Source organism: Mustela nivalis, assembly GCF_964662115.1.
Source record: "Mustela nivalis genome assembly, contig: HAP1_SCAFFOLD_504, whole genome shotgun sequence".
NCBI lineage: Eukaryota > Metazoa > Chordata > Mammalia > Carnivora > Mustelidae > Mustela > Mustela nivalis.
Window position 1 is genome coordinate 52,559 of NW_028136152.1, and position 72,089 is coordinate 124,647.

At 44.8% G+C, this 72,089-nt stretch overlaps 1 long non-coding RNA gene across 3 annotated transcripts; it reads left to right on the forward strand.

Annotated features, from left to right (window-relative positions):
- Positions 1-27,752: 27,752 nt before the first annotated feature.
- Positions 27,753-44,694, forward strand: LOC309857220. Of its 3 annotated transcripts, XR_014307558.1 has the most exons (4): positions 34,542-34,588; positions 39,000-39,077; positions 43,062-43,138; positions 44,071-44,694. It is a non-coding gene; the product is annotated as an uncharacterized lncRNA (long non-coding RNA). The 3 variants fall into 3 exon arrangements; XR_014307557.1 differs by lacking the exons at positions 34,542-34,588; positions 39,000-39,077; positions 44,071-44,694 and adding exons at positions 27,753-27,823; positions 29,104-29,275 and having other exon boundaries at positions 43,062-43,330; XR_014307559.1 differs by lacking the exon at positions 44,071-44,694 and having other exon boundaries at positions 43,062-43,330.
- Positions 44,695-72,089: the final 27,395 nt, after the last annotated feature.

The following is a 72,089-nucleotide window of genomic DNA, read 5'->3' on the forward strand; positions in this document are numbered from 1 at the left end:
CCTGAGCTGAAACCAAGAGTCAAATGCCCAACTGATTGTGCCACCCAGGCATCCCTAGGAATCCCCATTTTGCTTAAAGGGACTTAACAGACATGGCTTAAGACAGGGCTTCTCAACCTCTGGGTTGTCCTTTGGGACAAGGCAACTCTTGTGGGGAGCTTCAGGGTGCCTTGTAGAATGCTAAGTAGCATCTCTGGTCTCTACCCACCAAATGCCAGTAACACCCATCCCCACAGTTGGCAACCTCCCATGTACTAAGTCATTACCAAGAGTCCCCTGGGTCCAAAATCCTCCCTGGGGACAACTGGAAGCCAATGCATGTGTCCCAGAGAACTGGGAAGCTATTATTTCTGGGTACAATATTCTATTATGTACTTTAATTGAGTAAAAATACTATCGGACTAAAGAGGCATTGACAGAGTGTGAATACAGGGAGAGATAGAAAACTCCAATGTCAGCCTCATTGCTGTGTAAGCGCCTGGAGGCCAGGTTACAAGGGAAGGAGAGGAGATCCCTAAATTAATTTATTTTAATTAATTAAAATGATTGATAGTCATTCATTCTGTTCATTGGTTTCTCACATTCTCAAGAGGGTGGCTAAAGAGAGAGCAAGATGGAGAATTTAGATATTGTTGAGTAAACTGTTACTGAGCCACTACCATCCGTGCCTGGCAATGTGTATGGAATTTCCTCACACACTGACTCACTGGGGTTGGGAATCCCAGGCACAGATGTGCTTCTCAGTACTCAGTCTGAAGAAGTGGCTTATTTCAGGATGTTCATAAATCAAAGTGCAGTATAGGCTGGGATATCCTGAGAAGCACTGTCCAGTAGCATTCCCTGATGGAAATGATCTCCAGAGGCACTGTCCAATGTGGCAGCAACCAGGTCTGAGAGGCTCTTGAGCCCTTGAAAGGTGGTCACCTTTCATGTGTCACATGTGGAAATCTTCATATTTGGAGGATATTGAATTAAAAACACATGAATTTAGGGGAGCCTGGGTGACTCAGTTGGTTAAAAGACCATGTCTTGATATCAACCCAGGTGTTGATCTCATATTTGTGAGTTCAAGCTCTGACTTGGGCTCCACACTGGGCACGAGCCTCCTTAAAAAACAAACAAACAAAAAAGAACCCCAAAATATCATTTATATTTACCTCACCATTTTCATTTTTCTTCTTTCCAGTGTACTTCATAGAAAACCCCAAACCACCAAAGTGCCTTGCATGGAGTCAGCAACGATTGACATTGGCACTGTATAGGTTTTTTTTAAATTAATTGTTTTTATTAACATATAATGTATTATTTACCCCAGGGGTACTGGTCTGTGAATCATCAGGCTTACACACTTCACAGCACTCAGCATAACACATACCTTCCCCAATGTCCATAACCCAGCCCCCACTCCACACTCCCCTCCCCCTAGCCACCCACAGTTTGTTTTCTGAGATTAAGAGCCTCTTCTGGTTTGTCTCCCACTCAATCCCATCTTGTTTAATTTTGTCCTTCCTTATCCCCCAAATACTCCACTCTGCCTCTCAAATTCCCCATATCAGTGAGATCATATGATAATTGTCTTTCGCTGATTGACTTATTTTGCTCTGCATAATACACTCTAGTTCCATCCACTTTGCTTCAAATGGCAAGACTTCATTTCCTTTGATGGCTGCATAGTATTCCAGTGTGTGTGTGTGTGTGTGTGTGTGTGTGTATACACACACACACACACACACACATATACATATCACATCTTCTTTATCCATTCAACTGTTGATGGACATCTAGGTTCTTTCCAGAGTTTGGCTATTGTGGACATTGCTGCTATAAACATTTGGGTGTGCATACCCCTTCAGATCACTACATTTGTATCTTTAGGGTAAATACCCAGTTGTGCAATTTCTGGGTCATAGAGTAGCTCTATTTTCAACTTTTTGAGGAACGTCCATGCTGTTTTCCAGAGTGGCTGCACCAGCTTGCATTCCCACCAACAGTGCAGGAGGGTTCCCCTTTCTCTGCATCCTCTCCGACATCTGTCACTTCCTGACTTGTTAACTTTAGCCGTTCTGACTGGTGTGAGGTGTTATCTTACTGTGGTTTTGATTTGTATTTCCCTGATGCCCAGTCACGTTGAACACTTTTTCATGTGTCTGTTGGCCATCTGGATGTCTTCTTTGCAGAAATGTCTATTCGTGCCCTCTGCCCATTTCTTTTTTTTTTAATTTTTTTTATAAACACATAATATATTATTAGCCCCAGGGGTACAGGTATGTGAATCATCAGGATTACACACTTCACAGCACTCACCATAGCACATACCCTCCCCAATGTCCATAATGCCACCACCCTCTCCCTAATCTCTCCCCCCAGCCACCCTCAGTTTGTTTTGTGACATTAAAAGTCTCCTATGGTTTGTCTCCCTCCTGATACCATCTTGTTTCATTTATTTTTTTCTTACCCCCAAAGCCCCCATATTGCATCTCCACTTCCTCATATCAGGGAGATCATATGATAGTTGTCTTTCTCTGATTGACTTATTTTGCTAGGCATAATACCCTCTAGTTCCATCCACATCATCATAAATGGCAAGATTTCACTTCTTTTGATGGCTTTATAGTACTACATTGTATATATATACCACATCTTCTTTATCCATTCATCTGTTGATGGACATCTAGGTTCTTTACATAGTTTGGCTATTGCGGACATTGCTGCTATAAACATTCGGGTGCACGTGTCCCTTTGGATAACTATGTTTGCATGTTTAGGGTAAATACCCAGTAGTGCAATTGCTGGCTTGTAGGGTAGCCATATTTTCAACTTTTTGAGGAACTTCCATGCTGTTTTCCAGAGTGATTGCACCAGCTGGCATTCCCACCAACAGTGTAGGAGGGTTCCCCTTTCTCTGCATCCTCGCCAGCCATCTGTCATTTCCTGACTTGTTAATTTTAGTCATTTGACTGGTGTGAGGTGGTATCTCACTGTGGTTTTGTTTTGTACTTCCCTAATGCCCAGTCACGTTGAACACTTTTTCATGTGTCTGTTGGCCATCTGGATGTCTTCTTTGCAGAAATGTCTGTTCATGTTCTCTGCCCATTTCTTGATTGGGTTATTTGTTCTTTGGGTATTGATTTTGGCAAGTTCTTTATAGATTTGGGGTACTAGCCCTTTATCTGATATGTCTTTTCTGAATATCTTCTCCCATTCTGTCAGTTGTCTTTTCATTTTGTTGACTGTTTTCTTTGCTGTGCAAAAGCTTTTGATCTTGATGAAATCCCAATAGCTCATTTTTGCCCTGGTCTCCCTTGCCTTTGGCAATGTTTCTAGAAAGAAGTTGCTGTGGCTGAGGTTGAAGAGGTTTCTCCCTGTGTTCTCCTCTATGATTCTGATGGGTTCCTGTCTCACGTTGAGGTCTTTTACTCATTTCGAGTTTATCTTTGTGTATGGTTTAAGAGAATGGTGAAGTTTCACTCTTCTACATATAGCTGTCCAATTTTCCCAGCACCATTGATTGAAGAGACTGTCTTTTTTCCACTGTATATTTTTTCCTGCTTTATCAAAGATTATTTAACCATAGAGTTGAGGGTCCATAACTGGGCTCTCTACTCTGTTCCAGTGGCCTATGTGTCTGATTTTATGCCAGTACCAAGCTGTCTCGGTGATCACAGCTTTGTGGTAAATCAGGCAATGTGAAGCCCCCTGTTTTGTCTTTCTTTTTCAACATTTCCTTAGCAATTCAGGGTCTCTTCTGATTCCATACAAATTTTAGGATTGTTTGCTCCAGCTCTTTGAAAAATGCCAGTGGAATTTTGATCAGAATGGCATTGAAAGTATAGATTGCTCTAGGCACTGTAGACATTTTAACAATGTTTATTCTTCTGATCCATGAGCATGAAATGGTCTTGTATCTGTTTGAGTCTTCTTCAATTTCTTTCATGAGTGTTCTGTAGTTTCTCGAGTACAGAACCTTTACCTCTCTGGTTAGGTTTATTCCCAGGTATCTTATGGTTCTTGGTGCTATAGTAAATGGAATCGATTCTCTAATTTCCCTTTCTGTACTTTCATTGTTAGTGTATAAGAAAGCAACAGATTTCTGTACATTGACTTTGTATCCTGCCACATTACTGAATTGTTGTATGATTTGTAGTAGTTTGTGGGTGGAGTCTTTTGGGTTTTCCATATAAAGTATCATGTCACCTGTGAAGAGAGAGAGTTGGACTTCTTCATTGCCAATTTGAATACCTTTTATTTCTCTCTGTTGTCTGATTGCTGTTGCTAGGACTTCTAATACTATATTGAACAAGAGTGGTGAGAGTGGGCATCCTTGTTGTGTTCCTGATCTGAAAGGGAAGGCTGTCAGCTTTTTACCATTAAGGATGATATTCACTCTGAGTTTTTCATGGATGGATTTTATGAAGTTGTGGAATGTTCCCTCTATCCCCATACTTTGAAGTGTTTTAATCAGGAACAAATGCTAGATTTTGTCAAATGCTTTTTCTGCATCAATTTAGAGGACCATGTGGTTCTTCTCTCTTCTATTATTGATCTGCTCTATCACATTGATTGATTTGCGAATGTTGAACCACACTTGCAACCCAGGGTTAAGTCCCACCTGGTCATAGTGGACAATCTTTTTAATGTACTATTGGATCCTATTTGCTAGGATCTTGTTGAGAATCATAGCATCCATATTCATCAGGGATATTGGTCTGAAATTCTCCTTTTTGGTGAGGCCTTTGCCTGGTTTGGGAATCAGGTAATGCTGGCTTCATAAAAGGAGTTTGGAAATTTTCTTTTGCTTCAATTATTTGAAACAGCTTCAGGAGGATAGGTATTATTTCTTCTTTGAAAGTTTGGTAGAAATCCCCAGGGAATCTGTCAGGTCCCGGGCTCTTGTTTATTGGGGGGTTTTTAATCACTGTTTCAATCTCATTACTAGATATCAAGTCTATTCAGGTCATCAGTTTCTTCCTGATTCAGTTTTGGAAGTTTATAGTTTTCCAGGAATGCATCCATTTCATCTAGGCTTCTTAATTTATTGGCATGTAACTGTTGATAATAATTTCTGATGATTGTTTCTATTTCCTGAGTGTTAGTTGTGATCTTTCCCTTTTCATTGATATTTATTAATTTCGGCCTTCTCTCTTTTCTTTTGGATTAGTTTGGCCAATGGTTTATCGATCTTATTAATTCTTTCAAAAAGCAGCTTCTAGTTTCATTGATGAGTTCCACTGTATTTGTAGTTTCTATCTATTGATCTCTGCTCTAATCTTGATGGTTTCCCTCCTTGTGTGTGGAGTTGGCTTAATTTGGTGTTGATTCTCCAGTTATTTAAGATGTACAGACAGCTGGTGTATTCTGGATTTTTCCATTTGGTTGAGGGAGGCTTGGATGGCTATGTATCTTCCCCTTAGGACCGCCTTTGCTGTTTCCCATAGGTTTTGGACTGAAGTGTCTTCATTCTCATTGGTTTCCGTGAATTGTTTAAGTTCCCCTTTGATTTCCTGGTTGATCCAAGCATTCTTAAGCAAGGTGGTCTTTAGCTTCCAGGTGTTTGAATTCCTTTCAAACTTTTCCTTGTGGTTGAGCTCCAGTTTCAAGGCATTGTAATCTGAGAATATGCAGGGAATAATCCCAATCTTTTGGTATCATTAAACTCTGATTTGTAACCCTGTATGTGGTCTATTCTGGAGAAGGTTCCATGTGCACTCGAGAAGAATGAGTATTCTGTTGTTTCAGGGTGGAATGTTCTGTATACATCTATGAGGTCCATCTTGTCCAATGTGTCACTCAATGCTCTTGTTTCTTTATTGATTTTCTGCTTGGATGATCTGTCTGCTACTGAGAGTGGAGTGTTAAGATCCCCCACTACTAATGTATTCATATCAAATATGTCTCTTTATCCTGATTAATAGTTTTCTTAGGTAATTGGTGCTCCCATATTGGGGGCATACATATTTACAATTGTTAGATCTTTTTGGTGGATAGACCCTTTAAGAATTATGTAGTGTCCTTCTGTATCTCTGTTTACAGTCTTTAGTTTAAAATCTAATTTATCTGATATGAGAATGCCTACCCCAGCCTTCTATTGAGGCCCATTGGCATGAAAAATTCTTCTCCACCCCTTCACTTTCAGTCTGGTTGTATCCTTAGGTTCAAAATGGATCTCCTGGAGACAACATATGGATGCGTCCTATTGTTTTAGCCAATCTGCATGCCCATGCCATTTTATGGGCATGTTTAGGCCATTCATGTGGAGAGTGATTATTGAGAGATATGTTTTTTTTGACATCGTGTTACCTGTGAAGTCTTTGTTTCTATAGATTGTGTCCATAAATTTCTGTTCAATGATATTCTTGGGATTTTTCCTCTTTTATAGAACCCTCCTTAATATTTCTTGTAGTGCCGATTTGGTGGTCACATTCTCTTTTAAAGCTTGCCGGTCTTGGAAGCTCTTTATCTCTCCATCCATTTTGAATGTCATTCTTGCTGGATAAAGTAGTCTTGGCTGCATGTTCTTCTCATTCAGTGCCCTGAATACATCTTGCCAGCCTTTTCTGGCTTGCCAGGTTTCTGTGGACAGGTCTGATGTTATTCTGATAGTGATGCCACAACTTTGGGTTTCTTTTTCAACATTCCTCTGGGTATTCATGATCATTTCTGGTTACATATAAATTTTAGGATTATTTGTTCTTTTTCTTAGAAAAAAATTTGATAGTTTTTGATAGGGTTTGCATTAAATGTGTAGATTGCTTTAGATGGCATACACATTTTCACAATATTTTTTCTTCCAATTCATGAGCATGGAATGTTTTTCCATTTCTTTGTGTCTTCTGCAATTTCTTTCATGAGTACTTTATAGTTTTCTGAGTAGAGATTCTTTGCCTCTTTGGTTAGGTTTATTCCTAGGTATCTATGGCTTTGGGTGCAATTGTAAATGGGATCACCTCCATAATTTCTCTTTCTTCTGTCTTGTTGTTGGTGTATAGAAATGCAACTGATTTCTGTAAGTTGATTTTATATCCAGACACTTTACTGAATTCCTGTATGAGTTCTAGTAGTTTTGGAGTGCAGTCTTTTGGGTTTGCCACAGAAAGTATCATATCATCTCCAAAGAGTGAGAGTTTTACTTCTTCTTTATGCCTTTTCTTTCTCTTTGTGGTCTGACTGCTGACACCAGGACTTCTAGTACTGTGTTGACTAGCAGTGGTGATAGTGGATACCCCTGCCGTCTTCCTGACCTTAGGGCAAAAGCTCTCAGTTTTTCCCCATTTCGAATGATATTCACTATTGGATTTCATAAATGGCTTTGATGATATTGAGGTATGTACACTCTATCCCTACACTGTGAAATGTTTTGACTAAGAAAGGATGCTGTACTTTGTCAAATGCTTTTCAAGCATCTACTGAGAGTATCGTGTGGTTCTTGTTCTTTCTTTTCTTAATGTATTGTATCATATTGATTAATTTGCAGATGTTGAACCAAACTTGCATCCCAGGAATAAATCCCCCTTGGTCATGGTGAATAATCCATTTCATGTACTGTCAGATCCTATTGGCTAGCATTTTGGTGAGAATTTTTGCACCTGTGTACATCAAAGATATTGGTGTGTAATTATCCTTTTTTAAAAAAAATTATTTTCAGCGTAACAGTGTTCATTGTTTTTGCACCACACCCAGTGCTCCATGCAATACGTGCCCTCCTTAATACCCACCACCTGTCTCCCCCAACCTCCCACCCCCCCGCCCCTTCAAAACCCTCAGGTTGTTTTTCTGAGTCCATGGTCTCTCATGGTTCACCTCCCCTTCCAATTTCCCTCAACTCCCTTCTCCTCTCCATCTCCCCATGTCCTCCCATGTTATTTCTTATGCTCCACAAATGAGTGAAACCATATGATAATTGACTCTCTCTGCTTGACTTATTTCATTCAGCGTAATCTCTTCCAGTCCTGTCCATGTTGCTACAAAAGTTGGGTATTCATTCTTTCTGATGGAGGCATAATACTCCATAGTGTATATGGACCACATCTTTCTTATCCATTCATCCGTTGAAGGGCATCTTGTTTCTTTCCACAGTTTGGTGACCATGGCCATTGCTGCTATAAACATTGGGGTACAGAGGGCCTTTCTTTTCACTACATCTGTAACTTTGGGGTAAATACCCAGTAGTGCAATTGCAGTGTCATTAGGGAAGCTCTATTTTTAATTTCTTCAGGAACTCCATACTGTTCTCCAAAGAGGCTGCACCAACTTGTATTACCACCAACAGTGTAAGAGGGTTCCCCTTTCTTCACATCGTCTCCAACACACATTGTTTCCTGTCTTGCTAATTCTGCTTTTTGAAGGAGATTTTGCTTTTGGGATCAAGATCATGCTGGCCTCATAAGTTTGGAAGTTCTCCTTTCGTTTCTAGTGTTTGGAACAGTTTGGGGAGAATAGCTACTAATTCTTTTTTGAATCTTTTGTAGCATTCCCCTGGGAAGCTGTCTGGCCCTGGGCTCTTGTTTGTGAGGAGATTTTGCTGACTTTTTCAATGTCTTTACTGGCTATGGGTCTGTTCAGGTTTTCTATTTTTATTTTTTCCTGGTTCAGTTTGGTTCGTTTATACATCTCTAGGAATGCATCCATTTCTTCCAGATTGTCAAATGTGCTGGCATATAGTTGCTCATAATATGTTCTTATACTTATTTGCATTTCTTTGGTGTTGGTTGTGATCTCTCCTCTTTCATTCATGATTTTATTGATTTGGGTCCTTTCTCTTTTCTTTTTGGTAAGTCTGGCCAGGGGTTCCTCAATCTTATTAATTCTTTCAAAGAACCACCTCCTAGTTTTATGGATTTGTTCTACTGTTCTTTTGGTTTCTATTTCACCGATTTCTGCTCTGATCTTTGGGATTTTTCTTCTCCTGCTGGGTTTAGGCTTTCTTTGCTGTTCTTTCTCCAGCTCATTTAGGTGTAGGGTTAGGCTGTGTACTTGAGACCTTTCTTGTTTCTTGAGAAAGGTTTGTATCACTATATATTTTCCTTTCAGGACCATGTTTGCTGTGTCCCAAAGATTTTTACTAGTTGTGCTTTCATTTCATTTGTTTCCATGATTTTTTTCAATTCTTCTTTAATTTCCTGGTTGACCCATTCATTCTTTAGTAGGATGCTCTTTAGCCTCCATGTATTTGAGTTCTTTCCAACATTCCTCTTATGATGGTGTTCTAGCTTCAGAGCATTCTGGTCTGAAAATATGCAGGGAACGATCCCAGTCTTTTGGTACCGGTTGAGACCTGATTTGTGACCTGGGATGTGATCTATTCTGGAGAATGTTCCATGTGCACTGGAGAAGAGTGTGTATTCTGTTGCTTTGGGATGGAATGTTCTAATTATATCTGTGATATCCATCTGGTCCAGTGTCATTTAAGGCCTTTTTCCTTGTTGGTCTTTTGTTTGGATGATCTGTTCATTTCCATGAGGGGGGCATGTTAAGGTCCCCTACTATTATTGTATTATTGTCGATGTGTTTCTTTGATTTTGTCATTAATTAGTTTATATAGTTGGCTGCTCCTATGTTAGGGACATAGATATTTAAAATTGTTAGATCTTGTTGAACAGACCCTTGATATATGATATAGTGTCCTTCCTCATCTCTTATTAGTCTTTGGCTTAAAATCTAATTAATCTGATATAAGGATTGCCACTCCAGCTTTTTTTTTATGTCTATTAGCATTGTTTTCCACCTCCTCATTTTATTTATTTTCTTTTTATTTCTTTTCAGTGTGATAGTATTCATTGTTTTTGCACCACACCCAGTGCTTCATGCAATATGTGCCCTCTCTAATACCCACCACCTGGTTCCCCCAACCTCCCATCCCCCCACCCCTTCAAAACCCTCACGTTGTTTTTCTGAGTCCATAGTCTCTTATGGTTCACCTCACCTTCCAATTTCTCTCAACTCCCCTCTCCTCTCCATCTCCCCTTGTCCTACATGCTATTTGTTATGCTCCACAAATAAGTGAAACCATATGATCATTGACTCTCTCTGCTTGACTTATTTCACTTAGCATAATCTCTTCTAGTCCTGTCCATGTTGCTACAAAAGTTGGGTGTCTTTGGGTCTAAAATGTGGTTCTGCAGACAGCATATTGATGAGCTTTGGTTTCTTATCTAATCTGATACCCTTTGTCTTTTGATTGGGGCATTTAGCCCATTTGCATTCAGGGGAACTATTGAAAGAAAGGAATTGAGTGTCATTGTATTGCCTGTAAGGTGACTGTTACTGTACATTGTCTCTGTTCCTTTCTGATCTATGACATTTAGGCTCTCTCTTTGCATAGGGGATCCCTTTCAATATTTCTTGTAGGGCTGGTTTGGTGTTTGCAAATTCTTTTAGCTTTTGTTTTTCCTGGAAGTTTTTTTTTTTTTTTTTTTTTTTTTTTTTATCTCTCCTATTTTCAATGGTAGCCTAGGTGGATATAGTATTCTTGGTTGCATATTTTTCTCCTTTAGTGCTCTGAATATATCATGCCAGTCCTTTCTGACCTGCCAGGTCTCTGTGGATAAGTCTGCTTTCAATTTAGTATTTCTACCATTGTATGCTATTGACTTCTTGTTCTGAGCTGCTATCAGGATTTTCTCTTTGTCACTAAGACTTGTAGGTTTTACTATTAGATGATGGGGTGTGGACCTATTTTACTGATTTTGAGAGGGGCTCTCTGTGCCTCCTGGATTTTGATGCTTGTTCCCTTTGCCATATTAGTGAAATTCTCTACTATAATTTGCTCCAATATACCTCTGCCCTGCTCTCTCTTTTTTCTTCTTCTGTGATCCCAGTTATTCTAACATTGTTTCAGCTTATGGTATTACTTATCTCTTGAATTATCTCCTCATGGTCCAGTAGTTGTTTGTCTCTCTTTTGCTCAACTTCTTAATTCTTTGTCATTTGGTCTTCTATATCATTAATTCTCTCTTCTGCCTCATTTATCCTAGCAGAAAGAACCTCCATTTTTTATTGCAGCTCATTACTCACTTTTTAAAATTTCAACTTCATTAGATTTTAGTTATTTTCTTTTTCCAGAAAGGGATTCTCTAATATCTTTTATTCTAATATCTTTATTAGATATTTTCTTATATTTTAGTCTAACATATTTATTTCTCTAATATCTTCCATGCCTTTTTTGAGCCCAGTTAACACCTTGAGAACCATCATTCTGAACTCTAGTTCTGACAATTGCCAATGTCCATATTGATTAGGTCCCCAGCCACCAGTATAACACCCACCCACACACACACACACACACACACACACACACATTTGGCTAGTGAATAGAACAGAGCCACCCATTTGATTTTGGGTGTATTTTGTCTCTTAGGAGAAACTACCTCCCAAAATTATAAAGAAAGAAAAACTTATATATATATATATATATATCTATATATATATATATATACAAAAATAAGGTTAAACATGATGAAAGGATGGAATATGAGTGTAATGATGAAAATTTTAAAGAAATTCTTAAAAAGGAATTGATAAGTTGGTTGGAAATAGGAAAATAAAAAAAAAAAAAAAAGAGGAGGGAACACGTTCTGGCTGGCAACCAGGACAAAGCCATGTGCTAGATTTGGGTATATTTTAATCAACTTGAAGAAATTGTATCGCAAAATTTTTTTAGAAAAAAAACCCTATATGTATACAAGAAATTAGGTTAAATACAATGAAGGGATAAAATATGACTCTAACAATGAAGGTGTAAAAAGATTTTTATAAAAGAAATCTATTGTGAAGTTAAACTAGTTAAAAAACACTAAAAGAGGAAAGAACAAAAGTTAAAAAATAGAGTAAGAAAAAAAGAAAATTAAAAAATAATTAATTTAACTTTGCAAGACTAAAGGATCATGGGGGAAAAGTCATGAATTCTATGCATTCCTTTCCCCTAGCTCTGGAGTTCAACTGTCCTCCTTAATCAGTGAGCTTGGTCTTCGGTGGTGTTCTTGCTGATCTGTGGGAAGGGCCTGTTGCAATGATTCTCAGTTGTCTTTGTCTGAGGTAGAATTGCACCAACCTTGCTTGGGGGTGGACCAAGTAATCTACTCGGTTTGTTCTCGGGAGTTTTGTTCCCTGAGTGCTTTCCATAGAGCTTTGGAGGATGAGAGTGAAAATGGTGGCCTCTCAATCTCTGGTCCGGAAGAGCCAAGAGATCAGGGCCCCATGCTCAGTGCACCCTCAGAGAAAACCAGCCAATCACTCCCGTCTCCCTGGTATGAAAATTGACTCTCTCTGACTTATATCATTCAGCATAATCTCCTCCAGTCCTGTCCATGTTGATACAAAAGATGGGTATTCATCCTTTCTGATGGAGGCATAATATTCCATTGTATATATGGATCATATCTTCTTTATCCATTCATCTGTTGAAGAACGTCTTGGCTATTTCCATAGTGGGGCAACTGTGGCCATTGCTGCTATGAATGTTGGGGTACATATGGCCCTTCTTTTCCCTACATCTATATCTTTGGGGGTAAATACCAAGTATTACTTTTGAATTCTTTCAACCTCCATAGGCTCTGTAGTGATCCTCTTGTGTCTGATATTAATGTACATTTTCTCTTTTTCTTTCACTTTTCTCCAGGCTAGAGTTCATCCTTTTCACTGATATTTACAAGAAATGAGCTTATATCTTGGTTTTGTGGATTTGGTCTGAGAATTTCCCGTGTTCCATTTCATTGGTATCTGCAATAATATTATTTTTTTCTCTTGCTTGTTTTATATGACACTATTCTCTTGCCTTGTTTTCTAAGAAGGAAGCCTAGTCACTTTATGTCTTTCTGATTTTCCAACACACATCTTTCAGTACTATCAATTCTCCCAAGCCCTACCTCTTCATAAATGTTTGTCAAGATATAGTTACATCTCATTTAGCTCAAAATATTTTAACGTTTCCCTTGAAACAATTTCTTTGACCATTGTGTTATTGAGAAATATATTTTTAAATCTCCAGCTCTTTAGGGATTCTCCAAGATTTCCTCCTATTGTTGCTCTCTAGTTTAATTTCATAGAGGTCTGAGAGCAACTATTGTATGGCTCCTGCTCTTTTAAATGTGTTGGGGTGTGTTTCACAGCCCAGAATGTGGTCTCTTTTGCTGAATGTTCCATGTGAGCTTGAGAAAATGGTGTGTTCTACTAAAGTCTCTGCTCCTGTGCTCCAGGAAAGCTTTATTCCCTGTGTTCCCTTTTCTGTCTCCTGAGAGCCATGGTTTGCCCTGTGTCTTCCCCTCTCCTATGGATCCCAGAGGAGTGGTTGATTTTTCAGTGTCTTCAGCCTTTCTTTTGTCCTTGGGAAGAAGAGCTGATTTCCATGCTTTTTGCACATGGAAGCCTCTCCTTTTGCGTTCATGTGCCTTCAATCTCCCTTCTCCTGGCATGTGTCTTGAGTTAAATATATGTGGGCACATGGTGCTTTCATTCATAGAACTAGTTTTCCAAAACAGCTAAGAAGAATGTGTCTAGATGTAAGCTTCTGTACTAAAACACATTTCCTTTACATCTTTTCATCGTTATCCCAAATTATAAGTGTACAAAAATATCAGCAACATGCTTTCTCTCAACCTGTTGCCCACCCCAGAGGTGTAGACTGGTGAAAAGAGAAAAAAAATAGATATATACCCATTGAGTATCCAGCCTTTCACACACAATGATAGACAAAGAAATCCATTGACAGAGATGGATCAAAAAGCAAGTCCATAGGGAGTTGATACCATAACAAAAAAATGAAAGGTAAATTTTTGAGATGAAAAGAGAAATAAAAAAATTATGTATATAGATCATTGCATACTTTTGCATATAGAGCACCAGCTTTAAAAAAGAACAAGTTTCTATGGATGTTGTTTTGATGTAATGCGCAAATCTGGTCCCGTGAAAGACCTAGAGCTCTTTTCAAAGGTGAGGTTAACATCATTTGCATGACTTGGAAACAGGTCTTAGTTTGACATGCCTACTTGAGAAGGAACAAATCACACGAGATGATTCGTTTCACACATTTTGGAACACCCATATGTTATGTAGGCAATCCTCTCTCCCTAGAAAACTGGTGTTCATTGTGTTTTACCAGATAGGTGTTGGGTCAGGCAACTAACACATTCTGGAAGCATGATGCACATTATTTTGGGAAATACCCACTTGGTGTATACTCAGGCAGTATACTCAACCAAAAGATTTCTGAGACCTTTGTCTGACTCCTTCAACACCGGGTCGGTTTAAGATAAAGTGGTCATGTTTAGACAGAGCAGCTGTAAGTCATGGAAAAAGCACTGCCCTGGGAGTTTGGATGCCAGGGTTTGAATGTAGCTCTGAGTTTTGTGAAGTTATAGGATCTCAGACAAGGCATCTCACCTCTAAGTAACCTTTCTGATCATTTACACGGCATGCTTTACTTATATGAACCATTCAACCCTCACCACCAATTTAGTGGTTTCCTTGCTAATGGCACTCTTCAGATGGAGAAACTGAGGCACAGAGATGAATATGCCCAGGCACACAAGCTCTTAAGTGTAAATGCCAAAATGTGAACCCCTATGCTGATCCTCTGAGATACAGAATTGCACTTACCACACTGACAAGGGTAGCTCTGAGCCATGGGTTCAGTAGAAACAATGGAAGGTCTTTCCAAGGTCTGTATAGATTTCTGAACTGCTTGAGTCTACAGAAATCCCAAACACTGTCTATCCTCATAAGGTGACCTCAGTGGTCCCATGGAGGACCAATGTCGGCATAGCCATTAATGTGACAAGCACAGAAAAGGTCTAAACTGTCTGGCCATCTCACAGATTTTGAGATTGGGAGGCATAACATTGAGAAACCTGGTAAGTCGATCTCAGTGTTGGGTCACCTCTCGGCAGCCAGCCCCAAACAGAAATGGGGAGAAAGTTAGTACTCATTGACTGCTGAGCCCCAGAAAGCCTCAGATACTGGAAGGTACACAGCAAGCAACAAGCACAAACAAGAACTCAAAGTCACCTTTGGCTATAAACCTAGGCTCCACTCTTTTTCTTTCTTGCAACTCTCATACAGAGTTGGGTTAGATAGAGAACATTGGAAGGAACCCAGGCCTCCCATTGTAAAGAATCATCCCATGAGTGAATGACTACTGCTCACTTGGAGAGCCACCCAACTCAGTGAATACAGAGATGAGACACAGACTGGATGAAAAGATACCATGAGATTAATGATGGTTACTTGTATTAATTTCATGTTTTGAAATTTTTGGACACTCTTCTCTCTTTAGGGTTTCTTTATTTTCCTTTATTGTTTTTTAATGGAGGCCAAGTTGACATACAATGTCCCCTTAGCTTCAGGTGTAACTTTGTCTTCAATGGCAAAGCCAAGACTCTGTTTCTCCCTTCTTTTCTACTCTTCTGCCTTGCATTTCCTTCCATGAAGAAGGGTGGCTCACCAAGAGCCACCTGCATGCTTGTTTTAAAAGTTTAAATTCAGATTAGGTAACAGATACTGTAGTATTGGTTTCAGAGGTAGAATTGAGTGATTCGTGTGTTCCGTCATGTACCCTCCTTCAGAGACAGAGACAGAGAGAAGTAATAAAGACACACAGAGAGAGATGATAGAGAGTTAAATGTGTTTCTCCAGGAGATACTGTCAGACAGAAACCACATGATATCAACCTTCTAAAAAAATATTATCACATGGCACACTTTAAAACTTACTGCTGTGGGTGGCCCAACATTGGCATTTCAGTCCATGCTTGGTACCCAACTGGCGCCATACACTCTAGGCTCACGTCCATATCAACTAACACGCCCCGGGTTACTCTTGAGCAATACCACCAACATGCTGATGGGTACTCTGTGTCCTAGATCTCTCAGAGGACTTCCTAGGAACAGCTCTGGGTGATAACATCATTACCAAAGATCTATCCATTGTGACAGTGAGCTTGATGTTCTTTGTCCGAGGAACAAATGTTGCTTTCTTGTTTTCTTTCCAATCAAATACAGATGACAATGGGACAATGTACATTTGAGTTGAGATATATATATATCTCCTATGATTTCCCTATTGTAGAGAGTGCTGAGTGGTGCCCTCTTTTGAACCGCTAGCTGATGAGAGAGGACATTTACTATTGGTAACACCAAACCTGGTTAGAAATGCCGTGGTAGGATCCTTTCCCTCAGCAACAGTTTCTCCTGTTTGGATGAAGAATTTTGTAGTTGCCATCCTGAGTGAATGGGGCAGACACATCCCCCAGGAAAAACAACTTCCTACAGGCATCCAGGTCATGTACTTGGGGTCTTGGGATCAACCACTGTGTTCCATATGGTTTCCTAAAGTCATCCAGAGAACTAAAGATCAGTGCAGACAGACAAGTGTACAGCATGACCTGAGCCCCATGGTGTCCTCTTATTTATACCTGCAACCCCCAGAAATGTCGGGAGCAAAGGGAAAGTGGCATGTTATCTGGAATCAGTCTCTTCCTGGGAAAAACTTCTAGCTGGTAAGGCAGGTGGGGCCCCCTTGGAATCTTCAGTCTGGAGAGCCTCACCAGTTGGGGGTTCCTGGTAGGACTATTGGAGGTTTGCAAGACAGGCATATTTCCCAGGTGGCAAAGTATGCTCTTGTGTCTGCAAGACTAGGAAGCCAATGTATTCCGTGTGTGTGATAGGAGTTTGTGTGCATGAGACTTGGGGTTAGGGTGTCTTTTGTGGCTCTATGTAGTGTGATTGTGAGTGGGTGCTTTTGTGTGGGAGACAGGAAGAGATAAAGACAGATACAGTCACAGAGACAGAGACAGAGAGGAAGAGGGAGAGAGTGAAAGAGCAGGAGAGACAGTGTATATTTCTGCAGATCAATCCCACTGCCACTGGCCAATGTCAACCTTCTCAGAGAAAAGAAAAAAACCTCATCACGGCACACGTTCTAGCCCTATGACCGTGGGAGGCCCCACAGGTTCATTTCAGCCCCTGCCAGCCAACCAAATGACCCCAATGATCTAACACCATTTATATCAAGCAATCCTCTCCAAGCTATTCATTCTTTTTTTTAAAGGATTTTATTAACCTGAGAGAGAGAGAAAGAGAGAACACAGTCAGTTGGGAGGGGCAGAGGGTGAGAGAAAAACAGACTCTCGCTGAGCACGGAGGCCCCACGTGTGACTCAATTTCAGGACCCTGAGATCATGACCTGAGTGGAAGGCCGATGCTGAAAGGACTGAGCCCTCCAGGAGCCCCTCCCCGAATTATTCTTGAGCAGCACCACCAATGTACTGACAAGTATGTTCTTGATGTCCTTCTAGACATCCCCAAAAAAAGCTCGATCTGGGCAAGGTTTCGTCAGAATATCAAAGACAAAGACGACCAATGTGTTGCCAAGGTGAGCTTGCCTGTCCTTGCCCAAGGAACAAGTGTTGCTTTCTCGGTTTCTTTAATCAAATACAGTTGAAAAGCATATAACATACTATATGTTGGTAAATTGAAAATAATAAAACATTGGCTAAATAAATAAATGGCTTGTATATGGAAATAAAATGTTTAAACTGTATGAGTGTTTGTGTGTATGTGTATATACACACATATATACATACACACATACACATACACACACATTTGAGAGGACACATATATAATTTCTCTTTTGGGGAGTGTGCTGAGTGGTTGTCTCTTGCCAACCATCATCTGATTTGAGAGGACATTTACTATTGGCAACACCAAACCTGGTTATAATCGCTGTGATAGGATCCTTTCCCTCAGCAACAGTTTCTCCTGCTTGAATGAAGAATTTTATAGTCACCTGGGTGGACTGGGCAGACACATCCCCCAGGAAAAACAACTTCCTATAGGCATCCTGTTTGCTTACCATGGGAGCCAAGCACTGGGTTCCCTCTGGTTTCCTATTGTCACTGACATAACTAAAGATTAGCAGACAGACAGTATACAACATGACCCGAGGCTCATTGTGCCCTCTTTTCTGTACCTGCAGGTGCCACCCAGATTGAGCAAAACAGGTATGTATTCTGGAATACGTCTCTTGTTATCTTTAGTCAGGGGCACCATCAGATCCTGGGTTCCCATTGGAATGGGGATCAGAGGTGTGTTGAAACAATGGGTTTTCCACATGGAGAACCATGGTCATGTCTTTGCGGCTGTGTAGCATTCACGTAGTGAGTTTGTGTGTATGGAGGTGGAGTGTGTCTCTGTGTGAACTGACGAGGTGTGATTGTGAGTGGGCATGTGGTTTTGTGTGTCTCTCTGTGTGTGTATATTTCCAAGAAATTATGTCTCCCTAAATAGCACAGTTGTTGATGTGAACTTTGCCATTTAGGAAAAGAAAAAGCAAATCCTGTCCCCTGGCCTAATGGGGGCATATGTATGTCAGAACTTACGGCATTGTACGACTTAAATATGTGTGTAGTCTATCATATACCAAATAGACCTGGTTTCATCTGAAAAATCCCATTACCACACAAAAAAATGTTCCCAGGGTCCTGAGAGGAAAAAGCATTTTCAGAATTCCCCTGAGTCTGTCAGGAATGACTTCAGTTAATGATGGGTCTCACCTCTGAGCAGACAGTGGGATCGATCATGACTAAAGAGATGGACTCCTGTGGTGTTCAGTTGGCCTCAGAGAAAAGGGAGGCTGGAGGGGGTGCTGAATGACAGCGGGGTCATAGTGCCTGTGTTTGGGGAGCCTGGCACTGAGATGAGGCTCTTTAACCCAAAATCTCATGCACCATTTCCCACCTCTCCATTTCTAGGGGAAGACCCTACATTTTTTTGTAAAATTTTTTATTTATTTTCAGCGTAACAATATTCATTGTTTTTGCTCCACACCCAGTGCTCCATGCAATCCGTGCCCTCTCCAATACCCACCACCTGGTTCCCCCAACCTCCCACCCCCCGCCCCTTCCAAACATTCAGATTGTTTTTCAGAGTCCATAGTCTCTATGGTTCACCTCCCCTTTCAATTTTCCTCAACTCCCTTCTCCTCTCCATCTCCCCATGTCCTCCATGTTACTTCTTATGCTCCACAAATAAGTGAAACCATATGATAACTGACTTTCTCTGCTTGACTTATTTTACTCAGCATAATTTCTTCCAGTCCTGTCCATGTTGCTACAAAAGTTTGGTATTCATCCTTTCTGATGGAGGCATAATACTCCATAGTGTATATGGACCACATCTTCCTATCCATTCATCTGTTGAGGGGCATCTTGGTTCTTTCCACAGTTTGGCGACCGTGGCCATTGCTGCTATAAACATTGGGGCACAGATGGCCCTTCTTTTCACTACATCTGTATCTTTATGGTAAATACCCAGTAATGCAATTGCAGAAGACCCACACATTTCTACACGGAGTTTGGAATCAAAAATACTTTTACACCTTGTTCCTGATCCTCCTACTGTGGGGTGCTTGCCAGTCATGAGACTACAGTGATCCCAGGGTCCTTGCTCTCTCACATACTTTAAGGTAAAGGGATTTTTCTCCCCATGGATTCTTTGCTTCTGCCCCTCCTCTGTTCCCACACCTTTCTGATGAAAGGAGCCTGAGAAAGAATATTCTTCCTCTTAGTGGGAGAGCTGGGGCAGGTGGTCCCAAGGGCAGATGGTTACCACACCCTGTTCTGAAGGGAATCTGAGAAGTGGAAGCCTGCAGGTTCTAGAAATCCTTTGTCTCTAGATCATGGTCACTTGGTAGTGTGAAAGAGAATGCCTGCTGGGTGCAACCCAATAGAGAAGTGAGAGCAGCAGTTAGGCTCTAAGGAATCCTAGCTCCATCAGATCCTTCTGCATTGAAGGGTGAGGGCATGATCCAGGGGCTTGGACTAGAGCTTTAGAGGGAAGAGGTAGAGGGGATGGTGTGGGGGGGGGGCAGACGGACAGCACGAAGGACAGCCAGGCCATGTGAGAGAGGGAGGGCATGCCAAGATTGCAAGGATAGGTGAATCAGTCCAGCATCAATGCCTGGGCCCAGCCTTGCCCACCCTGAGGATGCCACTCGGGCTCCTCCTGAGCAGGGACGAGGCAGGTCACACTGTCACGGCTGGTGTGAGCACTGTATGGATGTCTTCCTAAATCCCCAGGGAAGGGGCTTGCTTCTCATTCCATCCTCTTCTCCGGCCACCTGTGCAACAAACCAGGCACTTTCCATCATGGAAATTAGGGAGAGCCAGAGAATGCAGTCAGGTCTCCTGTTCCCCCACCCTAGACACATCAGTGGGGATGAAACCAGGACCAGGCCAGACACACAGAGGCTCACAGCCTGAACCACCCAGGGCTAGGAGGGGCGAGTTTTTACTTTTCACCTGCCTCTGGAAGTCACTTGACAACCAGTCCTTGTCTACACGCAGTTGGCCAAGGGTTATCTGGCCTGCAGACATATTTATGCTGAAGAGATCTCATACCATGTGGCTATGGCAGCTGTAGAACATTCTAGGTGCACATGAGGTGAGAGGGGCACAGACTCCAGGCATGGTGAACTTAGCAAAGTCATGGGAGCTGATCCCACGGTTGGGGTGCTTCTTGCCCCTCCCTTTTATGGCCCAGAAGACATCAGTTTGATGGTTTCTCTAAAATGATCTGAGAGTTCACACACCCAAACTCTGTGTCCTTCCACTCATGGGGACAGGAGCCCTGCACCTGGTAGCCACTGCAAGGACACGAGCAGCATCTCCCTCATTCCTTCTCCCCCAAATGGTTAGCTCTGAGCAGCCTCTCTTGATACAGTCTGGATTAAGGTCTAGTTCAGGGGCAGAAATTTCCCTCTTCAGCTTGTCGTGGTCTATGTTCACCCACATTATGCTAACTGCATGCCCAGGCTCTAGTATGGACCAGGAAGAGAAGGATGGGCTCCTGAGGACAGTGAAGTGTCCCTGCCCCTAGCAAGACATGTCTGCTCACGTGTGAGTTAATTCGAGGAAACAAAGCTAAACAGTCCCATCCTTCATCACATCAGCTAAATTACAGGTGCCCCGTAATGCATGTTTACAACACAGAACATTTTTATCCTCACAGACAGCTCCCCTGGGCACCTGTTCTGAGCCTGGCAGAGGGGCTGCTCATGGACCCCATCTAACCCAGACTGTTTCCACTACAGTTGGGATCACAGGTTGATCCGTGCACGGGTGAGAGCTATTGTAATCCCATGGAGACAGGGAAGTGCCATGTGAAGGGGCATCCTTCCTCTCCCTGAGGGTTAGCAGCTGTGCTCAAGGTCTGTTGAAGGGCTCTGACTCCAGGGAGCCCAGGGCAGGTCTGAGGATCTAGGAGGAAGAACAGGTGATGGCAGGTGAGCCAGCCTGACCTCTGCTGGAGCAGTAGGTGCAAGGGAGACCCTCTCTCTAACAACCTGCTGCTCATGCTTGTGTCTCTATAGAATGGAGCCTGGATACGATATACGAGGTCAGCTCAGAGGAAGAAGACCCTCCAGGTAGGGAAGTACACTCAGGTAGGAAAAAAGGGGAGAGGGTTCCTGGGAATAGGCAGGTTACAGCAGCTACTTTGTAGACCAAGAGTGGGAGGTAGGAAATCAAAAAGATGAAGTATATGTATTAGAGGATTTCTTTCTGTTTTTCAGCCATGTAGAGATTTTATTTTTTTAGAGAGAGTGAAGGATTGGTGGGGAGGGGCCATGGGAGAGGGAGATGACGACTCCAAGCTGAGCCAGGAACCTAATGCAGGCCTGCTCCCAGGGATCAGAAACCCAGCAGAATGCAGACATTGAAATGACTGAGCCACCCAGATTCAGTCTCTGTTTTGTTCCTTTCCTGTAATGGTAGGTTCTTTTGAAATAATAGTAAGAAGTAGTCTGCCTCTGGGCCTTGAAGGTGCTCTGTTTGTAATCCTCTTTTCTTATTTTATATTTAAGATTCTCTTTCCTAAGGAGCTGTGAGGTTGCATTCCTCAATGCAAAACAGGAGAGCCTTTGGATATAGTCGTAGACTGGTTGGAATTCCAGAGGCATATGTGAAGGCTGCTGAGCTGGTCGCACACCCTGGCGCTCAAGGGTCCCACTGAGCTGTTTCCTGGATGACCAGGCCCAGGACAGAGGCTCTAGAAGTGGGACCATGGTCTCTGCTCCTGTCTGATCCCACTACTCCAGCCGCACAGCGATGGACCTGCTCCCCACATCATGGTCACAGACCATCCTTGGACCTTCCCTCAACCTGCTCGGGGCCTCCTCCATTCCTGCCAGGGCTTGGGGGCTTGGCATGATTGCTGTCAAGTGCTGGGGTTTATATAGCTGTGCTCACTGTGGAACCCTGTCCCCACACTGACAGCCTAGGGGAATTTGGACACGTCATTTGATCTCTCCTGTCACATTCATCTCTTCTCTAGGCTAGGACACTTAATGGCTGTAGTAACACTCAAGTATGATTCCAGTGTCTATGATCAGCCCAGGCATAGGGTAGTACCTTTATTGCTCAGTTTCCTGTCACACTCATGCCTAGCACAACCCAGGCCCATGGAAACCATCTCCATGCTGGCTGGTTTGGCTCACGGGTCAACTGAGGGACTAGGGAGGATGGCAGTAAACCCATCATCATTGCTCCACTGTTGCCATTTCACAGAACAATCAGGTTGTTGGAGGTGAGAGGAGAAGGGAAAGAAGAAATTCATGATTCGGGGAAGGATGAGGGAGCATAGCAGGAGGGAGCAGAGGAAGGCATGAAATCATGGGGACAGGAAGTCATGGGCAACACCTTGGCTGCCTCTTGAAAGAATGGGATGACAGGCATTGGTTGCAGGTCCCAGTTATGAAATGTAAGAGCTGGAAAAGGCCCAGAGACCCTGGACACCTTCGTTATCAGTGGGTTAAAGGGATCATGGTTCTGGAGCTGGTGAGGTGGGGGGACTGTAGCGCTGAGGATAGAAATTGAGTTCTGGGGTCAGGGACATGATCCTAGGAGCAGTGGCCTGAGTCCTCTTTCTCCCCTTTCCCTTCCCAAAGGAAGGTCATGTCTGTTACCATTGCTCTGCACAGAGAAGCCTATTTTGCAGACTGGGAAGACTCAGAACACTAGATCCTCAATCCGTGTGCCATTATTTCGTCTCTCATTCCTTTTTACTCTTTCTTTTCTTTCTTTTTATTTTCTTTTGTTAATGAATTATTTTATTTTGAGAGAGAGTGAGATCACATGAGTTGGAGGGTGGGCAGAAGAGGGAGAGAGAATCCAAAGCAGACAGCGTGCTGAGTGCAGATCCTGACAGGGGACTCAACCCCAGGACCCTGAGACGATTGCCTAAGCTAAAACCTGGATTCAGACACTTAATCAACTGAAGAAACCAGGCACCCTTCCTCTCTCTTATTGATAAGCTACTTTTTGTAACTTTGCTTACTTTCTATTTTCGTGCTTTGTATGATTCTCATCCTGCAGGACCTGGGCTCATCCAGGAACTTGATGTTCTTAAATCTTCAAATTTATGGTCTCTCTCTTCAGCCCTGCTCAACAACTTCCTCAGCATTTTCCTGGTTTCTGGTTCCCAGTCTGCATGAAAATGTGAGCACACAAATGGGCCGTAGGCAGACCATACATGAAAATAGGTTTCTGTCCACAACCAATCCAGGACCCAATCCTTGGTGTCAGCAGAGAAAGCAGGCTTACTATGTATGTCAGACTTGGAAGGAGATTAGCTGCTGTACATAGCAAATGGCCAGGGTTCTGCACCAGGTCCTTCTTAACAGTGGGCCTCAAATGGCCATAATTCTATCTGAGAGCTTCCCTAACTCTTGTCCCCACTCCCCACAAAGAACCAATTGACCATAAAACAACCAAGTATGCACCTCTAACAACCACAGAGGATGCCTCCCTTCCAGCCACCTCACTAGACCCTCTTTGTGCCAATAACCTCCCATCAGGGCATAGCTGAAGCCTTCCCTTTTTCCCACTAGCATGAGTTCTCACTCTTCTGCTTGATGTGGAGTCTCTGCCAAGTGCACATAATGGTGGCTTGACTCCCTTGCTCTAGCAAGCTCTGGGTGTTCTTTTACTGTTGTCATTTGATTGACCTTTCTTTACTGGGCAGGTCATCCCAGAGTTCCTGCCTAGACCCTGTCTAGCTGCCTGTTGCTTCAAAACCACAGCTTTCAAGCCTGTGTGGTGCCCACCAGGCCCCTTGGCCTTGCTGCATGCAGCTTCTCAACACCTCTTCTGAGTTTCTGACTGTGGGATGTGCCATGTAGCTCTGGACCCCATGGGAAATCCCTCTGGGCAATTCAGATTTCATCAAATGAAAGGAATCACCAATACCAGAATTTCCAACTCCTGGGTGAGCTCCAAAAGGAGGCCATGTTTGGTTACTCAGGCACACAATTTGGGGGAATTACTATTCATGCCCCAAACTAGAACAATGTTCCCTTTGGTGAAAACTGCAAAAATAAGAAAGCCTATGAGTGAGCACTGAATCTGAAATTTGCTCTCTTGCAGTGAGTTCCTAGGCTGTTGATACTCAGGCTGGCACCTGGGGCTTGTTTTGGGGACCCATTTGTTTGCCTCCTTGGTGGATTCATACCATTCCTTTTTGTCCCCTTAGGCTGTCCTTTTGGTTACAATGTTGTGTTGTGCTGTGCAAAACTGTTGTGAGTTATAAGAAGAAGAATCTGAGCATAGAACCATGCATAGGCTCTTGTGAATCTTGTCTGAGCCAGCCTCACAGACAAGGAGACTAATGATCTCAGCAGACTGTCATCCACCGGGATGAACTGAGATGAAGATCCTCTATGAAACCAGCTAAAGTTCTCCCACTATGTCAATGTTGGGTCCTGGGAGTACTCTCTCTCTCTGGTTTTCCACTGGCTAGAGAGTCCATATTGATGGACCTGTGTTCAGAGGTGGCCAACTGCCATTATGGGGGCTCAAGGTATGAGATATACAAATGTTCTATTTCAACCAACCATCACCACTTCTTTGGGAATCCTCTAAACCTAAACTTTTTCTTCTCCCTAAAAAAAAAAAAAAAAAAAAAAAAAAAAATCTGCTTCTCATGTGTACTTTCATCACAATCTCAATTATTATTCCCCACAACTTCACCAATGATGACTTGGGTCTTTAAGGCCAACTCTGCACAACCTGATTTGAGCCAAATCGTTCATTTGAGAAGCAGGCAAGTAACACACAAGATATTGGGTCAAGTCATCCATTTCATTCTTTTTTAATTTTCCTTTTTTTAAGATTTTATTTATTTATTTGACAGAGAGAGAGATCACAAGTAGGCAGAGAGGCAGGCAGAGAGAGAGAGGGAGGAAGCAGGCTCCCTGCTGAGCGGAGAGCCCAACGCAGGGCTCGATCCCAGGACACCGAGACCATGACCTGAGCTGAAGGCAGAGACTTTAACCCACTGAGCCACCCAGGTGCCCCTTCCTTCTTTTTTCATTTTGTATCTGCTTAGTTAAAATTATTCTTCTCATTTTACTTAAATCCCTTGCTGCCATTCACCCAGAATGACCCCTTTACTCCTTTTGTCTTATTATAATCATTATACTAATTATTATCCTTTTAAAGTCAGAACATACTCTATACCTCTTCTGTGTTTCTGACTGTGGGATGCGCCATCCAGCTCTGGTCCCCATGGGAAATCCCTCTGGGCAATTCAGATTTCATCAAATGAAAGGAATCACCAATACCAGAATTTCCAACTCCTGGGTGAGCTCCAAAAGGAGGCCATGTTTGGTTACTCAGGCACACAATTTGGGGGAATTACTATTCATGCCCCAAACTAGAGCAATGTTCCTTTTGGTGAAAACTGCAAAAATAAGAAAGCCTATAAGAAACCTATCTCCAGGGGGCGCCTGGGTGGCTCAGTGGGTTAAGCCGCTGCCTTCGGCTCAGGTCATGAAATCAGGGTCCTGATATGGAGTCCTGCGTTGGGCTCTCTGCTCAGCAGGGAGCCTGCTTCCCTTCCTCTCTCTCTGCCTGCCTCTCTGCCTACTTGTGATCTCTCTCTCTGTCGAATAAATAAATAAAAATCTTAAAAAAAAAAAAAGAAAGTAAAACACATTATGTTTAAAAAAAAAAAAAAAACCCTATCTCTAGGGTTCCTGGGTGGCTCAGTGGGTTAAAGCCTCTGCCTTCAGCTCAGGTCATGATCCCAGGGTCCTGGGATTGATCCCACATCGGGCTCTCTGCTCAGCATAATGCCTGCTTTCCTCTCTCTCTCTCTGCCTGCCTCTCTGTCTACCTGTGATCTCTTAAAAAAAAAAAAAAGAAAGAAACCTATCTCTACTTTTGGCAAAATTTACTGATAATACAATTTTTGTCCGAGATGGAATATGGATCAGTCTCAGCATATTGGTGGCATTTGACAGTTGTCCCATTGCCATAGATTTCTTGTTGGCAGGATGTGGTGGCATCTGTGTTAGTGTTTACACCTTTTGTGCTTGACCCCATAAAGGAGGGCAGGTAAAACAGGTTCTCAAATGTCTTAAAGAAGAAGCTGTTTGGCATTAAGGTTGATCTTCATGCCTTATGGGATTTGTTCTCTTGGCCTGGGTTGGGCAATAGGGCTTCCTGGTTTGGAAGCACCTTATACAGACTATCAACATATTCTTTGTTTTGTTTGTCTTCATAGTGGTCATCGTGCTGGTCCATTGTGTTCTAGCCAGTGTTAGTCTTACAAGCATCTATACAGATGTTCTCTCATCACATGCATGGTCAAGAAGACCTTCCAATACAGTTGCCCATGAAGATGACTAGACCATGTCCAGCAGTGAAGTGTGGGATCTCTGGTCTTGTCTGAATAGGCCAACCTCTCCTAAGTGAGATAAGGACCAAAATGGGGGATAGACACATGGAAGACCCCAAAGAAAGTGCCCTGAATATATATAAAAATAGGACTGTGGCCTGATATGTGTAGCCCAGGAAACCAACCCATTATCTACAGTTTTCATCTTTTAAGACATCAGACCACTATCTGGGGCATCCAGTCCAGAAAGCTAACAAATAACCTCTGTAGCAATTGGCCCCGAAGGACCAGCACATGATTTGTAACAGACTGAGCCTGGTTTTTCTCCATTTTTGCACCTGAGGCCCAGCATATACAATAGCCCTGACAAAGACATGGGATGTCCTGCTGCTAGATTCCTGACTTCAGCTTCCTTATGCCAAGAGGCTTTAATCAGGCATCCCTGAAGACTTTCCTTCTGGCTCTACAATGTTTCTGCACTCTTCTCCTGCTTTTGAATCTCTGCCCAAATGCAGTGATAGTGGCTGACTCCCTTGCTCTAGCAAGTTCTGAATAAATCCCCTTTACATGCTAGGTCAGAAAGTTTGGAGCTGATGAGCATAGAGTTTTCCTGAGTGAAAGAGAAAATAGGAAAATATGTCTGGTTTGTGATCCTTGGTTTGTGTCCTGGGGAGGGGGTCTGCAGGTTCTGGGTATAAAGGGGGCTCTCTAAGAGGAGACAGGACATTGTCCCCTGCCCCTATAGGAACTAGTAAGGGAGAAAAGTCTGTAGAACCTGGATCTGGGGAGACTCTTTGGAAGGAAGGAGTAGGGAAGTTGCCCACTCAAGCCAGTGTTCAGACCCCCTGTTCACTCTGAGGCCATAGTCCAGGTTATTTGCACACTTTCTCAGATCAACCTATGAGACACTGAAGGTCACAGGTTTAATTTATTAAGCCACCAAAGCACCAATGCAGATGGCCACTTTCACAGTTTATTCACAGTAACTGCTCCGGCATCCTGCAGAGGCCATCTGGCATCCTGCAGAGGCATCCTGTGACAGTTGGTTTGGAATATTCCGTATTCTGAGTCAGTTAGCAGTTGAGCAGACCACTCACTGGTCACTAAGCATAGCCAACTGGTCCCTGGGAAGGCTCCAGCTCCACGTGACACAGCTGGTAATGTGCATGCTGGGGGAGGATGGCCACAGTGGGTCTTCCACCGGCACTCCAGGGGGTTTCCCTTGGGGTTAACTGCCTTGTGTTTTGGGTTATGGATTAACACCTAGAGGTGGGAGGCTGAATTAGCATCTGGTCTTTTCTGTTGGCTCAGGCACCTCCTCCAGCAGGAGCGTCCAAGAAAGAGACTTGGTTCTGGGCGACAGGGCATGATCTCTGGTGCCCTGGGCAGGTCTTGGGTGTTCAGGGATCTCTCTCCCCAGGGAAACAACTCTATTCCTGTCCTGGACCCCATCCTCATCTGTATGGTAACTCCTGGCATGTCAGTTCATCTCTGTGAATTTCAGGGCCTCCCACTGTAGAATAAATGAAACAAGATGGGATTGGGAGGGAGACAAACCATAAGTGACTCTTAATCTCACAAAACAAACTGAGGATTGCTGGGAGGAGGGGGGTTGTGAGAAGGGGGGTGGGGTTATGGACATTGGGGAGGGTATGTGCTATGGTGAGTGCTGTGAAGTGTGAAAACCAGGTGATTAACAGACCTGTACCCCTGGGGATAAAAATATATGTTTATAAAAAAAAATAAGAATAAGGCTTACAGCCTCTGCCCTGCCCTCACCCACCTCACTAGGGCCCACCTGGGAATTACAGGAGATGGTCACATGTATTGTATTGTCCACGAGCTGTGAAACATCATTCCCATGTAAAAGCTAAGAGGGAGCTTCCTTCCTCCCTGCTGTGGAGCCATCCAAATCCGCTCTCTGGATTCAACCACTACCAAGTGTCTATTTCCTTCTTGCAGTCACTCAGGGATTGAACACTTAGGGCAATTAGGAAACACCAGTCATCTGTTTGTTTGTTTTTGTTTTTTTGTTTTTTTTTGTAATAAGGCTTTCTTGTATTTAATTGTGTTTAGGCTCTTAACATAATAGTAAAAAAGTAGGCCATATTCACATTTGAACATCTCAGAACAGGGAATTACACAGAGTGTTTTCGTCACTTTCTCAGGCACTTGTGACTTCTAAATGGAGTTTGAACCCAGGCCATCAGTCATGGATAGTGCCCTTTGCTGCATTTCTCTAATGCCTTAGTGAAATAAAAGTATTTGATCACAGGATCTGTCTATAGGGTGTTCTAAGCGTATAGCCAACCACAAGAACTCCAGAAGTCCTACTTGGATTCAGGAGGCTCTACTGAGCGGGCAGCAGGTGGATAATGGGATGAAAGGATTGAATTAGGAATAGATGATCACCCATTTCCCTGTGTTCTTCTGCCAGCAAGTTGTCCACAGTTCTCTCTATTGTGATGCATTTCCTGGGATCTTGCTTCAAGGATTAAGAAGAAATGTTCACATAAGGTGAAGAATATCAACTGGTCCTAAGCAGTGATTCAGGAAACTCTACCTCTGGCCACACAACAGAGGGCACCCTATAGATGACCCACTTGAAGGTACTGTGGAAATGGACTCATTAGGTTCATTCAAGAATAATGATTCTATTTTATTCCCTGGCCTATCTTTAAGAGAAAACCATAAAAATGTTAAGCCACATTCTTCTCTTGTGTATGCAAAGATAAATGAGCAAGCCATTCAGTATTGCTGTAGCTCTAGAATACAGGTACTTTTCAAACTCAAGAATGGGTTTCCTTTTAACAGTAAACAACATCTTTAGTTAACATATAGACTTTTAGCTGATTTTTGAACATTGGCTGAAACAGATCTTTGACTGAAAAAGTGTTTTCAGATTTTAAAAAATTAATAGGTATTATTTATAACAGGAGGTTTAGATGAATGTAAGAGTTGAACAGATAATATAGAAAGCTCCCATAACCCATGCCCCCTGATTCATCCATTAAGGACATCTTACATGAATGTGGTCCATTTGTTATAATTTGCAAAACAATATCAATACACTTCTATTAACTAGAAGTCCACGGTTTACATTAAAATTCACTCTTTGTGCTTTGACATTCTGGGGGTTGTGACAAATGTATAGTGTTGTGTATCATCACCATGCCAGGATTCTTTTTTTTTTTTTTAACTTTGATAGATTTATTACAGACGGAAAAACAAAACCAATATAAAAAAGAGTTGAGTTAAATATTTGGCTATATCTGATGTACTTTTCCTACTAGGTTTCCTACTAGGTTTGTGAAATCAGTGAGAACATAACTGGTGACAAATGATGGCTGGTGATACAATTTATTGTCACAGATACCATTTAACACAGACATCAGTCTAATTCAATAGAAGTTTACCAAATGATTGGTCAAAAATCTATCATGACTCTACCTTCTTCCAAATTTTTGCTACTTATAGAACATTGAAACATTAAAATTTTTGTGAATTTTCACTGGCGTGTTTCTTTTTTTTAAATTTTTTTTATTTTTTATAAACATATATTTTTATCCCCAGGGGTACAGGTCTGTGAATCACCAGGTTTACACTCTTCACAGCACTCACCAAAGCACATACCCTCCCCAATGTCCATAATCCCACCCCCTTCTCCCTCCTACCAGCAACCCTCAGTTTGTTTTGCAAGATTAAGAGTCGCTTTTGGTTTATCTCCCTCCCAATCCCATCTTGTTTCATTGATTCTTCTCCTACCCACTTAAGCCCCCATGTTGCATCACCAGTTCCTCATATCAGGGAGATCATATGATAGTTGTCTTTCTCTGCTTGACTTATTTCACTAAGCATGATACGCTCTAGTTCTATCCATGTTGTCGCAAATGGCAAGATTTCATTTCTTTTGATGGCTGTATAGTATTCCATTGTGTATATATACCACATCTTCTTGATCCATTCATCTGTTGATGGACATCTAGGTTCTTTCCATAGTTTGGCTATTGTGGATATTGCTGCTATAAACCTTCGGGTGCACGTGCCCCTTTGGATCACTACGTTTGTATCTTTAGGGTAAATACCCAATAGTGCAATTGCTGGGTCATAGGGCAGTTCTATTTTCAACATTTTGAGGAACCTCCATGCTGTTTTCCAGAATGGCTTCACCAGCTTGCATTCCCACCAACAGTGTAGGAGGGTTCCCCTTTCTACGCATCCTCGCCAGCATCTGTCATTTCCTGACTTGTTGATTTTAACCATTCTGACTGGGGTGAGGTGATATCTCATTGTGGTTTTGATTTGTATTTCCCTGATGCCGAGTGATATGGAGCACTTCTTCATGTGTCTGTTGGCCATCTGGATGTGTTCTTTGCAGAAATGTCTGTTCATGTCCTCTGCCCATTTCTTGATTGGATTATTTGTTCTTTGGGTGTTGAGTTTGCTAAGTTCTTTATAGATTCTGGACACTAGTCCTTTATCTGATAGGTCGTTTGCAAATATCTTCTCCCATTCTGTCAGTTGTCTTTTGATTTTGTTAACTGTTTCCTTTGCTGTGCAAAAGCTTTTGATCTTGAGGAAATCCCAATAGTTCATTTTTGCCCTTGCTTCCCTTGCCTTTGGCCTTGTTCCTAGGAAGATGTTGCTGCGGCTGAGGTCGAAGAGGTTCCATGCCAGGATTCTACAGAAATCCATACATCAGTGCTCCTGGCAGCACTATTCACATTAGTCAAAAAGTGGAATCAACCCTCAAGTCCCTCAAATGATGAATGGATCAATCACAATGTGTTATATACACACAATAAAGTACTATTCACCTATAAAAAAGAATTTGAAATATGCCCAACATGTATGGACCTTGAAGAAATATTATCCTCTATGAGATCAATCTAGCACAGAAATACCAATATTGTATGATTCCACTAATATAATGTCTTTAGAATAGGCAAACTCATAAAGACAGAGGTTATTAAGAGCCAGAAGCAGTGGGGAAGATGGAGTTATCTCTTCCTGGGTATGGAGGTTATGTTGGATAGGATGAGAGAGTTTTGGGTATAGATAGTAGTGATGAATATACATGTGTAAAGATAATTAAAACCACTGAATTGTATACAGACAAATGATTAAAAGGATGAATGTTATATATTCTTCATCACAGTAAAAAAGTTAAAAATCCAATAGACTAGTGATGAATACAGTAGCTGTGTATAAAAAGCATGGAGGCTGAAAAGGTCTTATAACATTTGAATAAGTGTAATTTTGCTGTGCTTTAAAATGGGTAGGAATCATGGGACTCCATCATTGAAACAACATACATTTTAATGTTTGCCTTTTTTAGATAGACCATTTCACATGGATTAAGTTCCCCTTAGCTAGAAAGACAAAGCCTCTATTTCTCATTTCCTTCCTGCTCCTTCTCTTCGCCTGCCTTCAACCACTGAGGAAGATGCTCCAGCAGCTGCTCAGTCCTTGCTGGTTAACCAACGATATGCATACATTCCTGCCCCATGTCCACACCAAGCAAATCTCCCTGAGTAATAAGTGAGCAGCACTTCCAATGTCCTGACAGCTTCTCTGTGCCCTAGCTCCGTCCAAAGGCCTTTTGGAGAACCTTCTTGGAGACACAAGGGAGAAAGTGGTCCCATCTACCACCAAGGGAAGCAAGCCTGTCTTTGAGATAGAAACCTTGCTTCCTTTCTTTCTTCAAAAGAAAATGAAACAATGTGCGTTATAGATGACATCCACAATTTCCTTGTTGGGCGTGGGGAGAATGTTGAGTCTATTATCAACTTATACCTGATTTCAAAGGACATGTGTTGTCTTAATGTTACAGTTAACTCAGGAAAGGTGTCCAATTAATAGGGGACATTTGTGGTCAATTAAATAAGATCAAGATATACACCGATCTATTTCACAAAATTGGTAATTGGGGATATATTTAAGGGATGTGATCATAACTTGGCAACAAATATTTTACGTTAATCCTTTTTCATGTGCTGATGCATGTACCATTTGCTGCCCATCATGACCCCCGGAGCCATACTACGAGCCCCTGGATGGAAACCTGGATAGATTTTTTTTTTTTTTAAGATTTTATTTATTTATTTGACACACACACACACACACACACACACACAGAGCTCACAAGTAGGGAGAGAGGCAGGCAGAGAGAGAGAGGAGGGGAATAAGATTCCCCACCAAGCAGAGAGACCAACGTGGGGCTCGATTCCAGAACCCTGATTATGATCCAGGCCAAGGGCAGAGGCTTAACTCACTGAAATACCCAGGTGCCCCAGATTTTTTTTTTAATTTTTTTATTATATTCATTTAGCCACTGTATAGGAGTACATTATTAGTTTTTGATGTAGTGCTCAATGATCTATTCTTTATATATATATAACACCCAATCTCAGCATATGCCCTCCTCAATACCCATCACCCTGTTACCCCTTCCCCCTACACTTCTCCCCTCTGAAACCCTCAGGTTGGTTCTTGGGGTCCATAGTGTCTCATGGTTCATCTCCCTTTCATCTCCCCTTTCAGATTTCCCTCCCTTCCCCTATGGCACTTCATGCTATTGCTTATGTTCCACAGATGAGTGTAACCATATGATAATTGTCTTTCTCTGCTTGACTCTTCTTTCCTTAACATATTCCCCTCCAGTTCCATCCATGTCAGTGCAAATGGTGGGTTTTCACTGTTTCTGATTTTATATATGGACCACATCTTCTTTGTTTTTTTTTTTAATTTTTTAATTAATTTTCAGCATAACAGTATTCAACCAGTTAGAATGGCCAAAATTAGCAAGACAGAAAACAAGTGTTGGAGAGGAAGTGGAGAAAGGGGAACCCTCTTCCACTGTTGGTGGGAATGCAAGTTGGTGCAGCCTCTTTGGAGAACAGTGTGGAGATTCCTCAAGAAATTAAAAATAGAGCTTTGCTATGACCCTGCCATTGCACTACTGGGTATTTACCCCAAAGATATAGATGTCGTGAAAAGAAGGGCCATCTGTACCCCAATGTTTATAGCAGCAATGGCCACAGTTGCCAAACCGTGGAAAGAACCAAGATGCCCTTCAAAGGACAAATGGATAAGAAAGATGTGGTCCATATACACTATGGAGTATTATGCCTCCATCAGAAAGGATGAATACCCAACTTTTGTAGCAACATGGGCGGGACTGGAAGAGATTATGCTGAGTGAAATAAGTCAAGCAGAGAGAGTCAATTATCATATGGTTTCACTTATTTGTGGAGCAAAAAAAATAGCATGGAGGACATGGGGAGATGGAGAGGAGAAGGGAGTTGGGGGAAATTGGAAGGGGAGGTGAACCATGAGAGACTATGGACTCTGAAAAACAATCCGACGGTTTTGAAGGGGCCTGGGTGGGAGGTCGGGGTACCAGGTGGCGGGTATTAGAGAGGGCAAGGGTTGCATGGAGCACTGGGTGTGGTGCAAAAACAATGAATACTGTTATGCTGAAAATAAATAAAAAATAAATTTAAAAAACATTTTAAAAAAAGAATGGGACCTCTATCTATTCTCAATATGTGTTTCTTTTCCTCTCTTCACCCTAAAGATGGGCTAGTGACTCTATTTGGGGGGCAGGCCACCTCCCCTCATGTCATTTCTTTTCAAAAACAGAGGGATAATGTGTGAGACCAGACTTCAACTTTGGAAAGGAAGTGTTTCCTCTCACGTGAGACCCTTGTCTGTGAAGAGCCACCTGTCTGGACAGCAGGAGTTGGCCGCTGTGCAGCTGCGATGACTCTGAAAGGTCTATGATGACACCATCACCATGGCGACGAGAAATACACCTCTGCTGTCCTTTCCAACGGCCCCTCTTTGAGCTGAGTGAGTCATTGAGACACCTAGAGCTCTCTATATGGGGAACAAGATTGGATTGTGTGGCTGCTGTTGTGGTATGTTCTTACAGATCTCCTGACTGCTGTTTGCTGCTAATCAGATAGTTCACTCTTCCTCCAACTATTCTCTCATCTTTGAAAATTTTCTCTCTCCAACTTGTCATTCAGAGTTATACAAATGTTTTATAGTTTAGTTTTATCCCTTGATTTATATTTTTGGTTATTCTACCAAGCTAGCTGCCTTGACTTTTGTCCTCCATTTTGAAAAATGTACTCCTTCCTTTGATATCCTGCACCTCACCCTTGACAAACTAGGTTTCCCTAGGGGAGAAAACATGGCAACATCTATTTTAATTTACGCCTTTTTAACGTCCAAAATTATACATTCCCATTCCTCCTTTCTGAAAGTGAGAGTGAACCCGGAAAGGTCGATATGGAGGATATTTATGATTGTTTTATCCATGTTTTACAATGTCTTCCTGTACCGTTTATCCCAAAATGGGTATTTCAGGATTTGGGGGACATGTTGGTTTGTTCCTAGAAACAGGCGCCCCAAAGAGATCCAAAGAAGAGAAGAGTCTACATTTCACTTATGACCCCCAAGCAGATGTTTCCCTTTCTCCTTTTGGCTGTTATCCAAAATTACTTTTTCTAGGTGATATGCTGTCTAGGTCATATGCTATCCCCCATCCTTTTCAGTTCCCCAGAAGTAAGTATAGTGAAACTATAAGGACATTTTGTCCTCAGTTACACAATGAATAGCCAGTCTTTCAACATATGGTGAAAGATGGCTAATTAGTTAATGAATTGTGTTAATGAGTGATTGATACCCAAGCACATAGATTGTTAGGAATGCACAAAGAACGATGGGAGGTGGAGACCATGAGTAGAGACAAACTTTACGTGTAAGTGGATAAACATGTACACTTGCCCATAGGATGGTAGCTCGAAAGCAGAAAGAGTCTTCATTAGAGTGGTTTTGATGGGATGTGTTTGTTAGTTCTCTTGACCTTTCCTCCAGATCTCTTTCCAACAGCTAAGCTATGGTTTTCTTCTGTGACAATGGCCTCAGGAACTCATATGTTGTTTGGAGGCACTTATGTTTGTGTGAGGAATACATAATGCAAGGTGGCATTGTTTCACATGCTTTAAAACACTAGACTTTGCAATAGTGACCCTGCCATCCTTTACCCTGGGATTCCTCTCATTTGGCCTGCTGACCATGAGTCAGGCAACTGGAACAATCTAGAGAATAATCATGACTATTTCTGACCAAGGGTCCCAGAGAGTGTATTCAGGGAATCAGCAATTGGTTGTTTTTTCCTTATTGACTTCTTGATACCTCTGATCCATCCAAACGAAATTGTGTTAGGGTCAAACACTTGTATTTAGGCAAAGCAGCTGTGCCACAAAGCAATGGTCTGGGAACTCAAATGCCCAGATGTGACCCAGCTCTGGAAGTTGTGAAATTGTGAGATCTCAGACAAGATCCATACCCTCCAATGAGCCTCCCAGACCATGTGACATGCATTAATTCAGTAATGCTCATCACACACATATTGGATGTTTTGTTTACTCTCCGTATTTCCCAGGTGGAGGAACGTAGGCATAGGGATGAATGTGACCAGGTTCATGGTCTCCTATGTAAAGGAGCCAGGAGGTGAACCTAGGCCTATGGTCCCAGGGTTCATGCTCTAACTACTGAACTGAACTGCACTGACTACTCAGACATGGATTCATTAGTGTCTGTGCATAGAGCTGTAGTCACAGTGTGTACGTCAGGAATTACCTGAGCCAAGGGAAATCCCAAGTGCTGTTTAGCATTATGAGGTCATCTCGGGGGTCACATAGGCCACAGAAGCTCCTGAGCCCCACAAGTACAGACCTTGCCATAGTCCTTACTAGGAAAGGGACATAGAAAGCCTGGTTAGTTCAAAGATATTGAGGGTTTGGAGGCACACTTTAGGACAACCCAGTCAAACTCTGTTTCATTGCTGGGCTACACCTCAGTCCAGTCAGAACTGAGGAGACCCTTTCATCGTATTTGATGGCATTTTCAGTATGAGTAAGACCTAGTAATGCAGAAATCCTGTGAGCCCAGGGACACTCCTGGGACAATAAAATGGACTCAGAGAACCGGTTCATGATTAGCCTTCTCTCCACTGCCCTCATTGCGATTGCCTTGTAGAGCTGAGATAGAGAGTGGTCAGTGTCATGGCATGGTCCCTTTTCAGGGCATGGTACAAATAGAATAAGAATAGGGATCATAATGGGTGGTTCCTGGCTGACTCAGTCAGGGGAGCATTTGACTCTTGATCTCAGGGTCATGAGTTCAGTCCCCATGTTGGGCGTGGAGCCTACTAAAAAAAAGAAAGAAGAATTGGGGACCTAGTGTAGCATATTGGATAACATTCTCCCCCATAAGCCCTAAAAACATGCTTGAATGCCGTGAATTACACACTTTAGGGACACTGACCAATAAGAACTCAAATGCTCGTAACAGCCTGGTGTCCATCGTCTCTGTTTTGACAGGCTTATCCCTCAGGGTCAGGGAGTGTCCATGCTCCAGTGGGGACCTTGCCTTCTTAAAGAGCTCTCCCATTGTTGGCTAGTAAGTGCAAGCATGGAGAGAGTCCATGCTCAATGAATATATACACCTGGCATCACACAGCAAGACCAGAAGGAAATCAACATAGAACTAAGAGGGTGCTTGGTTTTCAATGATAGGACTTCATTATTGACATATTGTCAACAACTGATGAGATTCCTCACCAAGGACCAAGCAATTTGGTTGCTTCCTAACCAAGCAACAGAATGTCATGCCTAGATTTGAATCTAGTCTCAATGAAAGGTCACCGATTCTCAGGCTCCAACGAGTATAGAGCAGAGGAGAGATAAATGCAAACAGGTCTGGGTGATCCTCATGGAGTGTCATGAGAGGGGGAGCTTCGCGGGGCTCGGGTTTAGAAGGGTCCCTCCCTATGGGTCCTTTGTATATTCCCGGTTTTTGAAAGAAGATTTTATTTGAGGGGGAGAGAGAGAGAACGGTCATTGGTTATGAGGAAAGTGGGGAGGAGAAGAGGGACAAGTAGGCACCAAGCTGAGTGCAGAAGCAGGGGATGGGCTCGATCCCTGGACTCCAAGATCACGACATGACCCCTCGTGAGACACTTAACCCACTGAGCCACACAGGTGCCCCAGAGGGTTCCCCTGAAAGGAGGTGGGACATGGTCCCCTGCCACTTCAGGGTGTAGAGAAGAATGAGGAGTCTATAGAGACTGGGCCTGGGGGAGGGAGGAAGGAACAGGGAAGGTGCCCACTGAGAGCCTGTGCAGCCCCTGTTCACTCTGTGCCAGCCAGCCCTTCGTCCAGGCTGTTTGGAGACTTACTCAAATCAATAACCAAGGAGACACTGAAGGTCCCTGTCTTGATTTATTCAACCACCAAAGCACTAAGCCAGGTTGCCATTTTACCAGTTAACTGGCAGGAATGGCTCAGGGATGCTGAGTCCTTAGAAGGGAAGCAGATTCTTAGTAGAGCCATCATGGGACAGTTGGTTTGGAATGTCCTGGCTTCTGCATGAGCTTGGGATCCCAGCAGACCACTGGTCCCTGAGGGTGGTCCACTGGTCCCAGGGAAGGCTCCACATGAGAGAGCTAGGAGTATGAATGCTGTGGGTGGATGGCCCTTGGATTCCACTGGCTCTTCAGAGGGGTTTCTCACGGGGCCATCTGCATTGTGTTCCAGGTTGGGGATTGAAACTCAGTGGTGGGGGGCTGAGTTAGGATTTGGACTGTTCTGTTGGCTCAGGCACCTCCTCCAGGGCATCAAGTGTCTCCCACACTCCCACTTGGGGCAGGAGGATTTGAGAATGGGACTAAACTGAGGAAGCCCTGGTTCAGGACTGCAGGGCATGATCTCAGGTGCCCTGGGCAGATCTCAAGTATTGAGGGATCTCTCTCCCCAAGGATTCGACTCCATTCCTGTCCCAGATTTCCCACTCCTCAGTATAGTCACTCTTGGCAAGTCACCAATCCCTCACTCTCAATGACAGTGTCCTTCTGTCTTTCTCTATAGTCTCATACAGTGTCTGCTAGAGCTTTCCCCCATCTTTTCATGTGGTAGTAAAGGACACTTAAGCTACACTTAACCTACATTCCAACATTTTACTGATTTTCAAGCCTGGAATACAGGGTTCTTAATCCCAGGCCCCATGTTGCAAGGTCCATTTCCAGACTCTTTTCTTCTGTACCTTTGAAACTTTGTTCTATCATCAATATCCCCTTATTTGCTGCTCCTCCAAGCCCCTATTCTATTCTCTGCTTCTACGTATTGGACTATTGGAGGTGCCCCATATAAGTGACATGATGCCATATTTGTCTAACTGGGTCTGGCTTATTTCACTTAAGATGATGTCCTCCAGGGCCATCCAGGTTGTCACAAATGTTGACATTTCCTTCCTTTGCAGGTGAGAAATTCACCCAGCTATGGGCCCGAAGATGGAAACATCATATAAAAATACAACCCACTGATGGATCCCATGAAGGTACCATGGGAATTTATTCATGAATCGGATTCAAGAATAATTACTGTAGGAGCACCTATGTGATGTCCAAATCTTGATTTTGGCTCAGGTTATGATGCCAGGGACCAGAGCTCGGCCCCATGTGTGGCTCCGTGGTGGGTATGGAGCTGTTTAAGCTTCTCTCTCCAATTCCCATGCCCTTCCCCTGCTCACACTCTCTCTTTGTTGCTAGAAAAAAAAAAAAAAGAAAGAAAGAAAAGAAAAAAAGAAGCTGTATCATTATACTAGCCTGTGAGTGTCCCATACTTCAGACAAAGATACCAAGCCATATTATTTTTGTGAACATTGAATTTCAGCTGGTCACTCATGAGTTTATAACCACAAGAATAAAGCTGCATTTGCACCTCGAGTTTGGTAACGTTAAATGGTAGGTATAGTGAAGCTGACATTTGGACATGAGTGTGTTGTTAAACACTAGCCAAAGAGATCTCTTCTTAATTTTTAATCAATAGACCTTAATACTTAGAGTAGGTTTAGAGTATCCTAACAAGTGAAGAGATAATCAAAAAAAGTTCCCTTATGTCCCTTATCCCATAGTGCACCTTTTCCACAAGTATCAAAACCTTCATCATTGTGGAACATTCGTCACAAATAACAAACCAGCCTAGAGATATTATTCACTGAACTCCACCATTGCTATTAAGGCCTGCTCTGTGTTGAGCAGTAGTATGGGTTTTGACAAATGGGCAAAGTCCTGTATCCACCATTTATAGGGTAGGTTCACTGCCATAAAAATCCTGTGTTTCACCTAGTAATACCTTTGCACTTTCTCTAGGAATCAGAGCAACCGCTGATGGTTTGTCATCGCTCTAGATTTCCTTTTTCCAGAATATGATAGAGTTGGAACTGTAAGCCATGTTGCTTTTCCACACTGACAGCTTTCTCCTCTATCTATACAGTTACCATTCATTGATATCTTTCTGTGACTTGACACCTGAATTATTTTTCTTTTCTTTTATTATTTTAGTTAGAGAAAGAGTGAAAGTGTGGGGGAGAGGAGGAGGAAGAAGGAGAGAGAAACTTCAGTAGGCTCCTCCTCAGCATGGAGCTTACCTGACACGGGGTTGAAATTCCTGACCCCGAGATTCTGACCTGAGCCAAAATCAAGTGTTGGGTGTTTAACTGAGAGAGCCGACTACATGCCCTGAAGTTCAGCTCTGTTTTTTACAGAATCCTATTTCATTGTATGGGGATATTGTTGGTTGTTTACCCATTCACCCTGTGAAGGACAACTTAGTTGCCTCGAGTTGTGGTGTTCCTAAAGAAAGCTGATAGAAGCACTCCTGGGCCGGTTTTCATAGGAACATAATTTTTCAGCTCAACTAGATAAATACCTAAGAGTGTGATGGCTGGATTAGACACAGCAAGGCTCTTATGCTTTGTTAGATTTGATAGAATTCACCAGTCCAGCCACCTGGGGCCGGCACCTCCTTTCTGGGAAACGTATGAACTGTGGATTCACTGTCTTTGATATATGCCAATTCAGACAATCTATTTCCTTTGCGTGGGTCTTGAGAGTTTCTGTTTTGGAAGGAATTGGCCTTTTTGCTTAAGCCATCCTAGGATTTTTCCATGTATTACTTTACTTTTTAAAATTTGATTTTATTTTTTTTTTCAGTGTTCCAAGTGTTTATTGTTTATGCACCATACCCAGTGGTCCAGGCAATACTGCCCTCTTTAATACCCACCACCAGGCTCACCCATCCCCCTCACTTCTAAAACCCTGTTTGTATCTCAGAGTCCACAGTGTCTCATGGTTCATCTACCCCTCTGATTTTCCCCAATTCACTTTTCCTTTCCTTTTCCTAATGTCCTCCAAGTTATTCCTTATGCTCCACAAGTAAGGGAAACCATATGATAATTCACACTGCTTGACTTATTTCTCTCAGCATAATCTCCTCCAGTCCTGTCCATGTTGATACAAAAGTTGGGTATTCATCCTATTTAAAACAATTTTTATTTATTTTTTTAAATTTCTTTTAACTGTTCCAGAATTCATTGTTTATGCACCACACAAGTGCTCCATGAAATACGTGCCTTTCATAATACCTACTACCAGGCTCACCCTGCCTCCCAACACAGCCCCTCCAAAACCCTCAGATTGCTTTTCAGAGACCATAGTCTCTCATGGTTCATCTCGGCTTGACTTGTTTCTCTCAGCAAAATCTGCTCCAGTCCTGTCCATGTGGATACAAAAGTTGGGTATTCATCTTTTCTGATGGAGGCATAATATTCCATTGTATATATGAACCATATCTCCTTTATCCATTCGTCTGTTGAAGAACGTCTTGGCTATTTCCACAGTTGAGCAACTGTGGCCATTGCTGCTATGAACGTCGGGGTACAGATGGCCCTTCTTTTCCCTACATCTCTATCTTTGGGAGTAAATACCCAATATTACTTTTGAATCCTTTCAACCTCCATACGATCTGTAGTGACGATGACTCTTGTGTCCCATGTTAATGTACGTCCTCTCTTATTCTTTCATTTTTCATCAGGCTACAGCTTTATCCATTTCACTGATATTTACAAGGAATGAGCTTGTGTCTTAGTTTAATGGATTAGGTCTGAGTATTTCCCATGTTCCATTTCAATGGTATCTGCAATAATATTATTTTTTTCTCTTGCTCGCTTTCTATGATACTACACTCTTGCCTTGTTTTCTAAGCAAGCCTAGGCATGTTACATCTCTCTGATTTTCTGACACACGACTTTCAGTCCTATCAGTTCCCCCAAGCCCTGCCTTTCCATAAATGTTGGTCAAGGTACATTTGCATCTCATTTGGTGAAAAATATTTTAAAGGTTCTCTTGAAATTTCTTCATTGACCACTGGGTTATTCAGAAGTGTATTTTTAAATCACAGCTCCTTGGGGATTCTCCCAAGATTTCTTCCTGTTGTTGATCTCTAGTTGAATTTCATAGAGGTCTGAGAGCGGCTGTTGTATTGAGTCTACTCTTTGATTGTGTTGGGATGTGTTTTCCGGCTGAGAATGTGGTCTCCTGCTGAATGTTCCATGGGAGGTTGAGAAAATGGTGTGTTCTGCGAGAGAGTGTCTGCTCCAGGAAAGCTCGATCCCCTGTTTTCCCTTTTTTGTCTCCTGAGGGCCATGGTTTCCCTGTGTCCTCTGTTTTCCTATGGATCCCAGAAGAGCGTGTTGATTTTTCAGTGTCTTCAGGCTCTCTCTTGTCCTTAGGAAGAAGAGGTGATCTCCATGGTCTTTGCCCATGGAAGTGTCTCTTTTTGTCTTCATGTACCTTCAAACTCCCTTCTCGTGGCCCGAGTCTTGACTTCAATACATCTGGGCACATGCTGTTTTTATTCATAGAACTAGTTTTCCAAAACAGCTGAGAAGAACGTGTCTAGATACAAGCTTTTGTACTAAAACACACATTTTCTTTTACATTATGTCTTTGATGACATCTGGCTAATTTAATTAATCTGCCTAAATTATAGGTATAGAGAAATACCAGCAGCATGCCTTCACTCAGCATTTGCCCACCCCAGAGGTATAGACTGGTGAAAATAGAAACAAGATATATTTCAATATATACCCATTGATTATCCAGCCTTACACACAATGGCAGGCAAAGAAATCTACTGATAGAGATTGATAGAAAAGCAATGACCTTACATATCTAACCCACATTCATATCAAGCAATACTCTCCGAGCTATTCATTTTTTTAAGATTTTATTTCTCAGAGAGAGAGAGTGAGAGAGAGAGAGAGAAAGCACAGTCAGGTGGGAAGGGCAGAGGGAGAGAGAAAGAGCAGGTCCTCCCTGAGGAGGGGCCCCCCACGTGGGACTGGATCATAGCATCCTGAGAGCATGACTTGACGGGAAGACCAGTGCTGAAAGAACTGAGTTTCCAGGCGCCCCTCCTCGAATTAATCTTGAACAGCACCACCAATGTGCTGATGGGTACATTCTTGATGTCCTTCCAGATGTGTCTGAGAAAATCTCAGTCTGTGAGACGCTTTGCCATAAGCCCAAAGAAGAAGAGGACCAGAGTGTTGCCAAGGTGAGGTTGCCTCTCTTTTTCCCCAAGGAGCAAGCATTGCTTTCTTGGTTTCTTTCATCAAATTCAGATGACAATCAAATTATACACTATATGTTGGTGAATTGGACATAATAAAAAAATTCATTTTCCTAATGTAAATTTTTTGTACATGGAAGTAAAATGGTTTTTTAAAGATTTTATAACTTTATTTGACAGACAGAGATCACAGTAGGCCGAGAGGCAGGCAGAGGGAGAGGTGGAAGCAGGCTCCCCGCTGAGCATAGAGCCTGATGCTGGGCTCAATCCCAGGACTCTGTAATCATGTCCAGAGCCAAGGCAGAGGCTTTAACCCACTGAGCCACACAGGCACCCCTAAAGTGAATTTCAAACTGTATGTGTGTGTGTATGTATGTGTATATATAATTTTATATACATATATATGTATAAACGTGTATATATATATGTATATGCTTATATATATATACATACATATAAATATATGTGTGATTATATAAGTATATATATCCATATATATACACATACGTGTGTATACACACACATACACATTTGAGAGGACATATGTATAATTTCCCTTTTGCGGAGAGTCCTGAGTGGTTGTTTCCTGCCCACCATCGTCTGATTCAAGAGGATATTTACCACTGGCAACAGCAAATCTTGTTAGAATTGCTGTGGTATGATCCTTTCCATCCACAAGAGTTTCTCTTGCTTGGATGAAGAATTTTGTAGTTGCCATCCTGAGTGGACTGGGTAGACACATCTCCCAGGAAAAATAACTTCATACAGGCATCCAGGTCCCACTCTTGGGGCCTTGGATTCAATCACTGTGTTCCATCTGGTTTCCTAAAGTCATTCAGAGAACTAAAGATCAGTACAGGCAGACAAGTATACAGCACGGCCAGAGACTCATGGTGTCCTCTTTTCTGTGCCTGCAGCCTCAGGAAACATCAACAGAGGGAGGTGGTACGTATTCTGGACTCAGTCTCTTCCTGGGGAAAAACTCTAGCTGGTAAGGCAGGTGGGGCCCCCTTGCAATCTTCAGTCTGGAGAGCCTCCCTGATTGGGGGTTCTTGGTAGGACTCTTGGTGGTTTGGGGACAGGCATATTTCCCAGGTGACAAAGTATGCTCTTTTGTCTGCAAGACTAGGAAGCCAGTGGGTTCTGTGTGTGTGCTGTGAGTTTGTGTGCATGAGGTTTTTGGTTGAGGTGTCTTTTGTGGCTCTATGTAGTGTGATTGTGAGTGGGTGATTTTTTGTGGGAAACATGGAGAGACAGAGGCGGAAAGATACAGACAGAAAGACAGAGAGGGAGAGATGAATAGAGCAAGAGAGAGCGTGTATATTTCTGCAGGAGATAGATTCTACCACCACTGCCACTGGCCAAAGTCAACATTCTCAGAGAAAAGAATAAACCTCATCTAGGGCACACGTTCTAGCCGTGGGAGACCCCAAAGGGGCAGTTCAGCCCCTGCCAGCCAACCACATGACCCCACATGATCTAACCCCTGTTCATATCAAGCAATACTCTCCGAGCTATTCATTTTTCTTTTAAGATTTTATTTATCTGAGATACAGAGAGAGAGAGAGAGAGAGAGAGAGCCCACAGTCAAGTGGGAGCAGCGGAAGGAGAGAGAGAAGACGACCCTCGCTGAGCAGGGTGGCCCCCATGTGGGACTAGATCTCACAACCCTAAGATCATAATTCAGATGAGCAAAAGGCTGATGCTGAAAGGATTGAGCCCTCCGGGTGCCCCTCCCCGAATTATACTTGAGCAGCACCACCAATGTGCTGACAGGTACATTCTTGATGTCCGTCTAGATGTGGACATCCACTTGGTCTGGGCGTGGCCTCGCCAGAACATTGAAGTGCAGAAACACCAGCATATTGCCAAGGTGAGCATGCCTGTCTTTACCCAAGGAACAAGCATTGTTTTCTTGGTTTCTTTCAGCAAATTCAGGTGAAAATCAGATAATATATGCTGATGAATTGAACATAATAATAAAAAATTCATTTTCCTACTATAAATTGCTTGTATATGGAAATAAAGTGATTTTTCAAATGTATATGTGTCTGAATGTGTGTGCATGTGTAATTGCATAAATGTGTAATTACACATACACACACATTTGAGAAGACATATGTATAATTTCCCTTTTGGGGAGAGTGCTGAGTGGTTTTCTCTTGCCAACCATCATCTGATTCGAGAGGACATTCACCAATGGCAACAGCAAACCTGGTTAGAATTACGCTGGTGTACAAAAGATAAAAGAAAGAAAAATGGTGTAACATTATCATTATTTAGAAAAGGTATTGATACTATTTGTTCCAAATTATAGAAATATTATAGTATAACCTCACTTTCTTTTTTTTTAAGATTTTATTTATTTATTTGACAGAGAGAAATCACAAGTAGGCAGAGAGGCAGGCAGAGAGAGAGAGAGGCAGAAGCAGGCTCCCTGCTGAGCAGAGAGCCCGATGGGGGACTCGATCCCAGGACCCTGAGATCATGACCTGAGCCGAAGGCAGTGGCTTAACCACTGAGCCACCCAGGTGCCCTCACTTTCTTAAAGCTAAAGAAAGTAATTTCTTATTTCGCTTTTAAATTTGGTCAACTTTTATGAGGTACCTATACAGGATACATAAAGCAGGGATCCCAAATGTCCTTGCTGAAAAGAACTTTCTATAGTTAGTAGATCATGCTTTCATTTTAGACCCACATTAGTCTACACTAGACTTTTCGAGCTTTAATATTACATTAGTTAAAATGATTTGGGGTTCTGTGAACAAACGCATTTGCTAAACACTAAGTATGTTCCTAATATGTATAGACAAATAAAGGTTGGTTGAACTTCACGAATGATACTTAAAAAAAAAAAAAAAAGAATTGTGGTGGTGGCATTCATTCCCTCAGCAACAGTTTCCCCTTGCTTGGATGAAGAATTGGTAGGCACCATCCTGAGTGGACTGGGCACACACATCCCCTAGGACAAACAATTTCCTTCAAGTGTCCTGTTTGCTTTCCGTGGGGGCCAAACACTGGGTTCCCTCTGATTTCCTGATATCACTGAGAGAACTAAAGATCATGAAGTCAGACAGTATACAACATGACCTGAGCCTCATGGTGCTCTCTTTTCTATACCTGCAGGTGCCGCGCAGACTGAGCCAAAGAGGTGTGTATTCTGGAATCAGTCTCTTGCTGTCTGTAGTCAGGGGCACCATCAGATCCTGGGTTCCCACTGGAATGGGGATCAGAGGTGTGGTGAAACAATGGGTTTTCTATGTGCATACCCATGGTCATGTCTTTGTAATTCAGGTAGTGATTTTGTGTATGTGGAGGTGGGCTGTGTCTCAGTGTGAAATAATGAGGTGTGATTCTGAATGGGCATGTGGTTTTGTGTGTGTGTGTGTGTGTGTGTGTGTGTAACCAGGATTTATGTCTCCCTAAATAGCACAGTTGCTGGTGTGAACTTATCATTTAGGAAAAGACAAAGAAAATCCCGCCCCTTGCCTCATGGGTGTGTTGTGTGTCAGAACTTACGGCATTGTATGACTTAAAAATGTGTGCAGTCTATCGTATGCCAAATACATCTGGTTTCATCTGACAAAATCCCAACACCATGGAGGAAAGTGTTCCCAGGGTCCTGAGAGGATAATAACATTTTCAGAATTCCCTTGAGTCTGTCAGGAATGACTTCAGTTCATGATGGGTCTCACCTCTGAGCAGACAGCGGGAGCGATCATGACTAAAGAAAAGGAGCCGTAGGATATTCAGTTGGCGTCAGAGGAAAGGGAGGCTGGAGAGGGTGCTGAATGACAGCGAGGATGTAGTGCCTGTGTTTGGGGAGCCTAGCACCGAGATGAGGCCCTTCAACCTCAGATCTCATGATATTTTTCCCATCTCAATTTCTAGGGGAAGACCCTACATTTCTACACTGAGTGGCATTAGTAATAGCTATTTGCCTTATTCTTGATCTTCCCTGAACGGGGCTCTCACCAAACCCAATCCCAGAGGCCATGTTCCATCAGACTCTTCAGATTAAAGGGATATTTCATCTACGACCCCTCCTCTGTTCCCACAACTTTTTGATGAAAGGAGCCTGAGAAAGAATCCTCTTCCTCGTAGGGGGAGAGCTGAGGCAGGTGGTCCCAAGGGCAGATGGTTGCCACACCCTGTTCTGAAGGGAATCTGAGAAGTGGGAGCCTGTAGGTTCTAGAAACCTTTGTCTCTAGACCATAGTCTCACGGTAGTGTTGAAGGGAATGCCTGCTGGGCACAACCCAATACAGAAGTGAGAGCAGCAGCTAGGCTCTAAGGAGTCCTGACTCCATCAGATCCTTCTGCTTTGACGGGTGAGGGCATGATCCAGGGGCTTGGACTAGATCTTCAGAGGGAAGATGTAGAGGGGATGGGGGGGCGGGCAGAGGGACAGCTCAAAGGACAGCCAGGCCATGTGAGAGAGGGAGTGCATGCCAAGATTGCAAGGATAGGTGAATCAGGTGAAGCCTGGGCCCAGCCTGGCCCATGCTGAGGACGCCATTCGGGCTCTTCCTGCACAGGGACGAGGCAGGTCACACTGTCACGGCTGGTGTGAGCACTGTATGGACGTCTTCCTAAATCCCCAGGGAAGGGGCTTGCTTCTCATTCCATCCTCTTCTCCAGCCACCTGTGCGACAAACCAGGCTCTTTCCATCATGGAAATTAGGGAGAGTCAGAGAATGCCGTCAGGTCTTCTGTTCCCCCACCCGAGACACATCAGTGTGGATGGAACAGGACCAGGCCAGACACACGGAGGCTCCCAGCCTGAACCACCCAGGGCTAGGAGGGGCGAGTTTTTACTTTTCACCTGCTTCTGGAAGTCACTTGGTAACCAGTCCTTGTCTACACGCAGTTGGCCAAGGGTTATCTGGCCTGCAGACATATTTATGCTGAAGAGATCTCACACCATGTGGCTATGGCAGCTCTAGAACATTCTAGGTGTTCATGAGGTGAGAGGGGCACAGACTCCAGGCATGGTGAACTTAGCAAAGTCATGGGAGCTGATCCCACGATTGGGGTGCTTCTTGCTCCTCCCTTTTATGGCCCAGAGGACATCAGTTTGAAGGTTTCTCTGAAATGATCTGAGAGTTCGCACACCCAAACTCTGTGTCCTACTCAGGGGGACAGGAGACCTGCACCTGGTAGCCACTGCAAGGGCACCAATTGCATCTCTCTCATTCCTCCTCACCCAGATGGTTAGCTCTCAGCAGCCTCTCTTGATACAGCCTGGATTAGGGTCTACTTCAGGGGCAGAAACGTCCCTCTTCACCTTGTCTGGGCCTCTGTGGCCCCACAAAATGCTAAGTGCCTGCCGAGGCTCTTGTATGGACCAGGAAGAGAAAGATGGGCTCCTGGGGACTGTGAACTGTCCCTGCCCCTAGCGAGACATGTCTGCTCATGTGTGAGTTAATTCAAGGAAACAAAGCTAAACAGTCCCATTTTCATCACATCAGCTAAATTACAGGTGCCCCGTAATGCATGTTTACAACACAGAACATTTTCATTTTCACAGACAGCTCCCCTGGGCACCTGTTCTGAGCTTGGCAGAGGGGCTGCTCACAGACCCCATCTAACCCACACTGTTTCCACCAAGTTGGGAACACAGGTTGATCCGTGCACGGGTGAGAGCTATCTTGATCCCATGGAGACAGGGAAGTGCCATGTGAAGTGGCATCGTTCCTTTTGCTGAGCCTTAGCAGCTGTGCTCAAGGTCTTGTTGAAGGGCTCTGACTCAGGGAGCCCAGGGCAGGTCTGAGGACCTGGTGGAAGAGTAGGTGTTGCCAGGCGAGCCAGCCTGGCCTCCACTGGAGCCTCAGGCGCAAGGGAACCCCTCTCTCTAACAACCCGCTGCTCATGCTTGTGTCTCTATAGAATGGAGCCTGGAGACAATATTAGAAGTCAGCTCAGAGGAAGAAGACCCTCCAGGTAGGGAAGTACACTCAGGTAGGAACCAAGGGGAGAGGGTTCCTGGGAACAGGCAGATTACAGCAGATACTTTGTAGATCGAGAGTGGGAGGTAGGAAATCAAAAAGATGAAGTATATGTATTAGAGGATTTCTTTCTGTTTTTCAGCCATGGAGAGATTTTATTTTTTAGAGAGAGTGAAGGATTGGCGGGGAGGGGCCATGGGAGAGGGAGATGGTGACTCCAGGCTGAGCCAGGAACCTAATGCAGGCCTGATCCCAAGGATCAGAAACCCAGCTGAATGCAGACATTGAAATGACTGAGCCATCCAGATTCAGTCTCTGTTTTGTTCTTTTCCTGTAATGGTAGGTTTTTTTAAAAATTAATTTATTTATTTTCAGAAAAACAGTATTCATTATTTTTTCACCACACCCAGTGCTCCATGCAATCTGTGCCCTGTATAATACCAACCACCTGTTGCCCCAACCTCCCACCCCTCTGCCATTTCAAACCCCTCTGATTGTTTTTCAGAGTCCATAGTCTCTCATGATTCACCTCCCCTTCCAATTTACCCCAAATCCCTTCTTTTGAAATAGAAGTAGTCTGCGTCTGGGCTTTGAAGGTGCTCTGTTTGTAATCCTCTTTTCTTATTTGATATTTATGATTCTCTCCAAAAGTGCAGTGAGGCTGCATTCCTCACTGCCAAACATAAGAGCCTTTGGAGACCCTCCTAGGCTCGTTGGAATTTCAGACCTGTGTGAAGACTGCTGAGCTGGTCGTACACCCTGGTGCTCGAGGGTCCCACTGAGCTGTTTCCTGGACGACCCGGCCCAGGACAGGGGCTCTAGAAGTGGGACCATTGTCTCTGCTCCTGTCTGATCCCACTGCTCCAGCCACACGGTAATGGACCTGCTCCCCACATCATGGTCCCAGACCACCCTTGGACCTTCCCTCAACCCGCTTGGGGCCTCCCCCAGTCTTGCCAGGGCTTGGGGGCTTGGCATGATTGCTGGCAAGTGCTGGGGTTTATATAGCTGTGCTCGCTGTGGAACCCTGTCTCCACACTGACAGCCTAGGGGAATGTGGATGTCATTTTCCCTCTCCTGTCACATTCACCTCTTCTCTGGGCTAGGACACTTGTGGGCTCTAGTAACACTCAAGTATGATTCCAGTGTCTATGATCAGCCCAGGCATAGGGCAGTACCTTTATTGCCCAGTTGCCTGTCACACTCATGCTCAGCACAAGCCAGGCCCATGAAAATCACCTCCATGCTAGCTGGTTTGACTCACGGGTCAACTGAGGTAGGACTAGGGAGGATGGCAGTAAACCCATCATCATTGCTCCACTGTTGCCATTTCACAGAGCAATCAGGTTGTCGGAGGTGAGAGGAGAAGGGAAAGAAGAAATTCATGATTCGGGGAAGGATGAGGGAGCATAGCAGGAGGGAGCCAAGGAAGGCAGCAAATCATGGGAACAGAAAGTCATGGGCAGCACCTTGGATGCCTCTTGAAAGAATGGGATGACAGGCTTTGGTTGCAGGTGCCAGTTCTGAAATGTAAGGGCCAGAAAGGGCCCAGAGACCCTGGAGGACTTCATATCAGTGGATCATGGTTCTGGGGCTGATGAGATGGGGGGACTGCAGAGCTGAGGACAGAAATTGAGTATTTGGGTCAGGGACATGATCCTGGGAGAAGTGGCCTGAGTCCTCACCTCAGCCTGACTGTCCCCTTTCCCTTCGCAAGGCATGGCCATGTCTGTTACCATCACTCTGCCCAGAGAAGACTATTTCGCAGACTTAGAAGATTCAGAACAATAGATCAATAATCCGTGTGCCATCATTTCCTCTTTCATTCCGTTATACTCTTTCATTTCTTTCTTTTTAGTTTCTTTAGGTAATGAATTATTTTCTTTTGAGACGGAGTGAGATCATGGGAGGGGGTGAGGGGCAAAAGGAGAGAGAGAGAGAGAATCCCAGGCAGATTACCCACTGAGTGCAGAGCCTGACAGGGGACTCGACTCCACGACCCTGAGACCATGGCCTCAGGACTCACACACTTCACCAGCTGAAGAAACCAGACAGCCCTCCTCTCTCTTACTGATAACCTCCTTTTGGTAGCTTCGGCTACTTTCCTCTTTCCTGCTTTTTATGATTCTCATCCTGTAGGACCTGGGCTTATGCAGGCACTTGCTCTTCTCAGATCTTCAAATCTATAGTCTCTGTCCTCAGCCCTGCTCAGCAACTTCCTCAGCATTTTCCTGGTTTCTGGTCCCCAGTCTGCATGAAAAAGCGAGTGCACAAATGGGCCATAGGCAGACCGAACATGAAGATGGGTTTCTGACCACAACCAATCCAGGACCCAATCCTTGTTGTCAGCCGAGCAAGCAGGCTTACTATGTATGTCAGACTTGGAAGGAGGTTGGCTGCTGTATCTAGCAAAAGGCCAGGAATCTGCACCAGATCCCGCAGAACAATAGGCCCTAATGGCCGTAGTTCTATCTGAGAGCTTCCCTAACTCTTGTCCCCACTCCCCACCTAGGTCTGACGGACCAGAAAACATCAAGTTGGGACCCCGAACAGGCACATAGGATGCCTCACTTCTAGACAGCTCACTGAGGCTCTCTGGGCCAATAGGCTCCCATCGGGCATAGCTGAGGCCTTCCCTTTTCCCCACTAGCATGAGTTCTCACTCTTCTGCTTGATGTGGAGTCTCTGCCAAATGCACATAATGGTGGCTTGACTCCCTTGCTCTAGCTAGCTCTGATATTCTTTGCCTGTTGTCATTTGCTTGGCCTTCCTTTACAGGACAGGTCATAACAGAGGTCCCGCCAAGACCCCGTCTGAGCTGCCGTTGCTTCAAAACCACAGCTTTCCAGCCTGGCACCTGGGCCTTCTTCTTGGGTCCCCCTTTTTTTTTGGCCTCCTTGGTGGAACCAGACCATTCCTTTTTGTCCGCTTATGCTATCCTTTTGGTTACAATGTTGTATTGTTGATTCTCAGGGTCCACAGTCTTTTTTTTGATCCTTTTCATGAACAGAACAAAATCATGTAGTATCCATCTATGTGCCAGAACACACACTGAACCCTACCTTTTGGGGAGTATTTAAAATACTTCATTTAGATAAGTATCGATTTTATGTATTTCCCTCCACTGGTCCACTCATACAGAAATGCTGTGTTAAAAAAACAGTGATTCGTTTCTCATAATTACTCACGAAGAGCCTGTTTTTCCCACACACAGTGACCGAGAAATTGGTCCGTGAATTCACAAAGGTTGAGAGATAACGAAGTACCTAGCCTTAGCTACACACAGAGAAAAAGCAGATCAAATACATAGATGGTGAGAGAATGACTAATTTGATTAGTATGTGCTTAGAGAAATATGACTTTGGAAAATGGAATTGGTGTTAACACTGCTTTTGATTTCATCTGGGACCCATGTTCAACTTTGTTCTAGAAATGTCTGATGACTCAGGACGGTAAAAATGGATAGGGATGGTGTTTTCAGTCAAGAATGGGACCTCTATTTATTCTCAATATGTGTTTCTTTTCCCCTCTTCACCCTAAAGTTGGGCCAGTGACTCTATGGGGCGGGGGGGCAGGTCACCTCCCCTCATGTCATTTCCTTTCAAAAACAGAGGGATAATGTGTGAGACAAGAGTTCAACTTTGGAAAGGAAGTCTTTCCTCTCATGTGCCACCCTTGTCTGTGACTAGGCACCTGTCTGGACAGAAGGAGTTGGCCACTGTGCAGCTCGAGTGACTCTGAAAGGTCTATGATGACACCATCACCATGGCGACGAGAGAGACACCTCTGCTGTGCTGTCCAAAGGTCCCTCTTTGGGCTGAGTGAGTCATTGAGACAGGTACAACTCTCAAGGACGGAAACAGGATTGGAAATATTTTGTGTGGCTGCTGTTGTGATATGTTCTTACAGATCTCCGGACTGCTGTTTGCTGCTAACCAGATAGTTCCCTCTTCCTCCAAATATTTTCTCATCATTGAAAATTTTCTCTCTCCCAACTTGTCATTCGGAGTTATACAAATGTTTTATAGTTTAGTTTTATCCCTTGATTTCTATTTTTGGTTAGTCTACCAAGCTAGCTGCCTTTTGTCCTTCGTTGTGAAAACTGTACTCCTCCCTGTGATATCCTGCACTACACCCTTGACACACTAGGTTCCCCTAGGGGAGAAAATACGGCAATGTCTATTTTCATTTCTGTCCAAAATTATATATTCAAATATATGTTCAATATATATATTCGCGATAAGCACCTCCTGAAGCCAACTTGAAACTAGGACCGGCTCCTTCTCCCCTGAACTGTGAACAGGCCTAATATGGGGAAATTCATCAATTCAATTAAAGGGGCCCACTGCCTCCAAACACCTCCACCCCCACCCCTCCTGGCTCAGCTCAGCCTGAGAAGCCTGGAGTGCCTGCCTTTGGGGACCCAGCTGGATTGCCTGCAGGAAGGACGCATGGATGAGCCTGAAAGTCCCACCCTCTGCCAGAGGAGAGAAAGTTTGTCATTTACCCGGGTGCTGGGCTGTCACCACTCCGGGTTCCTTCCTCGCCGGGCTCTGGGCGCTGAGCCCCCAGCCTGCGGGGAAGCGGCTGGACCTGGAAGCCCCGATTGGGGGCAGGAATCCTTTGGCGGCAGCTCGGCCGCCCCGCTCCCCCTCCGGAGCCCTTCTACCTGGCCCTGCCGCCTCGACCCTTACCTGAGGGGGTCTCGGCCACTTGCAAACTCTGCCAGCAGAGCCCAGCAGGCGCCAGGGTCTCCCTCGGCGACTCCCGCGTCCCGCTTGGCTCGCCCGCTCCGTGGGCGCCTTCCCCGCTGCCAGCCGCTGCAGTGGCATCCAGCAAAGCCGACTCGGGATCGCCTTTCTCGCCACCAAGCCTGCTCAGCGCCGGGTCCGGGGCGGGGTGGGGGGCTGCTCTTCGGGGCTGGCGCAGGGGGCCACCGAGCGCGTGGCCAACGGGAAAGTGCAAGAGTGTGCGTCCTGGATTGCAGCAGCGGCGACAGTGGCAGCCGAGGACTAGGAGGCGGTGGCGACGCCAGCCGGCGAGCCGGGGAGGCGGACGGCGGCGCGAAGTGGAAGCCCGGTTCCCGCGAGCCTGGCGCCCGGGCGGGCGGCACTGCGAGTGCCCTGCGCCGGGACGAGGTCCCGAGCGCGCGCGGCCACCGGGTCGGGGGATGGCGAGGCCGGGGCACGGCGGGCGCGGGCGGCAGCTGGGCGCCGGGCGCCGGGCTCCGGCCGCTGTGCCTCGCGCTCGCCGCCTCGCGCGCTGCCTCGCTCGCTGCCCGGACTTCCCGTCTCAGGCCCGAGCTCCCCGCGCTGCCGCCGCCGCCAGCAGCACGCCTCAACCGGGCGAGCGCTGCCCCCGCTTAACTCCTTACGTGCCACCTGGCCCTCCCGCAGCCGTCCGCGGAGCCAGGCAACTCAGCCCCAGGCAGGCCTCCCGGCCTCGCTTTGCTTGTCTCTAAAATGGGCTCGCGGCCCGGCTCTGGGGAGTCGGGTAGAGAATTAACGGAGCAGATTAGTGATGCGAAGTGCCATGTGGCGGGCATTAAGGAAGTGCTCGATAAATGGCAGAGGATTGGCTGCTTCTGCTGCTGCTGCTGCTGCTGCTGCTGCTGCTGTGCTGGGTTAGCAGGTTACCTTGCAGAGTAAACACCCTGAAAAGGGCGGTTTGGTTTGCTGGTGTTTACTTTGTTCTTTTTAACTGGAAATAGGTTTAAGCTGTGTGACCCTGGGCTAGTCATTTACCCTCTCTGAGCCTGTTGCAGAAGATTCCCTCTGCACTGTGTGACCTTGGGTCTCAGCACCCCCTCTGAACCTCTTGTAGTAGCCTCATCTGTAAAGTGGGGGATGATCGATGTGGCTCACCTTCAAAGGACCTCCTGCAAATCTCTGGAAAGGGAGCTGCTCTCAAGAGAACCACCATGGAGCCAGTCTCCTAAATGCCAGGCACCTGGCCAGGGTAGTTCCAAACACATCACCTCATTAAGTTATGGAAACAACCATAAGAGGCAACTTGTTTCTTTTCTTTCTTTCTTTCTTTCTATTTTTTTTTAAGATTTTTTATTTCTTCATGTAACAGAGAGAGAGATCACAAGTAGGCAGAGAGGCAGGCAGGGCGGGGGAGCAGACCCCCCGCTATGCAGAGAGCCCGATGTGGGGCTCGATCCCAGGAGATCATGACCTGAGCGGAAGCCAGAGGATTAACCCGCTGAGCCACCCAGGCCTCCCGAGGCAACTTGTTTCAACTCCCCTTCGCAGGTGAGAGATTTGGCGCCCCAGGATGTTAAGTTCACCCAAGTTAGCATGCTTACAGAGGATTGGAGCTGGACCCAAGGACCTTCTGACTCCCAAACCAGTACTGTTAAGCTGGGGATTGAAGGAGAAGCTCTAATGTGGGCCAACCTTTGTTGAGGCTAGCAACCAGAATTTGCATCTGCATTTCTTTAATTAGAACATGTTGTATTTCCAATTATAAAATTAATTCTGGTCTAATGTAGGTATTTCAGAAAATACTAAAATATAGGAAGGAAAGCAAATCAACCCTATTCCTACCACCCAGAGGTAATAATGAAGATCTTGATGTAGTTCCCCCACTCTTTTTTCTATACCCACATGTAAAGGCAGTTCGCATAAGGCGAATAATCCCAAGCACACCATTCCGTATCAGGAGATAGGAAGGGTCTGGCAGATGCAATTCATGAACCCCTTGCTGAGGCTGGACCCCCCAGGTACCCCCAGCTTCAACAAACCCAGATGACAGTGACCCTACCACTAGTCCAATAGAAACCTTACCAGGTTGGGGATTTGTGCATTTCACCCAGTTACCATTGGACAAACCCTGCTCTGATGCTTTCCCTTCTCCCACTGTTCCTGTGTCTTTTAGAAGACCAAATCATTCCTTTGCCTGGAGTACAGAGACTACAGATGTCACACACACCTTCCAGGCTGCCCAACCCCATCAGGAACAAAGCATTCCCAGAGTGAAGTCCCCAGGAGGACCGAGGCAGTGCTACGGCTTAAAGGTGCAAGCAATCTGGGTTCAAATCTGTGCTCTGTCTCAAGCAGCTGTCACCTCTCTGAGTCTGTTTCACATCTATAACATGGGGCAGAAAGAACACCAACCCTCTGGAGTCGTGAGGCTTACACAAGACGAAGACCAGTAAATACTCAACTCATAGCAGCTATTGCTTTTCATTAGCGAGGAGAAGTGATCTGAATAACACTAATACTGATTGTCAACAACTGTTGAGTCCTTGCAAAGTGCAGGCACAATTCCCATTAATTCCTAACAACAACTTCAGGTGATCGGTATTAGGACTTAGTCCATTGAGAGATGGGGAAACTGAGGCCCAGAGAGATGAAATCCTCTGTCAGAGGGTACATAGTAAGCTCACAGTAGAGGTTGGGTTAGATCCCAGCTTTTCTGGCCCCTGCGGCCCAATCACCAGCACAATTCCAAATGGCAGACTTGGTACCTTTCCCATGTCCTCCTTGTCCCTCCCCAGCTCAGAACCCTCTTGCTCTGTCCTGGGAGTGATCTGAGTGATCTAGGGACTGACACCTGGCTATGGAGCCCCCTGCAAGGTGCTGGGGATCTGAGAACAGAGCTATTAATCTCCAGCAGCCAACGCCAATCCCCAGCGCCCCCTCAGGCATAGGCACTGGGCTCATGGAGAAATGGAAAAAGCCCCAGGCTGGGACTCAAGCAGGTGAAGTTCAAATGTTAGGCAAGTGTCCTGGATTGGTCACTCCCCATTTTCATCAGCCACAAAGGACGAATAATGTTTTCCCTGCCTACTTCCTAGGGTTGTTGGGAAAATTATGAATTGGAAAACACCTTGAGGGTAGAACCATGTATAAATACACAGCTGTGATCTTAGAGTCATCACAGGCATCACCATACAAGCAGTACAACAGAGCATCGTGACATTCTGTAGCCGTGGAAACTGGGGGCTCTGGAGACAGAATTGTTTTCCCCCATATAATATCCACCATGTGAAGGGAGGGGGCTGATTCTGCCTTTTCTTCCCTTGCCTAATTCTTGGGGTTGCCAGGGCACCATCCAAACACTGTGTAACCCCCTTGCTGGTCTCTGAAACCAAGAGATTGAGATTCGCTATAGAGAGTAAGGAGTAGGGGCTCCTGGGTGGCTCAGTGAGTTAAGCCTCTGCCTTCAGCTCATGTCATGATCTCAAGGTCCTGGGATTGGGCTCACTGCTGGCCAGGGAGCCTGCTTCCCCCTCTCTCTGCCTGCCTCTCTGCCTTCTTGTGATCTGTCTGTCAAATAAATAAATTTTTTTAAAGATTTTATTTATTTGTCAGAGAGAGAGGGAGAGCACACAAGCAGGCAGAGGCAGAGAGAGAAGCAGGCTCCCTGCCGAGCAAGGAGCCCGATGCGGGACTCGATCCCAGGACCTTGGGATCATGACCTGAGCCGAAGGCAGTGGCTTAACCAACTGAGACACATAGGTGTCCTGAAATAAATACATAAAATCTTAAAAAAAAAAAAAAAAGTAAGGAGTAAAGTTTTAGGATTTTTGTCTAAACCACACAGTCAGTTCGGGCAGAATGAGACATTGGACAAACTAATTTTTGCTAAGGTCCTTCTCTGAGCGGGTCCTTGGCCTGGCCCTCTTTTGGGTATCAGGTTTCTGAGCCTCTTCCTCTCTCTGCTCTTGCTACTTCAGCACAGAATCTTACTGTTTCTTGGCCCAAGTCTGCTGCAGGACTCATGGAGGAGAGTGAAGAAACAAAGCCATCTTTGAAATCAATTATAAAGACCAAAACAATGATGTAAGAGAGCTTCTGTGAGTAAAATGATGTAACACCTCCAAGCTACGTTCATAGAACAAGTCACTAACCAGTACATCCCTGTCTTTGAACCACAGCGTCCTAAAATAGTATTTGCTGTAATTTCCTGAGTAGCTGGTATAAATGGAAAGAGTGTTAGAGTAGTGAGTGAGCTGTGTTGGGTGGTAACTAACTCCCCTTTGATGGTAGTTTTCTTTTTCTTTTTTAGGATGTCGTTTATTTTTTTTATTTGACACAGAGAGAACACAAGCAGGGGGAGCATCAGAGTGAGAGGGAGAAGCAGGCTCCCTGAGAAGCCGGAAGCCCAACACTGGGGCTTGGTGTGGGGAGTCTCGGCTCATGACCTGAGCCAAAGGAGTCTGCCAGGAATCTCTCTCTGCTCCCCAGCCCCTCCGTTCAGAATCCTCCTATGATTTCCGCCATGTCCCCCCTCCCCCGCCCCAGCCCCACTCTTCTGATGGGGGCTGGTCTGCCATGCAGAATCCCAGAGTCCAAGGGCTGTGTCTTTCAACCATTCCTCTGTCCCTGGCACTCACTCAAGACAGCGCTCTGCACACAGTAGGCTGTGTTAGTCTGCTTGGGCTTCTGTAACAAAAACACTGAAGACTGGGTGGCCTATAAGCAACGGAAATTTATTTCCCACAGTATAGAGGGCCGGGAAGTGCAAGACCAAGGTGCCAATGGATTCGGTGTCTGGTGAGAGCGCACCTCCTGGTTTGCAGACAGCCATTTTCTTTCTGTGTCCTCTTAGGATGGACGGGGCTGAGGGATTTCTCTTCAGGTCTCATTTGTAAGGGCAAGGATCCTATTCATAGGACTTCCACCCAGGTAACCTATTCAGCTTACAAAGGCCTCACCTCCTCCTACTATCACCTTGGGGGTGAGGTTTTAATGTATGAGTTCTGGAGGGACACATTTGGTCTAGAGCACAGGTGCTCTGAAAGAAATGAATGAATTAATAAAACCGTCCAGTATCGCCACAGATATATACAGATGAAAAGAATATCTGGTGTGATCCGGAGAGTTCACTCATTAAAAATTCAGTAAAAGAGGCAAAGGTATGTAAAAGTAGAAGAATGTGTACTGCAGTACCTTTTAATGGCAGAACGCCAGAAAGAATCCAAATGCCCAACAAGTGAGAGAACAGAGGGACCAATTCCAGTATATTCTTAAAGGGAAGGTACCACACGGCCGTGAAAAGTAATGAACTAGAACTCTATGCATCAGCTTGGATAAATCTCAGAAATTAGAGCATTGAGTAAAAAAGCCAAAAAGCTGGCTGCAAGATAATAAATAAGCTAATTGCAAAAGGACACATACATAATACTAGTTAATAAAATTCAGAACTATGGAAAACAATTCAGTATATTTTTATGAGCACCTACATGTACAGTAAAAGCAGAGAAACTGTGAATACCAAGTTCAGGAGAGAGTTTATGGCTGTGGGGGGAGAAAGGGGGCAGCAAAGATCCCAGAGCATTTTCATTGTGTCTTTAATGTTCTACTTCTGATGCCGTTTGGTGGATACGTAGAAGTTTTATTGTTTTTTTGGATTTTCTATTGTATGCCTGAAATATTTTATTTTATTTTTTATTTTTATTATTTTTTAAGATTTTATTTATTTATTTGATGGAGAGATCACAAGTAGGTGAGGAGGCAGGCAGGGGGTGGGGGGAAGGAGCAGGCTCCCTGCCGAGCAGAGAGGCCCATGCGGGGCTCGATCCCAGGACCCTGAGATCATGACCTGAGCTGAAGGCAGAGCCTTAACCCACTGAGTCACCTAGGTGCCCCTGTATGCCTGAAATATTTTATTAAAGAAAAAAAACCCAAGCTAGCTGTTGAGAGTGAAGGCCTAATTCCTATCTCCATTCAGATATTCGCTATGTGTCTCGAACAAGGGATTTAATCTCTGAGCTTCGGTTTCCTCAACATTACAATAGGGATAATAAATCTTGGAAGAATTAAGTGACATCATGGGTGTAAATTGCTTAAAGCAGTGGAAGTATTCAACAAATGGTAACTATTCATAAGTAATTATCAACAGCAGTTAGTTTCAAATTATTTGAAAACTGGAGACATCCAAGTAGATCAGCCATTTTAAAAAAGATTTTATTGTTGAGTAATCTCTACACCCAACATGGGGCTTGAACTTAAAACCCTGAGATCAAGAGTCACATGCTGCACCAACTGAGCCAGCCATGTACATCCAAGATCAACCACTTCTAACCTATCTTCACAGATGACACCCTAAGAATTGAGAGGTTGGGAAGTTGTCTGAGGTCATGGGGGGCATGGGAGGCAGCATTGAGGATGGGAGGTGTGCAGAGGACCCCCCTCTGGGTAAGGTGCTGAGCAGGTGTCTGTTCCAAAGTGCTTCCCTCAAAACCTCACTTCCTTCTAGGGAACCAACAATGGTCACATGGGGACCTACTAAAACAGTAGGACCTACTAAAACAGGTACCTGGACAGGTTCTAATGTGGCTTCCTAATCCCAAGGCCTATTTATGTCACCATGAAAGAGATGGAGAAGAATAATGTCACAAGGGCATCCCTTTCTATTTTATATAACTATATTTTTTTAATATTTTAATTATTTATTTGTCACAGAGATATCACAAGTAGGCAGAGAGGCAGGCAGAAAGAAAGGGGGAAGCAGGCTCCCCACTGAGCAGAGAGCCTGATTCGGGGCTCCACTCCAGGATCCTGAGATCATGACCCAAGCCAAAGGCAGAGGCCCAACCCACTGAGCCACCCAGTTGCCCCCTATTTTGTATTTTTTTAGTAAAAATCTGATGCCTAACACACAGAGGCATATATCTTCACAAAAATACACAAATTCAAATGCAGTTTGTTAATAGCCCCAAACTGGAGACAACACAAATGTCTATCCATGGGAGAATGGACAGCGTTGCACTCTTTCTGCAGGATAATACTCTCCGGCAGAGAATGAACACACTACTGCTATCAGGACCACACAGACGAATGTCCCAAACAGTGTGGATGAAACAAACCAGACCCAAAGCTTTTACTTGCTGATATTTACATGAAGTTCAGCACTGGCAAAACTAACCAGGAGGCTAGATGTCAGAGTAGTGGTTGTGCTTCAGTGAGAGGTTGGAAGTGGGCTGGGGGGCCATCCGGGAATGGATAGTGTTGTGTTGGTTGGTCTGGGTCTTGGTTCCCAGGGTGTGTTCTTCGTGAGAATGCATAAGCTATACTCTTATTGCTTGTACACCCATGGCCATATATTACACTTCAATTAAAATATTGTTTAATATAAAAAAAACTTGCCAATTGCAGTATTTTAACCACTATTAGTTACTGATTGTTTATGCCACATCACGGATGGAGTCATATAATATAGAGGGCAATTGTGGGCCTCTCAGTTAGCAACTTCTCCGAAGCCTTGACCTTGAACGGTACCAGCTGAAACCAGCTTTCGTTTCAGGCTCACTGAAAGGGGGGATTGTCTACTGAGGACCCAGCCAGGTGGAGACAAGGGCCATTACTCAGGACATCTGGTCCAGAGAGACAGGAAAATTATCTGATTTGGCAGTTTCCTGGGATCAGATGCCCCAGATAATGGTCAAACTGCCATGGAGACACCACACATTCCAGCCAAAATACCCACCAGGTGGACCCTTCTCCTGGAGCCCTAATTGTGGGCGGAGCGCAGAGAGAGGCCTGTGCCACCCCGGGGTTTCCTTTCTGCAAGAGGAGCCAAAGGAGCTCTTCCAGAATCTGCATAGGCGCCAGAAAGGTAAGGCCGATCTGGTCCCAGCGGCGCTCCAGGCCTGTCCCCTCCAAGGACCCAGCTCTGAGCCTTTGGGCAAAGATGATCTCATTCAATCTAGCAGCCCTAGGAAAGAAGTAGCATCACAACTCCCATTTTGGGTGGAGGAAACAAGCTGTGAGAGGTTGAATGAGTCTCCCAGGAGTGAACACCAGGGGCGCTATTCCCCATTTCTTATCCAAGTTACTGGCCCATCTGGCATCCCTATGAGCTTCACTTCCACTGGATGCTCAAGGAGTTCAGGTCCCCCGCCATGCAGGCTCACAGGTGCAATTCAAAGTGCAGGGGTTCCATGGCGGAAACTGCTGCAGAGGTAAAAGACAGAGAAAGCAAGGTCGGACAGGAAGAGCCTTCAAACTGAATACAGGTCTGCCCTCTGGGAAAGGCCACGGGAAGGAAGGCAGTCTGTGCGGGGAAATCCCCATACCACAGCTCAGCTCAGAGGCAAGAACATTATCCTGTGTGTACCTTGACTTCCATGGGAAAGTCATATTCAATTATATACTGACACACCTCTCACCGACAGGAGCAGTACCGAGCAGAGACTTTTATTTTTTTGAGTTTATTTATGAGAGAGAGAGAGCGAGATCGAGAGCGCACACATGCAGGAGCAGGGAGAAGGGGCAGAGGGAGAGAGAATCAGAATCCCCGTTCAGCAGAGAGCCCAATGTGGGGCTCGATGCTAGGACCTGGAATCATGATCTGAGCCGAAGGCAGACTCTTAATCGACTGGGCCACCCAGGTGCCCCTGGATGGATTTTTTTTTAAGATATTATTTGAAGTAATCTCTATATCTAATGTGGGACTTGAACCCATAACCCCGAGATCAAGAGTTGCACATTCTACCAACTGAGCCAACCAGGTGCCCAGAGTAAAGACTGTCTTAAAACACTGTTGCTTATGTATCCAGTTATCTGTGCCCCAAGCCTACCCATGGAGCCACAAGCCCTGCCTTATTTGTCAGGTGGTACCAGTGAAAGACCCTAGAGGACCCGCACCCAAGGACGCACTCACAGACCACTGGATGCAATAAGCAAGAGGATTTTATTCGGGCATGCTCGGACTCCCAGGGACACTTGACCACGAAATCCGCGAGGGATGGGTCAGTGTCCGAGAGCCCCGATCTGTTTCGGGAGTCCCTTAATATAGAATTTTACAGTCCATTACATCAGAGCCCTCACTTTTCTAGCCAGTAATTTCAGAGCATTACAGTAAGGCCTACACATAGGTAGCCAATCCTTTAAAACCAACCATACATTCTGGCCAGTCACCGTTCAGGTAGTGTACAGTAGAGGGTACGTGTTGAATTGCACGTTTCTAACCTTTATCTGTATACGTGCTGAACCGCACGTCTCCAGCTAGCGTACGTGCTGAACCGTACGTCTCCGGCCTTGGTACGGGAGGCAACCCTTATCAATTTTACTTAGTAGTAGGGGAAATTCTTAACAGGGGAAGGGTATAACTTTATTTGATTACACAGCGAACGAGGGTTTAAGCAATTTTTCATTTCTTAGCAAAGCATTAGAAGCATTATTATACAGAAGCCAGAAACAGCTGGGTTAAACACAGATTTTTGCTATTCGTTATCCTGTTATGCTGCTTGCTGACTCCCTTATCTATGGTCAGCTGGCCACAGTTTCTTAGTTAGCATAAGCTGGTTATAAAAAGAATGTTAAAACTTATAGGCTATACTATAGTTCTGACCTGGGGTCCTTCACCAGCACAGAGCAAGGCGTTCACACATTATAAGGACTAATAAATGCACATTTCTGAGCCTGAACTGGAGGCATAGCTGTGGGACCACGTGCCACATGCATTAGTTGATTTAATTCCTGATGTGGGAAACAAAGGCAGAGGAAAAATTATTAATTTTCCTTACTACCTACAGCCCATTGACAAGCCCTTGAAACAAGAACTTCCTCTAGGAACTCAACTGCCTTGATGTTGACACTTTGCTAAGGGCAAAAGGCAATCTAGCTCAACCCCCCCCCCCCCCACACACACACACACTGCCTAGGATCCTGTAAGTCAACTTTAACATATAAAAATTCCTTTGGAAGTTTCCTGTATCTCTTAACCCCCCCAAGATAGGTCTTGGCAATCACCCCACAAGCCTGTGGTCGACTGATAAACATGGTCTCATGGCTAAGGTTTTATTAGACAATAATAAATGACCTTTTCCAACAATAGCTAGCCTCTTCAAGGTCCTAGAAACCTTGTTCCCAAATTCCTTAAAAGGTTTACTCTAACCTACCCCTTCCCAACTTGAAAGTGCATAATGGGCCACTCCTCACGACCCCAGGGCAGCTCTTACTCCCCAGAGGTCCTGTCTCTGTGCTTTAATGAAACCACCTTTTTGTACTAAAGATGTCTCAAGAATTCTTTTTGGTACACTGAAAAGAAACTTTAAAAAAAGGAGAAGAGAAAAGAAAATAAAGAAAAGGAAAGAAAAAAAAAAGAAAGAAAGAATTTGTTTTTGGCCATGGGCTTTGAACCTTAACGCTTTTCCTCCATCAGTCCCCACCACAGCCCCATGTGGACAGTACTGTTGCCATCTTCCCAATGGAGAAACTGAGGCCCACCAGGGTGAGACAACCTTCCGGAAATCATGCACTGGGAGGTTTCAGGCTGGGGTCGTCCAGGCTCCATGCTGGGGTTTTTCCGGCGGGACATGTGGCTGTCAGGCCCGGCAAACAGGTCATTCCAAGATGCAGCCCGATGTCCTCATTCTCCCTGGAGATGCCCGCCCAGCCTCCAGGGAAATACTCTTGGAAACCAACCTCTTCTGGCGTGTTCCAATTGAAACCCATGAGTATCCTAGGAAGAGAGAGAGCCCGGGGCTTGTGGGCTGAAAGGTTTTTACCATGAAGGTCAGGGGATGTCAGCCCGTCCTGGTTACAGAGCTGGTCCAAGAAGCTTGTGTTTTGAATGTTATTTCTTTCCCATGTCTTCTGTGTTCAACCTTTTTCCATGCAAATAAACTCAGGAGCCACAACTGTGCGAATCACAGCAGCAATTTTTGCTGATCTCCTACTAGGGGTGAGTCTGGGGTCTGCTGGTCTGGGACCCATCACATCCACGTCGGCCTTGCAAACCCACAGCCGCCATGCACCGTGGGTATTCCTACTTCCATTTTTGAGGTGAGCAAACAGGCTAAGGGAAATGAAGTAACCTGCCCACTGCTGGAAAGTGGCACAGAGAAGACCTGGATCCAGCCAGGTCAAGGTCTGAGCATAAGACAGGGAGAAAGGACACCAGCAGCCTGAACCGGGAGAGCCCTGGAGGCAGCCATTCCTTAAAGACATATTGGGACAGCCTTGTCCTTGGCACCCTGCCTCCCATCACCACTCCAAAGTCATCCACAGCAATCTCTTAGAACATACACAGCTCTGACTACACCACCCCCTGCTCAAGACATCCAAATGGCTTCCTGTTTCCCACAGTTGAAACCCAGACTCCTTCACTTGGCACCCAAGGCCTTCTGCAGCCGGGCCTGAAATCCACTTCCTGCCTCCTTTCCCATGGTTCCAGCCTACCCTCTGTAGCAGATGCTCCCCTGCTCCCCCACACCGCATGCTTGTTCTCCACCTTGCCTTCAAAGACGCTCTCTCTCCTCCCTGGAGTGTTCTTTCTCTCCTTCTGCTTCTCCACCCAGTGAACTCCTGCTCATCGTTTGATTTCAAATGGTACCTTCTTTTGAGATGTCTTGGTTTCTAGAAACCTGTGACTTCACTAACATACCAGGGACGGGAGAGTAGAGTGAAACCAGTTGGGCCAATGGAATCTTCTTCTCTTTATGCCTTAGGACACAATCAGAGAAGGCAATTCCATACCCTTGATTGAGCCCAAAGAAATGCCTCCCCAAAACCATTTACAGAAGCTGGAAGCCTCCCTCCATCCCCTTTACCCCACACTAATTGTTTTGTTTGCCCAGAAATAGCATAACCCATCTTGGGGAAAACTGCTTCTTTCCATTCCAATCTTGTGTGTGTGGAGGAAGCCATCCCTGAATGTGGTAGGGACACCTTGGAGTCTAACTTGGCCAATCTCAGAATCCCAAGGCCCCGACCACAGTGATTGGTCCAGGAATTGGCACATGACCCAAGCCCAACCAATCAACGGACTTCCCTGGGAGTTTTCTGACTAGTTGGTGGGGAACAATGCTATTTTGTGTGGTCGGAAGGTTCTAATGTTTAGATGTCCAGAGCCACCCGTGATACTGGTTTGAGACCAGTGAGGATGACTAGCTTGAGGGAATGAACCAGTTTGCTGACAATAGACTACACAGAGAGGATGTTGCTGAATTAGTTTCTGGCTTCCAACACTCCTGGAGATTGCTTTCACCCCTAATCTTTCTGCAAATGGGTCTTGGGGGCCCATGAAGTCTTTAGTAGGAGTTCAAGTTCAAGATGGGTTCTGATCTTAAAACCATAGGGTGAATTTTGGTCACTTAACAACTACAGGGTTCTAACAAACAAAATTTAAAACTCATTCTTCAATTACATTAGGTGATAATGCAGTCAATAAATATTTATTAAAGACCTGGTATAGACTAGGCACTCTGCTAAGGGGGATGCCAGAGGGAGAGAAAAGTATGGTCCCTGACCACACAGAGCTCAGTCCGCATTACCCTCACTTAGTTATTGAAATTTAAAATAGTTAAAATTAAATAAAATTTGAAGTTCAGTTCATTAGACTCATGTACTACCTTTCAGGTACTCAGCAGTCCCATGGGGTTGGTGGCTACCGTATTAGGGAGCATGGACACAAAACCTCACCCTCAGCACAGAACTTTCCACTGGCCCAAGCTGGTCTAGAGCCCTGCCCATCCAAAGTGTTCTTGAAACCAGCCCCATCAGGCTCACTGGAAATGCAGAATCTCAAATTCCATCACAGATTTAGTGAGTTGAAATCTGCATTTCAAAGAGATTGTTGTGACTTCATTAAATTAACATTTGTTCATGGAGCATGGGGGAGGAGGGTGTTGAGCCACAGTTACCCAAGACAGCAGTGGTGTGAAATAGAGTTCATTGGTTACTCACCTGTCAGGCAGGCAAGGGGTACTCAGCTGCCTGAAGGGGTCTGAGCAGGAAGAGCCAGGCAGAGTGCTGGGGGCCCAGGCCTTCATTATGGTCCATGCGTTCCCAGTCTGAGGCTAGATTGGTCAGTTCTAATAAAAAAGGGTGGGATTGTTGTAAGCCTCATGGCCCTGGGCGGCAGGAGAGAACTCTCATCACAAGGGCCCTTGGTGGGTCCACGTAAGAAACTTACATTTACTTATGACCACAGATTGTTCATTTAGGACATGTGGCCATGGAAGAGTCGGCATCAGTTCAAGGCCCCTGTAGGCTGCTGGGCCACACAGAGCAGATGCTGAGACCGAAAAACTGTGGAGTAGTTGAGAGAAGTGCTCAACACAGATGCCCAGGCGATTCACATGTGCGTTATCCAAAGAAACGCCATCCTAAGAGCTGCTCTGAGTTTAGCCCCTCTGCCTGACGCTGTCACACACACCCTCCCGTGAGCATCAGAGGAGGGTCCCAATCTGTCTTTCAGCCGACTGACCTCCCTGCCAGCCACAAATTCAGCTCTCACAAAGTGGACAGTTGGGCACCCACCTAGTTGGTAAATAGGATTCCGGTAAACTAGGACCCCTGGACGAGGTGGGACCCTAGGGGAAATACCACCCTAGGGATGATTTTCTTCAGGGTAAAACCACTGCAGAGAGCTGGGAGTGAGCAGGCATTTATGCTGTGTTATTAGTTTTATTTTTTTCCCCAGAAAGAGGAAGAAGGCCCTTGCTGTGTGGCATGAGTTCTGCTCGTTCTCATGCTGTAAAGGATGTGCCCACCCCTGTGTGGGCTTAGGGGCTCTCAACCATCCCAGCCTGATTGAGAAGCACTCTTTGAAAAACCTGTGTGCGGCAGGGCACGCGCGCGCGCACGCACACACACACACACACACATCACACACACACACTTCAACTAATTGGTGGCAACCAACAAGAACCAAGAAAAAAGGCAACAAACTATCCATTTATATTGCAGATTGTGACCTTTATGCTTGAAATCTTTTCAAACATCCTGTTTATAGCTTTGGGGTTCTGGCATTCAATAATTCTCCAAATTATTTTTCTCCGTTGGTTGTTTTATTTTTCCCCCAGTTGTCATTGTGATGCATTGCATTCCCCCAATTTCTGGGCCTCATCACCGCCCCCTCCTGCCCCCTTCTCCCCAGCTGGTTTCTCCTGAGAGTCCCATAATTTGCAAAGACCAACAGCAGGACTTTTCTTGAATGTTGCCACTTTATTCAGGCGAACCAGCTGCAGGAGCTGCTTTGCAAGGCTTCACCTGCCCACGCAGAGACCAAGGCAAGGGGGTTTCCGAAAGGCTTTGGGTGGAAAGGAGGGCTTTTTCTCCAAGCTGTGCAATGCCTCTACCCCCCCCCCCCCAAAGATCTCCGATGCACTGATCTGTGAGGTCATTCCCGGAAGTGTTAGTAAGTTACAGGGGCAGATATTCCAACTGTGTTACAAGTAACTAGGGGTTAAATTCAGAGGAGAGTCTTCCTTATGGGGGATTTCTCAGGACCTTCAAAAGGTGACGCGAGGTGGCAGGTTTCCCAAGTTTACTTAATCAGAGTGCACCTGTTTTCCTGGATGGTCTCGTAGATCGCCGTCCACCATCCGCTTGTGGGGTGCTGCTTGTCCCAGTTAGTACTGCAGGGAGGGTCCTGAAAACCCAGCCCACAATGACAGGAAGGGAAGTAGGCTCTGCCTCTCTGTAGAATGTGCAGCTGCCTCTGGCTTCCCAGGCAGCACAGTAGGGACTCAGGATCAGAAAGAATGGGTTTGAGCCCTGCTTCCTGGCATCGTTAATATGCCCATTTTAAGTACACAGCTCATCCCCACACTTGTACCTGATGATCTGGGAGCCTGAGTGGACATGGTTCCTTCTGCCTGCCCATTCTCCTCTCTCTTCTGGAAACAAATCCCTTTTTTCAAGGGGACACACAGATCCTTAGAATTAATGAGCCTGTGGAGGCTCATTGCATGTTTGATTCTTCTCAGAGAGCTGATGTCTGCAACAAAAGTGTTTGATGACTGAATGTGGATCGCTGAGTCATTCCAGAAAAAATAACGTGTAACAACAACAACAACAACAAAAGTATCATGGGCTTCCTGTGTACCAGCCACTGTGCTGCTCCAGTTTCCATTCTCGGACTCACTTAATCCTCAGGACAACTCCATGAAGGGGCTCCTACAATTATTCCTATCTTACAGATGGGAAACTGGAATCATTTGCCATATGACTCAGAGAGAGTAATCAGAGATGTCAGGCCGGACCTGTCCTCCTTCACATCTGCAATTCTTAAACGCTTGGACTAGACGGATGGAGAAAAGCAGTCAGTATCCAGGAGAGTTACTATTTTTGGAATATTTTCCATATGTCAGGCTCATGGGTTACTGTTTATCAAGTACTTTCTGTAAAGCAGGCTCTGCTCTAAGAACTGTGTACTCATTTAACCCTCATAGCGACCCCATAATCTAGGGATCATTCTTTAAGGAAACTGAGGCACGGCAACATCTGTTAACTTGAAAATATAGAAGTTCTTTTACCAGCAAAATGGTTTTTTTCTGGGAACAGCAGAGAATAGCAAAACAGAAGAACCATAGGCAAGTGTAACCAACAAAGGAGAGAAATGTTTTATGGAGAAAGAGGAAGTTAGTATGGTTGTTTTGAATGAAAGTCCTCTAAGCAAAGCAAGACTTCAGGGTGCTGACAGTTTCTCACTAGCTTAGTTGTTAGGGTAGTTGAATTTCTGGTGGGGAATGCAATATACACCCCCCCCCGGCCCTGCCCTAGCCTATAATTGATTATTTCCTGAATCTTCTGTTGGGAGTCTGCAAATGACAGTTCTTCCTATAATGGATACTTGAACAATACTCTGCCCCCTGCTAGACTCTCCCTTCTAGCCTCCTGACTCCCTTTTAGTGAGGTTTCCTTTGATTACTTTTTATATGTTCAATGCAGGCCCAGGGCTTACACGGCTTCTTGGTGATGGGAACAGGATGTGAACCCAGAACTCTGGAGTCCAGGGTGTGTGCTCTTTCCCATGCTGCTGCCCCAGCAAAGGGCTTTTGTTCCTCTCCTGGAGGGCAATAACAGTTTGAACCAAAAAGCCAGGTCTCCATGACACTCAGCTCTCTCTGAGCATTCTGAGGCTGGAGCATCAACAAGGCTGTGGTGGTGTCCTTACTCCTGCCTTGGCTCTGAGGACATTTAACCTTCTCAGTTCCCCTTACACTCCTTGGGCCAGCTCCTGCGTGAATCAAGGCTTTCAGACAGGGGAAGGAAAACTACAGACGGGCCAAGAGCCCAGCCTCACGGGTCCTGCCTGCCTGGCCCGGCTCTTTGAACAGCCCACATCACGTCTGACCACCGCTCAGGCACCAGAGTGAAGAAGTTTTATTTAAGGGGCTCTGGAAGGCCCTGGCAGGCTCACCCTGAATTCCCCGCATTCCCCACGGCCTGGGGTGGAAAGAATTTCCAGCCAAACTTGGCAAGCCAGGAAGGACTGTGGTCTGGCTTCTCCCTTTGAAAGGTGCTATGCAGCTCTGGCAGCCCAAGGCATCTTTTTCCTCTCCTACCTCATTGCTAAGAATAAACAGGCCACGTCCACGCCCTCCACTCAGGCCCAGCCTGTGCCGAGCTCTCCCTCTGCTGGGTTTAAATGGTCTTTGGCAGTGAGAGTGTGGACAGTGAGCCCGAGAGTTGGGATGTAAACCCACGATGTGTGGTTCCAGACCTCACTCTTGTACTGTGTTGGAGGAACCACCTATGTGTAGGACAGCAGAGATCTTTTTCTGGAGATCAGACCTGTTTTCTACTCGGGACTGCATTCATGGTGTGGGGAACAGACCCTCAGACCTAGCTGTGGCTGCTGCTGTCAGCATCCTACCTGTATGCCCGGACACTCATCACTCTGTTACTTGGCAGTAGCTTCTTTTCTTCTTCTTTTTTTTTAAGATTTTTTTTTTATTTATTTGACAGACAGAGATCACAAGTAGACAGACAGGCAGGCAAAGAGAGGAAGGGAAGCAGGCCCCCTGCTGAGCAGAGAGCCCAGTGCAGGACCCTGGGATCATGACCTGAGCCAAAGGCAGAGGCTTTAACCCACGAGCCACCCAGGCGCCCCACGGGCAGTAGCTTCTTAGGCCAACCCGGGTGTCTGGGCCAAAGTGCTAGAGAATTGGCAAATGAGAATAAGTAGGTAAATGTCCCAGGTGCTTGTCCCTGGGGTGGGCTAACTCTGTCCACATTATACCCTGTCTGTCCCAGAGCCCGCCATGGGGCTGCCCACGGCACTCATTTGCTCAGTAACACCTATTTGTTGGTTTCCTTCCCTTCCCTTCCCTCCCACCCTTCCTGCTGTTCCCAAGGATCTGCTCCTTCTTCAGCGTCTCTTCTGGGGGACGCTCAAAATAGACGGCCCTCGAGAGTCCTAAAGGGGCTAAGGCTAAGGGGTCTCTTTCTTTAATGAGCCAGACTCTTAGCTGTCCAGGCTCCTGAAGGTGCCAGGATGGAGTAGGCAAACAGACTGGTGGCAAGTTCCCATGTCTTCAGTCCATGGCCTTGGAATGCACTGCTTGGGTTTCTTTCCACTTCTGCTGCTCTGTCTTCAGGGAGCCTGTGCCAAGCAGAAGTTCATTTGCCCTGAAATCTGTACTGAGCATTGACCATGTGCTAAGCACCACGCTGGGCTCTGGCCACCCAGAGGCGAGCACTTAGCTGAGAAAGTCGCCCAGCAGGAGGCCAGTGGACAGCCTTGTCAGAGAAGATTGAGATGCCTAGACTCCATCCCCAGAACCTGATTTGTAAATCAAGGTGTGGCCTGGGCACTGACATGTTTAAAAGCTGCTGAGGTAGTTCTAATTGTTGCCAGGGTAGAGACCCGCTTGCCTTAAGGCCTGTTTGCCTGTTCAACCATGGGCTGATGAGGAGGTGAAAATGTTGGCAGGGACTTCTAGGGAGCAGGGTCCCTGGTCTCCGTTGTCTTGCCCACCCTGGGCCATGGGGGTAGAGGAGGGTGCAGAGTCAGGTTTCCTGGTCCTCAAGGTATGTCCACCTTAAAAATAAAAGTCGATCTTTTACCAGCAAAAATGGGTTTACTCAAGAAGAGTAGAGAATTACAATGTGGGACACACTATGGCAAAACCATAGGCAAGTCCAACAAACAAAGGAGAGGAATGTTATTCTGTGGAGAGGAAGTTGGAAGACATCACTTTGAACAAAAGTCCCTTAGAGAAAAGCAACAGTTCAGAGTGATGATGGGTCCTCATGGCCAGACTTGTGGAAATCGTTGAGTTCTCCTTGGATATGGATG